The sequence below is a fragment of the Nymphaea colorata genome, chromosome 2, assembly GCF_008831285.2.
Source record: "Nymphaea colorata isolate Beijing-Zhang1983 chromosome 2, ASM883128v2, whole genome shotgun sequence".
Taxonomy (NCBI): domain Eukaryota; kingdom Viridiplantae; phylum Streptophyta; class Magnoliopsida; order Nymphaeales; family Nymphaeaceae; genus Nymphaea; species Nymphaea colorata.
The window spans coordinates 4,661,805-4,722,501 of NC_045139.1; the positions used below are offsets into that span (position 1 = coordinate 4,661,805).

Consider the following 60,697-nt stretch of genomic DNA (forward strand, 5'->3'; position numbering starts at 1 on the left):
AATCCAAATATATGAATATCTGAAAAATCAGATATGGTAAAAGACATATCTGATTCGAATCCAATCCGTTGACATCACTAACCAACATTTTTGTTTGAATCATATTTCGACATCACTAACCAACATTTTTGTTTGAATCATATAAGTATTTCCTTTTTCGGTGTCTATTGCCACAACAACAACCAAAATTTGAATCAAAATATGGCATTTTTCTAACTATAAAGATATATACTCTTGCTGAACCATGAAATATTGCAGGACCCAAGGATTCATGGTGCAAATATGTTATTTGTTTCTTATTAAGACCGATGTTTGCACTCCACTCCAGATCCACATTTGCAAAACCATTTGTTCCTTCCTGGCCCAGTAAGATAAATTATTTGGACTCCTTCAGATCCATATTTGAAAAATCAAAACTCTCTCTCTCTCTCTCTCTCTCTCTCTCTCTTTGTCTTGATCACATACTTGTAAGATATATATACTCGATGTTTATGTGTGGGAGCAATTAGAAATTGTTACAATCTCAAACAGTTTCACCATTGTTAAGTGTAGGCTTGTCAATCACTCTATCCTTTGCGTTTTCCACCTGCAAAATTTAGCAGTAATATTGTCGAACATCATCAGCTACAAATAAGGGTGTGCTTAAGGACCTTGAATTTCGATTATAAAATTAAAATTTTAGAAACAAAGTTTCAGCCCAACCTGAAATTGAAACGAAAATTTTCAGTTTTAGTTTCCTTTTGTGTTTGATAGTCTGGAGTTTTGATTTAAGATTTGAAAACAACATGTTTGATAAAACAAGAATTAAAATTCTAAAAAATAGATGAAATTTTCTAAACTTCCAGAATCATCATTTCACCCCAAGGTAGAATCACAATTCCAGAATTTTAATTCAAAAATGAGTCTATGATTCCAGAATCAAAACTCTTTGCTTGACAGTGCAATTCTCATTTCATCAAAAATGAGAATTTTAATTATAGAATTTCACAATTTCATCACCGATCATCAAACACCCCTTAATTATGAAACAAAGATAAGGGCAAGTATTATTTACTGACCTGTTTTTCCCAATCAGTAAGTGCTGTGATGATTGAGAGAAGAATTGTTTGAACTGTGGAGCCACATAATATGCCAATCCAGAGTCCGATCGCTCCAAAATGATAATAGAAACCTAAAATGACTGAAATTGGTAATCCAAGCAAATAAAATGCTCCAAGGTTGACATACGCGCCAAGATGCTGCCGTCCGCATCCTCTCGCAACACCTAAATGGATAAAATCATAAAACTGTTAAGAAGGAAAGGCAAAGCTAGAAATTTTTCATGAGGGGGGTCGAATTAAAGTTTCTAAAATTTTGATATAGATCGAAATATCATTTTTAAAAATTTTTATATAAAACAAGTAAAATTTTCTAAAAATTACATGTAATTTTTTTTTTTTTAAATTGAGGTGGGGGCTGTTAAGAAGAAACGAGAAACTTATAGTTTTGTTGAAGATATGTCCATCAGTACACAAAAATATGGCTCTAACCCTAACTTATGTTTTCACTTGGAACAATTAGATCATAGTCTCAAAAAATGTGTGTGTGTTTTTTTTTTCAAAAAAACCATGTATAAAACGCGAGAAATATGTCGGTCATTTGAAACTTAAAAAAAATAAAAGCATTTTTCTAAAAAAACAAGAAAAAACACATTATTTCACTTTTTTTTTTGCTTTAGAAATTTTTTAATGTCAAACTAGTTTTTATTTTCTAATGTTTATTTGTTGCTTGCTTACTCTCTTTTTTTTGACGTTTGTGGCATTAGTTTCTCGCTCTGCCCCTCGGCCCCTCATTCATATTGCTCCCAAGCATCCAAATAAAACATTTTCTTTAGGAGCAAAGCATCCAATTATAAAATAGTCTAACCTAACAGTAAGCTTGGGTATCGAGCCGGCCCGGCCCGATAACAAGTTGGGCCCGGGACAGCCCGACATCCAAAAACCAGGCCAGGGCACGACCCGACTCGGAAAACCCGAACCCGGCTCGATTAAATTTAAAAATATATTTTTAATATAAAATAATATATAAATATAATTAATCATAATAAAATATTATATATATATATATATATATATACTTAAAAGATAAATTATAAGGCCTGAATCGAACTTATCGGGCCCACCCGGGCCGGCCCGATAACGAGTCGGGCTGGCCTGGGTACCTCTTTCCCAGGCCTGGGCTCGAGTTGGGCCCGAATCGGGCTTCAGTCAGTCCCGAATCAGCTTATCGGGCCGACCCGATAATGAGTCGGGCCAGGTACCGGGTACCCGGCGGCCGCCCTGCTGGGTGCCTAGCCTAGCCTTACCTGACAGAACTCCTTGCATTGCATCCGTGCACGACGTCAGTGCAATTAAAGGCACCATCTTGGTGGTAGACAGGATGACTTCCTTATCATTGCTGTAAGCATATCCCAACTGATGTCTGAAGGCGTAGAGATTTGTACTCACAATCAACATGTCCATGACCCCAAGAATTATAACAACTAAAACTGCTGACCGAGATGTTCTTGGACGTCCAGCTCCTAATGCATTTGAGATGCGAATGCTGTAAAGAGAGCAAACGTATGAACATTGATAGCAACAATTGGAACAAAAAATTAACTAAAGAAGAGTTGTTATGTTAGTGATAGAGGATGGGGGGTGCACCTTGCAGCAGCACCAAGGCCGTATGGCATGGAATAAACCAAACCCAAGGTGTAGACACTGTAAAAGCAATGCAAAGCTGTGTTAAAAGAAGTTTTTTGATCTCGAACTCTGAAAGTAAAATAATATTCTAAAGGAAGCCACAGAATCGTAATGCCCTATTTTGAGAAGTTTAATTTTATATTAAAGATTATGAGAGATATTCAAGGGTTATAAATGGCTGGTCATCTTGGTTGGAAGCATTTTTTGGGCTGAAAAAGAAACTCTTAGGGGGGGCGGTTTGGGTGACATCTGGCTACTACGAGCCTGAGCCTAGTGTGTGAGAGTGGGTTAGGTCGATACCATGATATCAAAGCACAGTTCAACACTTCGACCTACGGTTTCATATGAACAGGTGCATGTGCCATAAGAACGGGGGAGGGGGGTAGTGTGGGGGGTTGGATTGTAATGTCTTACTTTGACATGTTTAGTCTGGTAGTGAAAATTGTGAGAAATGTTCAAGAACTTATAAAAAGGATTGTTAAGTGGTTGATTTTCCTAGTTCCTACCCTTTTTCGGACTAAGACTGAAACTGTTAAGAGGCAAGTTTAGATCCGTCTAAGTAGAAACCCGAGCCCCGTAAGGAAGTAAGTCGAGTCCTTATAGTGATATCAGAGCAAGAGCATGATTCAATGCTCAAACCTGAGGTCCAACATGCATGGATCCATGTGACACTCCACTTTGATAAGTCTAGCACTATATTGAAGATTGAGAGAAATTTTTCGTTTTTCAAAAGCTAATAAAAAGGGTGGTTAAGCGGTTAGTTGTGCCGGTTCCTTTCTTTTTTCGGGCTAGAATTGAAATAGCTAAGGTATGGGTTGAGATCCATCGGACTAGGGGCCTATGCTTGTATGAGAGTGGGTCGGATTGTACAAAAAATTGTCCTTCCATTGAAAATTAAGATGTTTGTATGCATAGAAGAGATGTATGAATATGCATTATTCATTCTAGAATACTATAAAAAATAATATATTGGATCATATGGCAAGAACATGCCTCCAAAAGTACTTAGGCTGCTTACTTAAAAACAAAAATTAAACTGATATGCTTCAGAATAAGGCCGACACAGTCCTTGATTGAACAAATGAGTTGAATGAATTTTAGCAGCCTTATTTATTGTTGATTGGTTGAACATGAATTGGTTGAGGATAAGCACACAAATACACCTATTTTATAGAAAGTATTGTACAAGAGAACAAAATGCTGTTTCTAATTCAATCCATAGGGAACCTCCATTTCACATGTTCAATTCACAAAGCACAATCCATGAACTTTCTAGACTGGAAAATTTGTCAGTTTCAGAAACGACAGAACTATACATCAATGTCTGCAGCACAGTTTCTTTGTAGCAAAGGTTCATGCTACACATTCTCCTCACAAGAAGAGGAGAAAGTGATGCAAGGCACCAGAGGCCGTGATTACAGGTAATGATATTCAATAATGCACTTACAGATAGGATAACTCGTGAACAAAAGATTGGAAATGAAGGCATACCAAATTGAAAGAACTGAAGCTTGCTTCTCAGGGTTAGGCAGAAGTCCGGAAAGCAATATCAGCAGTTCAAATATCCAGTATTCCAGACTGTATGAAAGACAATGCAATTAAAAAAATATTCTAAGTTTCTAAGACATAAAACAAGCAAGATAATTGATGAAGAAAACAAATAAAAAGAATGCAGTGAAAATATTCCAATGGAGGAAGTATTTTACCAAATCATGACTGCAGATGGAACGGCAAGACGAAGAAAGTCCTGTATCCTGTCCAAGGCCTCTGTTGTGAGTGGAGCAACTGTTTTCTTACAGGCAGATGAAACTTTGATATAAAGTGCCAATACAAACACATTCACCCAATAGGAGAGACTCACAGAAATAGCAGCTCCAATGTGGCCTACACTGAACTTAAAGATCAATAGCCAGCAAACAAGAACATGGAAGCAGAGGGTCACAGCAGCACCAAAGAGCAATGGCAGGACCAAACTCTGTGACTGCAGAAACTTCACCAATGGTTGCAAAAATGCAGCACCAAAAAGTCCTGGGATCAAGAAGACAGCATATCTTCCTGCTTCATGGGCCATGGCATGGTCATGCAGTATCAAAATGAGGAGTTTCTCCATGTAGAACCATACAAAAGCTAGTGGGATGCAAACAAGCAAGAGTGCAACTGTAGCCTTTTGTGTATATACTCCTAGCTTTTGGTACTGTTCTGCTCCATATGCTTGACCACATAATGTCTCCAAGCCACTTGCCATTCCAAGCTGTTACCCCAACCAAGTCATACAAGTTAGAGCTACAAGTACTTTAAAATGGAGCAAGTTGCTTCTACATATAGGAACCGCAAATGCTAGAAGTTATGAAGCTGAGTGCCTGAATGAAATTGGATATAATGTTTTCCTTTGTAGATTCTTGGCTTTTCTACTGGTTTCCATCCACAGTAACAAATATCGTTTTCGGGTTTTAAACGACGAGGTTTTGTATAGGTATAAAACGACAAAGTTGTTTTTTTTTATGGAAAAAAGGGAAAATTTCAGAAAGTTTTAAAACAATTATTCTTTTGGCAAGAAAAACAATGTGCCCAAATTCTTAAAAACAAAATGCAGAAAGTATGAAAATGATTGCTGTGTTTGTGATCCAAAATCTCAATTACTGTTTTCTGTAATTGAGCTACCAAAGGGAGTCTTAAAAGGAACTGACTGAGGCAGTAATGGAAGATCCATTTTTATGATAAGCAAGTAAGCAACCATAGTGGTGTTCTGCAACTTTTCCAATGATTCGGAAGCAAATATTCTAATCAAATCAACTCCAAGAAGTTCTTGTGGATTCTTACAAGGACGATGTAGCCGGTGACGTTGCAGAGGGAGGAGGAGATGGAGGCGCTGGAGAAGTAGAGGCTTCCGAGGTGGCCGACCATCGCGAGGGAGGCGATCTGCAGCAGGAACTGGACCATGGTGACGAAAGCCAAGGGGAGCGCCATTACAACTTGCCTCCTTGCCTCAACTATCAGCGATCCCGGCCAGCACCGCCGCTCATCAACGGTTGCACCTCCCCCTCCATTTTCTAATCCTTCTGCCTCGGACGCCTCCTTCTTCGGCACCTCCACTAAAGCATGTTCTTCCATGGCTCCCCACTAAGCTCTTTCTCGCTGTATCCCTCTATAAACTGTACAGGAAGCCTGAGGAGGATGTGGGTGATAATTGCAGCGACTGTATCTTATTATAGGAGCGACCAGAAAGATTTTTTTTTTTTTTGGCTCCACTCCTTATTAGTCACTCCACTTGACCGGCTGATCTTTCTTTTGTATTTTACTCTTCATTTTTAGCTGCTAACATATCAGTAAAGACTCTTGAAGCCGATATCTCAGAGACATCACCAAGGAGCTGTTGCTAGCAAACTCTTTTCCGGCGGTTTTGTCTTCTTTTTTAGAAAATTCGAGTTAAAACAGTATTAAAAAGACCTGTATTTTACGAAAAATATATGATAAAATGATAAAAACAATAAAAACAAAAAAGTCGTACTTCCCCCCTTTGAAAAACAAATTAAAATGAGTTTTTTCACGTTTTTAATGTGTTTTTTCTCATTATTTTTACGTTATTTTTGCTTTAAAGTTTGACACTTAAGTTAAATGATTTATCTTCATTTCTATCATCACTAAAACATCGTTTATATCATTTTATTTTTGTCAAGTTATTGTTTATATTTTTGTTATTTTTTATTTAGTTTACTTTATTCCTAGTTTTTAAGATTTTTTTTAAATTGCCAAAAAATTTTCAAGATTTTCCTAAAATTTCAACTTTGTAAAAAAAAAAACTTGAAAAAAAATCTTGGTGTCAAAAACTAGTTAACTATTGCAACTATGGCTAAACTTCTTATAGAAACGCATGCACTCATGCTTTTCGTCACTGCAATATAAATACTTAAACTTAAAATTTTCATTTATCAAAATTAAAAAAAGTCCATATCAATTGAGCCGATCACAAATCATTATTCAACTTTTTAGAGTTCATAAATAGGCCCGAAGTTGAAATTTGTTGACAAAAATATTAATTTTTGGTATTAAATGTTAACAATTTTTCAGGAAATAAAATCTACAAAAAATACTTTTTGTTGTCTTACATTAAAAAATTAAAAGATATTTTGTTGTGTTACATTAAACCATTAATAATTCTTTTATTAGATGAGTAGGCAAAGCGCCTTATTCACTTATTTAAGGCGTCTTTCTACAATCATTCGTCTTCAACTGAATATTTATTAATCGTGCATGCAAAATGTGTGCCCAAATATACATTTTTAATTTAATATAGGTACGTGACCACGTGACCAATATGATAAATTATATCATGTGTCTCTTAAAAAATCAGCCAATGGTAAAGGCTGAACCAAATATCAGTCACGGCCCTTCGAATCACAATATATTCCGGGTGAAGCCTGGGGACCCCGACCTTTTCAAAATAAACTTTATTACTTAACATTTTCAAAAATCATAATTTGACTCTGGTTAAAATTAAAAAAAATATAATTTCTCATGTAAAAAAACCTAGCTCCGCCCCCCTAAATATCTTATTACATTTATATCTGATCTCTTTCTATTTTTACAAAGAAATGGACATCAGACATAGTAGATTTATATGTTCAAGATTTCATTTCTATTGATAAATGTGAGAAATATCTCTCGTCCTGGTCTCTAAGAAAGGAATAATGAGTTCTTTTCCACCATCCATTTTCTTAGTATTATTGTCTTTTGCTTGTGATTATCTTAATCTTATGCTTAGTTTAGTTTAGTAAATAATTAACACATATGAGAATCGAACCAACACGCCTTTTGTCAGCCGCTAGGCCTCGGCATTGGCCCGACCGGGCCCTACTTGACCCTATAACGAGTTGGGCCCGGGCTCGACCCGATTTGAAAAACCCGAGTCCGAGCCTGACCCGATTACATTGACATGTAATTTGAAGAGAATTGGACCAGCGACTGAGCCCGGGCCGGGTACCGAGTACGCGGCGGCAGCCTGGCCCGGTGCCCAGGCTTACCGCTAGCTTAACCAACCCACACATGTGAGAATTGGACCAGCGGCTGGCCTTTTGTGAGTTGCTGACTCAAACGACAATGAGGGGAATTAGACCCAATTGCTGCATAGCTAGAGGCAGAGCCAGAAATTTTCATAAAGGGGCCGTTCCTAAATTTTGATACCCACTAAATATCATTTTTCAAAATTTTGTAAAATTTACATGTAATTTGAGGAAAATCGAATCAGTGATTGACTGACTATCAACTGCAAGTTGAATCAAGTTAGTCAGCTCGAACTCGACTCGGCTTACATCAGCCGCTAGCCCAATCTGCTATAATGAACAATCAAGCGAGTCATTAAGCATCTTCAAACTTGGCCGGCTGCTTGACTGCTAAAGTATAATTAATAAAATAGTTTTCTGCGGAAGGCGTGTGTAGGAAGGAATAAACATAAATATTAGAGACGGGAAAGATAGCAACTGTCTGACTGCTGAATGATAATTAATAAATCAGTTTTCTCCTGCAGGCACGTGTAGAGAGGAATAAAAATTAGACATACGGAACAGAGGAATAAATATGACATACGGATGTGGATGCCAACGCAACGAGGTTCATAAGACTATATATATATATATATATATATATATATATATATATATATATATATATATAGAGAGAGAGAGAGAGAGAGAGAGAGAGAGAGAGAGAGGGAGAGAGTATAAAAAGTGTTTTAAAGAAAACATAAACATTCTTAACATATTTATAAAAACTATTTTGATATAAAACATGCTTTGACCTAAGTTGTTTTGATGAAAAATGTAGATTTTTTACAATCAAAATGTTGATTCTTCTCCAAGAGCTGTTCATGTTTGTTTATTATAAAATGTTATTAAACTCTTGAATAATCAACTTAATTTATTTTTTTCATCAACGTATTCCTCAAATCATATCAGTATGGTAAGATTGCAAGAAAAACAAGTCAATCATTACATTTAAGAGATCTGGTTTTTGTCTGTCACCTAATAGTATATATATTATATCTGCATATATTGACTGGGACATGATGAACTCTTTCAAGCTGCATTGAAATTCCTTACCACTAAATCATGCTTAGTTTTGTTGGCTAAGAATGCTCCAAGCATGACAATTTTTAAATATAATTTTTTAAAAATTTAAAACATTTAAAAATCCTAAAATTTAAGAAAGATAAAGTAAGTGAGAAGCGAATAACATAAACATAAAAAAATACGTAAATAAGCAACAAATAAAAATAAAAAATAAAAATTAGCAAGCAGTTGGCATTAAAAAAAATGAAAATATGCATTTTTTGTCTCGTTTTGGCATTTTTTTTAAAAAATGGCATTTTTTTAATTTTTAATCGGCTGGCTTTTGTTCCCCGTTTTATATGTGTTTTTTTTTTGCTAAAATACACGTTTCTGACTACGATCAAAACACTGTTTATTCCAACCAACAATAATTCTTGCTCGATTATTGTCAACTTGATTTTGAGTGCATCAGCCAACAAATTAACCAAGTTTTTAAAACTCTATTTAAAAAATTTAATTTCCATAAACCAAGTTTTCAGGAAAGTGGGTTATATGAGGATGTCAAGCAAATGCCAATCTTGCAACTAAAACCTTAAAATGTCACCAAAATTTTGGAGAAGTGTGCAAAACTTTTCATGCAACAAAAAGGTGAAGACATGCAATATTGCTTTTTGTTAGACTAAATTGTTGACCAAAGTCGAGAAAAAGGCAATTACAAAAGACGTTTGCTGCCTTTGACGGCCTTGAATTTTGATTCTAGAATTGAAATTCTAAAAACAAAATTTCACCTCAAAAACCAATTGGAATGAAAACTTCAGTTCTAGTTTTTCTTAGTGTTTGATAGTCTGCAATTTTGTTTCTAGAATTGAAAATAATGTGTTCAATAAAACAAGAATCAAAATTCTAAAGTTCATGAATTAAAACTATTATGTCCTAAAGAGATGAAGAAATTCTAAAATTTTGGAATCATAATTCCAACCCCAAGGCTGGAACGCCAATTTCGAAATCTTAATTCAAAACCGAGTTGATAAGTCCATAATCAGAATTTTGTGTCTCATAACACAATTTTCATTTCATAAAAAATTAGTATTTTAGTTCTAGAATTTAACAACTCGAGTCTCATCAAACACCCCTACCGACATAAAGGTTAGGTCATTAGTGACTGAAAGGCAAGCGTAAGAGAAGATTTCACTAAGATCAGCTGCCTTAAAGTCAGTTCATGTAAGCATGGCAAATTGGCTCATGATCAACTGAAGGCGTTGTGAATTATTGACCCAGACTTGAACGTTTAAGCAAGTTACTTTGCTGAAAAAGTTAAAATGAGAACCAGATGTTAGCGTTCAGATCCTTTGTTATATATATATATATATATATATATATCATGTACGAGTATTATATGAATGAATTTCTTGAGCATAATACAACAAAGTTGTATATCTCAAAAATATTTGAAAAAATCTTAGTAAATTTTTAAACAATTTAAAACATCTAATAAATCTTGAAAATTGTAAACAAATAAACCACCATTTATATATATGAGTGTGTGTGTCATTGAATGTGCCACAAATACGGGGATGGATGTACGAAGAAATCTGAACACGGAATTTGACCTTCACCACCCAATCAATCGGAACGATCACATAAGCATTTCCTCTGTCAGTGTCTGCAGTCACAATAACAACCAAAATTTGAATCAAAAGAAGACACTTCTCTAACCAGAAATACATATATTCTCTTGCGGAACTACGAAAGAGTGCATGATCCAAGGATTCGTAGTGACAGTATGTTATTTGTTTCTTCCTGATTAAGATAAAGGTTTGCACTCACGATCCACATTTGCATCATTATTTGTTCATTCCTGGCCCAGTAAGAAAAATGGTTAAGACTCCTTCAGATCCACATTTGCAAATATCAAAAGTCTCTCTCTCTCTCTCTCTTTTTCTGTGGATCACAAACTCCTAAATAGTGGCGGAGAGGCGTGGAGGCTGGTGTGGGCAGTAGCCCGCACCAAACAATCAAAAATTTCTTTTAAAATACTTGAAATTATGCTATAATGATTCAAAATTACATAGGGTGCTCATATCAGAACTGGACTAGTGACTCAGAGTGCCCCTCAGCCAAAAAATTCTAACTCCACCACTGCTCGTAAGGAATGTACTCAAGGTTTTTGTGAGGGTACAATCTGCAGTTATTACAACCTCAAACAGTTTCACCATTGTTAAACTGTAGGCTTATCAATCACTCTATCCCTTGCTTTTTCAGCCTGCAAAATTTACCAGTAATGTTGAAGATCATTAGCCAGAAATGAGGGAGAAACCAAGCCAGAAAGATTCCACAAACTGGGCAGGTAGCCCCACTCTTGCACTCAACTAGCTAAAGCAATTCATTAATTATGCAAGAAAGATATGGACCAATGTAGCTGACTGACTCTGACCTGTTTTTGCCAATCAGTAAGTGCTGTAATAATTGAGAGAAGAATTGCCTGTGCTGTGGAACCGCATAGTACACCAATCCAGAGTCCAACTGCTCCAAAGTGAAAACGGAAGCCTAAAATGGAGGAAATTGGTAATCCAAGCAGATAAAATGCCCCAAGATTGACATATGCGCCAAGATCCTGCCACCCGCATCCTCTAGCAACTCCTATATAGATAAAATCATGAAACTGTTAATTGGCTTATAGTTAATCCTAGGTAAGACTTCTGGTGCATTTAATATTGCAGGTTTTGCTCAAGGGTACCAACTTGATCCAGTGACCTGAAAGAAAGCACAGATGTTCATTCATTAATCAAACACTGAATCATGATATTCTGTGTAGGTTTCTTCTCATATAGATGCTGAAAGTGCTTCCACATGTAACAGTCTTTCAGGTGCTTTCCTTAACCCCATGAATTAAGCAATTCATCAACTGTAAAAGTGACTAGAACTGGACTACTCTTGGTGGATGTCAAGTTAGTCATATTGCTCCCCAATCATCCAAATAGGGCATTTTCTTTAAGAGCAAACCATCCAATTATGAAATAGTCTAACCTGACAGAACTGCTTGGATTGCATCCATGCACGATGACAGAGAAACTAAAGGCATGATCTTTGTGACAGAGAGGATGACTTCCTTATCATTGCTGTAAGCATATCCCAACAGATGGCATAGAGAGTTGAACCCACAATTAAGATGTCCATGACCGCAAGCATTATAGCAACAAAAACAGCTGACCGAGCAGTTCTTGAACATCCAGCTCCTAATGCATTTGAGATGCGAATGCTGTAATGAGAGCAGATATATGAACATAAATACCAACAATTGGAATAAAAAGATTAGTTGAAGAATAATTCTTATGTTATTGACAGAGGATGAGGGGTGCACCTTGCAGCAGCACCAAGGCCAAGCGGCATGGAATAGACCAGATCCAAGGTGTAAACACTGTTTAGAAAAACAATGAGATGCTGTGTTAAAGAGAGTTTTTGATCTTGAACTATGAAAGTAAAATAAGCCTCTAAAAGCAGGAAGCAACAAAAATTTCCTTCCACTGATAATTAGGACATTTGTTATACACAGAAAAGATGTATGCAAATGCTATTGCTCATTCTAGAATACCATAAAAAATAGATTGTAAATGCAATCTTCCTGTCTCTTTGGCAAGGACATGCTTCTCAAACAAAACAAAGTACTTAGGTTATTTACTTAAAATACAAAAAGTGAACTGATATGCTTCATAATGAGGAAAACACAGTACCTGACCGAACAAGAGAAGTGAACAGATTTTAGCAGCTTTATTAATCGTTGGTTGGTTGATTATAAGCACAAAAACACACCTATTTTATAGAGAGTATTGTACAAGAGAACAAAGTGGTGGTGTTTTCTAGTTCAATCCATAGGGAATCTCCATATCACATGTTCTAGTCACAAAACACAATCCATCAACTTTGTACAGTATAAAATGCCGGTTTCAGAAACCATAGAAGTATATACCAAGGAAGAATCTGCAGCACATGCGACACATTGTACTCACAAGAAAAGGAGAAAGTGATGTAAGGCACCTGAGGCTGTGATTATGGGTAATGCTATTCAATAATGCGAAATGAAGCCATACCAAATTGAAAGAACTGAAACTTGCACCTCAGGGTTAGGCATAAGTCCGGAAAGCAATATCAGCATTTCAAATGTCCAGTATTCCAGACTGTATGAAAGAAAAAGCAAGTAGAAAAAGAAGTATTTTAAGACATGATAATTGATGAAGAAAACAAATAAAAGGAATGCAGTGAAAATATTCCAATGGAGGAAGCATTTTACCAAATCATGACTGCAGATGGAACGGCAAGACGAAGAAAGTCCTGTATCTTGTTGAAGGCCTCTGTTGTGAGTGGAGCAACTGTTTTCTTACAGGCAGATGAAACTTTGATATAAAGTGCCAATACAAACACATTCACCCAACAGGAGAGACTGACAGAAATAGCAGCTCCAATGTGGCCTATACTAAATTTAAAGATCAATACCCAGCAAACAAGAACGTGGAAGCAGAGGGCCACAGCAGCACCAAAAAGCAATGGCATGACTAAACTCTGTGCCTGTAGAAACTTCACTAATGGCTGCAAAAGTGCGACACCAAAAAGTCCTGGGATCAAGAAGACAGCATATCTGCCTGATTCATGGGCTACGGCTTGATCTTGCCCGATCAAAATTAGGAGTTTCTCCATGCAGAACCATAAAGAAGTTATTGGGATGCAAACGAGCAGGAGTGCAACTGCAGCCTTTTGTGCATATACTCCTAGCTTTTGGTACTGTTCTGCCCCATATGCTTGACCACATAATGTCTCCAAGCCACTAGCCATTCCAAGCTGTTACCCCCAACCAAGTGATACAAGTTAGAACTACAAGCTTAACATGGAACAAGTTGCTTCTACATATAGAAACCTAGCAAATGCCGGCAGTTATGAAGCTGAGTACCTGAAATTGGGTCTGATCTTTTTCTTCGATGATTCTTGACTTTTCCCTTGGTTTTCAACTTTGTTTTCAAGTTTCTTTATGCAGATTAGAACATGAATTTACCAGTAAATATGGGGATACGACCATTTTTATGAAGTTTTGGCTATGATACAGGAATTTACCGATCATTCTTTCCAATGATGAGAAAATGAAGTTACGCGTATCAATTCAGTGATTTATTAGTTACCAACCATCTGAAGTGCAAAAGGCTGCCGGTACGCTCTAATTGGTTTATTTTCTACCACTCCTACTAAAATCTGGATCGAAAGAACCAGAAAATGAGCAGATTAGATAATCATTCAAATCATTTGAGACGAACAATCTCCACCATCCGTTTCTCTAGATGGCATTAAATGTAGACTTTTGTTAGCTTCAGTATACTCATCAAAAATGGTTACCGAAACAAACTTATCTAAGAATGTAAGATCTTTCTGAAAAAATTTCCTCAAAACGACCTCATCTCCATGACAGAAATATGGATGCTTCGAGATTGCATATGATAATATTATAGCAGAGCAGATCCTAACTTCATTAATCCGATTATTAAGGCAGATGGAATCCAACAAAGAATATGATTTTGGTACAAGTCAGAAATCTTAGTTACTGTTTTCTGTAATTGAGGTACCAAAGGGAGTCGTATAGAAACGGAGGTAGTAATGGAACATCCATTTATGTGACAAACAACCATAGTTATGTTCTGCAGTCTTATTCTAATTATATAAACTCCAATGACAATTAAAAGCAACTCCAAGAGGTTCTTGTGGATTCTTACAAGGACGATGTAGCCGGTGACGTTGCAGAGGGAGGAGGAGATGGAGGCGCTGGAGAGGTAGAGGCTTCCAAGGTGGCCGACCATCATGAGGGAGACGGCCTGCAGCAGGAACAGGACTATGGTGACAAGCGCCAGGGGAAGCGCCATTACAAGTTGCCTTCTCGCCTCCTCTACCAGCGATCCCCACCACCGCCACTCACCAACAGTTGCACTTGCACCTCTCCCTCCAATTTCTGATCGTTCTGCCTCGGACGGCTCCTTCCCCGACAAGCTTCCTCCCATTGAAGCATGTCCTTCCATGGCTCCCCAATAAGCTCTTTGTCACTGTATCTCTCTATGGACTGTATACAAAGAGAGAGGAAGATTGGGTGATAATCTTAGAGATTGTATGTTATTAAATGAGAGACAAAATAGAGAGAGAGTGACAGGGAGAGCAGGGTGGCAGCAGCAGAATGCAAAGCGGTAGACAATTGACAGGTGCGAAGTACCCGGGACAGCATGGCCGGCTGCTAGGTCTTAGTGCCGCCGGCAGCCGAAGGTGGTACAGCGGCGTTAACTGTCGATCTCTCTTTTGTATTTTTCTTCTTCATTTTTAATTGCACAACTGAACGTGTCTCCATCTCCAGACCATTGATGATGAGCATTCATATTCTGGTAACAGATTAGTGATTCCCAAAACCGACATTCCTGACAGAAACATCACCAAAAGGCGCCGTTGGTGGCAAACTCTTTTGTGGCGGTTGAAAATATCGGAAAACGGCGGGCTTGGTCTTCTTTTTTAAAAAAAAGTTGAGTTAAACCCATTTGCAGAAACACATGGAACTCGTGCTTTTCGTACTACAATATAAATGCTTAAAATTTTCTTTTAGGAAAAAAAAAATTAAATCCATACTGACTAAGCATGTCAGCATATCTTATTCGCACATATATTCACTCATTAGAATTCAAGAATTCAAGTTCCAATACAAATAAAGAAAAATCAGATCAGAATCCGAATTCAAATTTTAAACCCAAATTTTCAGATATAATTAGTTATAAAATATTTGTATAAAAATAAATCTAATTTGAATCCTTATTCAAATCCAATCAATATTTATATATATCAAAATAGAATGTCATTTCGAATTTGATCTGATTTTTGGGGGCAGATATTATATTTTTTTTTGTATCCAGTGTTTTTAAATAGATTAAGTTGGATATCTGATCCAAATCAAATATATTGACATCTTAAGCACGTAGTTAAAATTTGTGGACAAAAAATATTAATTTTTGATATTAAATGTTGACCATTTTTCTAGAAATAGAAGATATATATAGGGTCATATTAAAAAATAGTTTTTCATTAGATTTGACAAGTTCTACGAAAAAAAGCTCTTATGGGGTTTGTTATTCCCTTATTTGCTTTAATATTAGGTGCCTTTTTATAATAATTTTTTGTTCAAATGACTATTTACTAACCGTGCAATATGTAAAATTGCGTGCCAAATATGCTTTTTTTAATTAAAGCAAAGTGTATTGTGATCAAATTTTTAATTAATTGTCAGTGAAAACTATATAAATTATAGTTTTAGTTCACTCAAACTGTGAAGTATTTATAGGATAAGCTCTAGGTCATCTCTTGAGGCAAATCATCTACATGAGCTTCTAAAAGACTGTCATAATTGCTGACAAATCTTTATGTGACATAAAGTAATGTGGCGTGTAACCGAAGCAAATAAAGGCGTAAGGACATGCGTCAAAAAAACAAAGGTAATGATAAGTTTCACGCGGCTTCTTTTAGAGAAAATGCGAAGGTGTTTACTGTAGCAATATGCCGAACACTATTGTGCACTATAGCACTTTTGACTTTTGAATACGTTTAACTGTCACCTCATCTAGCATATGACATCTGTCCTCATTCGAGTTCCTTTGCGTGTAACTGTTTTTGTTTGTTCGGAAAACAATCTGATTCATTTTCTAAGTTGTAATTTGATTTGAAGTCCGATGTATATAAGCACCACCCGAAAGTCTGTAAAAATCATTTACCTCTATATCCTCATATCCACCTTTATATCCTCCATCCATACATTCATCCCTTGCTCTAAGTGTTCATTTGGCTTCAGGTCCTTTTGGTTCCTAACTCTCTTTCTCCTCAATCATTCTTCTCTTTTGTCTTAGACAGTGTAAGAAAAGTGAACCTGAGCTTTTGGTGTGGACCACATCTATAGTACTCCAAAAGAAGAAATTGGAACAATGATAATCTAAGAAATATTTAGATTCATTGCTATATCATGGGTTAAAGAAGAAGGGATTTAAATTCTGTTTAGTCCGGTTCCAACAAAAAATGCATGTAGATAATTCTTTTTGTGAATGTCATAAAGGATTTGGTATCATTTTGGCAAATATCAACTTTAAAAAGTGGACAGACATGAAAGTATTTGAAATGAAGATTTCTTTGCAAAATATGATGAAACAAGAATATGTAAAAAGGATTATCATAACAACAGTAGAACAGACACAGGTACATCAAAATCCAAATCCGTTCGAATGTCATTTCAAATTTGATCTTACTTTTTAGGTAGATATTATATTTTTTTCATATCCAATTTTTTTGGATAGATTCAGTCGAATATCTGATCCAAATCAAACATATTGACATCCTAAGCACGTAGTTAAAATTTGTTGACAAAAATATTGTTTTTTTGACATTAAATGTTGACCATTTTTCAAGAAATAAAATGTACATATGGGGTTATATCGAAATTGAGCAATATGTAAAATTGTGCGCTAAACATTAGGTGCCTTTTTATAATAATTTTTTGTTCAATTAACTATTTATTAACCGTGCAATATGTAAAATTGTGTGCCAAATATGCATTTTTTAATTAAGGCAAAGTACACTGTGATCAAATATTACAGTTCTAAGTTCACTATATTAATTAATGTTGGTGACAACTCTGATGAATTATAGTTTTATCTCACTCAAATTATTTAAGAGAGATCGAGTTGCGTGCATTTTAATGTGTACTTTTAGTCCTTTTACTTTTTTACAATCTCCTTTTTGTCTTTTCAAAACCTTCTTTTTTTACTTATAAAACTTATTTTGGTCAAGTACAAAGGTGTGCATATAACCGACTCTATTTTTCAATGATAACGGGCTGTTGTGGACCGGCTTCGTATTTATGCCATATGATTCTTAAAAAATAGCTGCTCATAAAGTTAGCTAAGCCATACTTGAATCACAATATAGTGGAGAATGGGGGGCCGAGATTTTCAAAATAAATTTTATTACTTAAAAACGTTTTAAAAAAATTTAATTGGACTCCAATTAAAATTTTTGAAAAATACAATTCCTTATCTGAAAAGAATTCTGCCTCCGCTTGGTTTGGTTCAGGCAAGTAGAACCGAACCAGCAACTGGTCTTTTGTGAACTGTTGACTAAACTGACACTTTTAGGGCACTCATCATATATTTGAAGGCCATTTGATATACAAATATTTAAAAATTTAGGATTCAATAAAAGATAATTTTATTATAGGAGCAACTGCGCCCACATGTGCTTCTGCCCCTTGACTGCTGAAACTGTCATTAATAAATCAGTTTTCTCCTTCAAACAGGTGTAAAGAGGAATAAATCTTACACATGGGTATTTTTACTAGTATATATATATATATATATATATATATATATATATATATATATATATATATATATATATATATATATATATATATATATATATATAGAGAGAGAAAGAGAGAGAGAGAGAGAATGAATGGCTCTTATACCATTATGTTAAGATTAGATTGCAAACTGTAGATTTTAAACACCACCCTAACATAATGGTATGGGAAAAAAACTAAGTTTTTTTAATTTTGATATCTACATTGTTTTTTTGGTAATCTAACCTCACTGATATAATTAAGAATATGTTGATGCAAAGTGCAAACATATATTAAGTTGATAATTTTTTGGACTTTAATAGTGTCATTATAATAAGCAAAATTGAATGGGCCCATACCATCAATATTTTGATAATATAAAAGTCTTCATTTTTTCATAGAAGCAGCTTGAATGAAAGTATATTTGATATCAAAATATATTTTATAAATATATTAAGATGTTAATATTTTATTTAAAATATTTTTTAGTAAAAGAATTAAGGCATCTGGTTTTTATCCCTAGCCTAACCGTCTAGTTTCTACCAATCTCTTATATATATATATAGTTCCTAAAAAGAGGGACTTAAATTAAGGGGGGAGGGTTGGTCTGAACTTAATCTGTATTCCGATAACATAAATTTACAGTAAGAATTGAATTTGAACTAGATACGGGGCTGCAAATCCACCTTTAAGAAAAATAATGGCATCAGACAAATATTTGGGTTTGAAGGAAACAGTTTTTTGTGAACAACATTGAATCCCGAGGTCTAATTTGTAATATCTAAAAAAATATGCATGTATAAAGCCAACTTATACGTATACGCCAAAAAAAAAGATAGTTAGGGGGTCCAAAATTTTTAGAAATTACTTTAAAAATGTCTTTTTTAGTCTTTCAACTTTTTTCTTTTTCTTTTTTTTTTGTCCATAAAAAAGTTATCTCTTTCTAATCACCAAAGGTATTTTGGTTATTAAGTATTCTAGCGTACAAAAAAATTGTGCACCAACCTGCGTAGTTATCTGTCTCTTCCAATGAAAAGCTTGCGGGAAGAAACTCCTATCTTATTGAAAGAAAAAAAAAATGTGTGTAGATTTAACAAACACAAATAAATTCGCATCCGGAAATAAGAAAATGGAGAACACCAACCCATAGGGAATCTAAGCACAACACAGAATCCCCAAAACAAATGGGAAAGAACCACCCATTAACAGCCATCACACCATCACCCAATCCACTAACCATTTTCATACTGATTATCCAGGGGTGGGGTGGAGGGAGGTGTGGGCATAGTGTGACCAAATGCCCACCCAAAACAATTATTTTCATATTAAAATTTCATAGCTATTTTTTGAATTTACATACAAGTGCTCCTTAAAAATCTAAAATTATATAACTAGTGCCTCTTTGTTCAAATTTTTCTGGCCTTGCCCCTGGAATGATCCACCTCTTGATATTGCATGAATCAACCTACTCACCCTAAGGGCCCGTTTGATGGTCGTGATAAAATTGGTGGAGAGGGTGAAATGTGTACGGGCGGGTGAAATTTCACCCACCCGTCTCACACCGTATCAAACAGGGCATCAGATTGAAAGAAGGAGAAATTTCATCCAGTAAATTTTTCCAAAAAAATTTACCATGGTAAATTTACCACCTTAAATTCTTCCCTGCCATCAAACTGGCCCTAAAAGACACCAGAGCAGTTGACTGTCATTTTGTAGATCGAGTGTGCACACAATAAATATGCACCAAAAGGAATGGGCGGTATTTTTGAAAATTTTTATAACATAATGGGCACCCTTAGACTTTTTAAACAGACATAAGCTCGGCCAGCATAGTTATCAGGTCAGGCCAGGCCCTGCCATCAACTATATATCCATTGGATACTTGGTTTGATGTCCAACCATAATTGAAACCCTTAATATTTCATACTTTAATATTTATAAACCCTTAACGACAGGTCAAGAGCGACACATGAAGAGTTTCTAAGGGTACCATCGACAGCACATGAAGAAAAGTTTTTAAGTATATATGTACCGGCCTGGTCGGGCACCCAATACCCGACTTGGGCCAATCCGGCCTAACAAATATGTTTAATCTGACTAGTCAAAGTATCAAATAACCAGCCCAAGCGCAGCCCATCACAGACCCTTTCTGCTCTCATCCACATATCCACCAAACCTTTCTGATCATGAGGTAACCCTCTCTATGGCTAACCCCGAGCTCGAACCAAATATCATTGGTCTACCAATTTACCCCGCTCATCTTTTCATCTGATCATAAGGTAACCCTCTCTATGGCTAACCCCGAGCTCGAAACCAAATATCATTGGTCTACCAATTTACCCCGCTCATCATGGAGAACCTTATTATGAATACAACATATTTTCCATGTCATAACATTCCAACATTTCTTCAACCATGGTTGAGAAAAATTCACCTGAGACTATACCATAGCAGGACGTGCATGAAGAGGCGCCTCTCTAGTTATATTTTTGAGTAAAATGCATATTGTTAAGTGATAAAATACGACACTTAAATTGAAGGGTGCACTGCTAATATACTGTTGAAATATACTGTTGAAGTTCATACAACCCAGGGCCCCAGTTCATATAAGGGAAAGGAGATTGAGAATAAGGACCTTCGGCTCTTTTTTGAGCGGCGTAATCTTTCCAATCATTTGCTTATAACCAATGAAGCATTCACTCGAGGAGAAGGTTACATGATTGGGACGAACACAACACAAAAGGTTATACATTTGGACAAGAGAGTGCTAAACTATGGAGCACAAAATGATGAAACTATGCTCCCATGTGAAAAGGGAGAGGAAGTTACCCGCCGGGTGCACCATGTGCAGCAAAGGAGGGAAAGGCATTTTGGTAAATTATTATAAAAAAAAAGTCTTTCACAATCTTTTTTTTTTTTACTTTTTTTTTATTTTCAATTTTGTCTTTTACAAAAAAGTTTTCTTTTTCAATAAGTATTTTAGTCATTAACCATACTAACACACTAAAATCCATGACACCCTGTGACGCCAAGGAGGGAAAGGTGTTTTCATTAAATTATTGAAAAGAAATGTCTTCCACGGTCATTTTACTTTCTTTTTTTACAAAAAGTTTTTCTTTTTCAATGTGAATTAAAAATATTTTACTCAGTGCCAAAAATATGGCCCGTATAACCAAGTTCGGTGAAAAAGGAGGCCCTGACCTTTCAAAGGCAAAAAAGGAAGAGAAAAATTGTCAATTAAGCGTTCTGCACTTACTGTTTGCAATCTATAAGAGATTATCTGGTCCACATCTGCAAAACTCTCTCTCTCACACACACTCTCTCTCTCCACAGGCTTGTCATCAAGGAAGCACCCAATGGCTACGTGAGGATGCAACGTTCAAATGCTGCAACTTTAAGCATCTTCACCACTGAAAGCTATGGGCTTGTCAATCATTCTATCCCTTGCATTTTCAGCCTGCAAAAATGGGCATTAATATTTCTTGCATTCTTAGCCAACAAACAAGCCAGGAGGCCGGAGCCAAGCCAAGAAAGATCCCAGAAAACAGAGGAAATAACCATTTTCATCCATTGACAACTGATAGACCTTAAGCAATTCAGAATAATGACAAAGAAACAGAGCAGTATAATATACTGACCTGCCGTTCCCAATTAGCAAAACCTGTTATAAGAGAAAGCAGGATTGCTTGTGCTGTAGAACCAGACAGTATACCAATCCAGAGACCAATTGCTCCAAAATGAAAATAGAAGCCTAAAACACAAGCAACTGGGACACCCAACAGATAGAATGCTCCAAGGTTGACATATGCACCAAGATCCTGCCGCCCACATCCTCTTACAACACCTAAACAGATAAGTAGATATGGCCATTTGTCGTTCAATTTAAAATGGTGACCCAGTAGTCCAAATCAAGATAGGACTTAGAGATTAGATCTTTCTCTTCTTATATTTTAATCATAATACTTTCAGCAGATGAGTATTCAAATCACATGTATTTCAGGAAAAATGTCCACAGCAAAAGGAAATAATGGTTCATTTATAAAAGGTCCTATTTTTACATACTAAATCTATTTAAAGATTCCATTGGACACCCTAGAACAGAAGAATTGGATGCTTCCTATCATATTTTCTCTTAAACTAAGGACCTCTGATGCATGTTCATGAGTATATCCTGCTATAGTATAACAGAAGAAACATCTTCAAGTAGAATGCCAATGATTACAATACTGAGTTCAAACCATTAACACTCTGAAACATCTCCAAATTTTGAAGTTAAAGTGATTTTTTAAGTGATTTGACTTGTTCAAGTCTTCTCTGTGATCTAAATTCATGCTACTCTGTTGACAAGACCATGTGACTATGTGAGTTGGTTCTGGATATACAAAAAATATAAGTGCCTCAATTGGACTTGATTGTACACTTCCATTATATAATTTTAACATGAACAGTAAATGCAGTCCTTTCTGTAAGTTTGTAGTTAGAGTAGGTAGGACCTGAGACTGCTACAGGCTTAAATACCAATTTGAACTAATAACCTGAAAATCCTCACAGAACTCCCTTCACGTAGAGGCATGTGCCTCTAAATGCAGTAGCTAGCATTCAGGTTTCTCTTGTCCTAAACTGCATGAGTTCAGCAATTTACAGCATCTTTGACTTCAGAAATGGACTGCTGTCAATGCATGTCAACTCACATATTGCATCTCAATCACATGCAGTGAAATATTTTCAAGAAGGCTTAAATCTTAAAGCCATGAAATGATCTAACCTGAGAGCACTCCTTGGATGGCATCCATGAATGCTGACACAGAAACTAAAGGCGCCATTTTCACAACATACTGAATAACTTCTTCGTCACTGCTGTAAGCATGCCCCAACAGGTATCTTATAGCATAGATACTTGTACTTATAACTGAACCGTCTATAACTGCAAGCAAGACAGCAACAAATACTGCCAACCGAGCTGTTCTTGGACATCCAGCTCCTAATTCATTAGAAACACGAGTGCTGCAATGGGAAGCCATCCGTGAGTATCGATACCAACAATCTGAACTGAGAGTCAATTCAAGAAGTTAATATTAAGTGACAAAGGATGAAGAGTACACCTTGCAGCAGCACCAAGTCCATATGGTATAGAATAGACCAAATACATGGAGTAAATGCTGTTTAAGGAAACAAAAGGGAGTTATGTCAAGGATAATTTCTTGATCTTAAAATTAATAACTACAACAAGTTTCCAAATTCAACGTCCTAATACTCGACAAATATCATAATACCACTATAACTTCAATAATACTAAAAAATATGAATAAAAAAGGCACTGAATGCATGTTTTTCTTAAAAAAGCATGGCTCTCAGATGAATCAAGTTTACTGTTACATTATTCATTCAACAAGTCAATAGCAAAATGATCTGCTTCATGAAGACACCAACCAATATGGCACATGAATGAACAATAGGTTATGCATGAGACTTTCACAGACATCAAAGATTTGTTGGACATGAATTACGTTAGGTGACAAGAAGCATAAAGCATGTGTCCATTTTGGAAATGATTTCAACCTAAAAAAACAGAAAAAACTGTAATGTTTATTGTCATTCTGCATCTAATACATAAAAGATCTTTATATCACTTCTTCAAATGCACAAATGCAGTTCATGGGTTTACTTTTAGGCACCTGAAGTATTTGAATATATTATATACTTAAAGCTATCCAGCAGTGCTAGCTTAGAAATAAGACACTGAAGCCATACCAAATAGAAAGCACTGAAGCTTCCAGCTCAGGGTCAGGCAGAAGCCCAGAAACCAATACCAATAATTCAAATGACCAGTACTCCAGACTGCACGGAGGAAGTCCAAAGGGGAACAAAAAGGGTTATTAAGGGAAAAATAGAGATCATTGAGGAGAATAAAATGAAGAACTTTACCAAATCATCACTGCAGAAAGAAGTGCAAGACCAAGAAAATTATGTATCCCAGTAATTGCCTCCCTTGAGAAGCCAGTAGACGTCTTTCTACAGGCGGGTGCAAATTTGATATATAGTGCCAATGCAGCCACATTCACCCAATAGGAAAGGCTGACAGCAACAGCAGCACCAACGTATCCTACACTAGATTTAAAGAGCAATATCCAGCAAACGGGGACATGGAAGCAGAGAGTAAATGCAGAAGCACCAAGCAATGGCAGGACCAGACTCTGTGACTGCAGAAACTTTACCATTGGCTGCAAAAGTGCAGCACCAAAAAGTCCTGGGAGCAAGCAGACAGCATATTTGCCTGCTTCATGGGAAATATCAGATTCTTGCCCTATCAAAATGAGGAGCTTCTCCATATAGAACCATAAGATTGTGATGGGGATGCACACAACAAGCAGGGCTATTATAGCTTTTTGTGTGTAAAGTCCTAGCTTTTGGTACTGTTCTGCCCCATAGGCCTGCCCACATAATGTCTCCAAGGCACTTGCCATCCCAAGCTGTTGTCACCAGTTGAACGGATTCAAGTCAGAGCTACAAACTTCATGAAGATACAACCGAAAAAGGGAAAAGAAGAAGGCACAACAGGAATCCAGTGAAGCTGTTGAACGTAAATTGTAGTCCATAGTTCTCTTTACCGGCTCTTAGTTTCCAAAAAACTTGAATGTGAGGTTGCATATAGCAAATCCAATGGCTTATATGGGCACATTGCCGAAACAACCGTGCCGAGGTTCTTCCTCCAAATTAATTAAAAGGTTTTATTACGCAGCAATGAATGGTTCACTTTCAAGAGATTTATTCCTTAAGTCTCACTTTGACACAACTAGAAAACATCCTTCTTCAACTTTTATCCCTGATATGCATGTTAGTGGTTTGAATCTGGATCTGATATATGATCACCTCTAAAGTCTAAACATCCATTGTCAGGTTGTAAAAGCAAATGGGATTCGCCCAATACCATTTTTCTTCTAAAAATTGTTCTCATCAAGCAATTTGATGAGAAGGCTTTGCTGTTGTGTAGATAGAATTTTGGAGCGTGGTTGTTTATCTTTTAACTTATGGCAATTTGGTGCAAAGATCTGTTGATGAGTTTAAAGGGTCTTCCATGGGCGATTTAGTAATTTAATAATTTCATTGAAAAAGCGAGAGGAGAGATGGTTACAAGGATGATGTAGCCGGTGACGTTGCACAGGGAGGAGGCGATGGCGGCGCTGGAGAGGGAGAGGCTGCCGAGATGACCCACCATCATAAGGGAGACGACCTGCAGCAGGAACTGGAACATGTTGACGAGCACCAAGGGCAGAGCTATTGCGCCTTGCCTCCTCATCTCCCTCATCCCCGATCCCCACCACCCATCTCCAACCCAGCTGCTGCCTGAATTTCTGCTTCCCGTTGATCCCCACTCCGCAGGCGCTGCATCCTCCTTCCTCCCCAACAGCCTCTCTCCAGTCGAAGCCTGATCCTCATCCATCATTCTTCGCCAACTGCACCAATTCAAATCACTCTCGAGGGAGAAGAAGAAGAAGAAGTTTGCGAGCTATGTCCGGTTGTCGACTGTCTCCTTCTATAGTATAGAGTATGTGAGGATCATGGCCGCTTTGTTAAGAGACTATAAAACACATGTTTAGTGCGATTCTGGCTTCTGCCCTGTCATCTTCTCCTGGCTTTTTCACGGAAACCATGATTTAATACGAGATCAGATTGATATGTATTGCCTTCGTTGTGTATTTTTCAAAAATTAATCGTTTTTTAGTGTTTAATGTGATACTGTTGGCACTCCAGCTTCTCTGCTTTTCTGCTAACTTTGAAGCAACATATATCTGGAAGAGTTAACAATGGTCTGTAAAAACAATTACAAACTGCAGGTGAGGGAGGGAGCCAGATGGCGACATGGTCTTCGCTGCGCCCTTTGTCCACGGCAACCGTTGCCTGCCACGTCTCAGCCGACCGGGTTCCATGTGCTGCCATTTCCCTTTTTGCCCGCCGCTTTTTTCTGACTTTGTCTTTTAAGGGCTCTTGTTTGTTTTATTGTTTTATTCTTTAAGGGGCATTTCTGTCTTTTCACCTTCATTGAAACTCAATTTTTAATTTCAGTTAAAAAAAATTTAAAATAACACAACCAACCGCTTTAACTCCCTTTCTACCCTACATATCAATCAACAACCGCCGTTCTTCAACCGCTGTTCTTCGTATGGTCGGCGGCCAACCACTCATATGAAACCTAAGTGAGGGCCTCAATATGCAAAAATGGATTTCAAGCTCTTCAATGTATTAAACATGACATTTCGTTCCATTTCAACTCCACTTTAATATCACTATACTAAATGGGTCTACACCCCGGGTGGCACTGCACGTGGGCATGTATGGGCAGTTGCCCCCACACAGCCTCACAAATTCTACTATTAGCAGTTGCGACTACTTTGTTTGTTCATATATTGTGTGCATCCTTCATTATTTGCCTAACATCCCTTAATCAATCTTTTATGTTTAAGGTTTTTTTTTTTTTTAAATAAGTGTTCCTTGACCAAAAATGTCTTTTTATGGACCCCGTTCTACAAATCTTTCATCAAAAAGTTGAAATACTACTTCATCCTACCGTCCAAAGAAGAACCGAAGTTCTCACACTATACCTGTCTTTTTATGGTACATGGTCTTTTTTTTTTTGTCTCTCTCTCGATATATTTGATATGTCTTAATATATCTTGATCAATAAAGCTATTATAGGCCCACTAAATGAAGCAGAACTCGACTTAATTAGAGAGAGAAAGAGAGAGAGACCCAAAAAATAACCATGTACCATAGGAAGACAGGTGTAGAGTGAGAACTTTAGTTTTTCTTTAGACGGTAAGATGACTCCTCCTACTCACCCAAAAGAACTCATTGAGTTTGACTAAAAGTTTTCATTAAATGTAGGAAGTCTCTCTCTCTCTCTCTCTCTCTCTCTGAAAGAAGCAAGAGTCAATATTAAAGATGCTTGGAGACCAAGGATTTTGACTTGACAACAGGATAGAGAACCAGGCAGGGGTGGAGCTAGGGCTGCTCAAGGAGCGGAGCCATCATGAGCTCAACTGGAACTCGCTTGTTAAAACACAGCTCGAGTTCAAATGTATGCTTAAAATGTTGAAGGAGTGAGTTCAAACCGAAATAGTTCGACTATTTTAAATTCGACTCCGTTTGATTACACAATGGATATTGAATTATAATGAAAAATTAATGAAATGAGTAACAGCTGAATGGGTTAATCCAGTTAAATGAGTTAATGAAAATATAATTGAGTTAAACAACTTAAATGACTTAAAGGAAACAAAACATGCTTAATGTAAACGGGTTAAACAAGTTAAACGAATCGAGTGCAAGCCCGCCGTTGTATTGGCGAGTCGAGCTTGACTTGTTATGTCAATCTAGATTCTAACTCAAGTTGAGCTCGAGTTTTTTGAGTTGAGCTGGCCCAACTCGAGCTCGTGTGCAGACCTAGGTAGAGCCATCCGAGCCATAACACCTCCGAGTCCATAGATTTCTTTCCCCAAGCAAGCATAGTACTTAGGGTTACAGAAAAGCCCACAGACTTTAACCATGGTTTCCACGAGATTATGACGGGATTTGCTCTTTGGCCGTCTTTAGAAAGAAAATCCAACATAAGATTTGTATCAAATGAATATGAATTAGATCATCATTACTGCCCACACACACATATATATATATGACTTTAATTTTTTAGAGTCACACATCTACCTAATTTGCACCATTTGATTGAACATGATGAATGATTAAAAATAAAATAAAAAGAAAATGATGATGAACATTTTCATAATCTAATATTAATTTACACATTTTTCTTTTTAGTTTTTTCTCTATAGTCATTTGTTTTGTTTTAGATGAATGGCCTTGAATAGATGGTTGAATAACTTTAGATAACTAGAGTTATGATTTGTAGAGACTTTTTTTTTTTCTCTCTCTTTTTATATATATATATATATATATATATATATATATATATATATATATATATATATATATATATATATATATATATATATATATATATAAAGAGAGAGAGAGAGAGAGAGAGAACTCTTATATATATATAAATATATATATAAGACCAAAATATCTTTTAAATGATAAGAGGAAAAGAGATGAAGAAATAAAAAAAAAACATGTCCAGTTAAAAGGGCATTTTAAACTTTTAAAAGAATAATTTGACTTTTATATTTGGAACTAAATCTCTATCGTCTATTGTTTTTGAAACCGACGGCTTAGATGATTCTCATCAACTTCGTAATATATAGATCCTAATATATAGATCCTTGGATGTCACAATAGACAGAAAATCCTCCGACCTCTCACAATTAAACTTTTTCAGATTTGTGGTTGAGAAAAAAAAGAAAGACAAAAAAAAGGTAAAGTGACCACATATTTTTGTCGTCTAGTTCACAAATTTTTCTTATTCTTTTTCTCTCAAACATCAAAGGCTGACACAAATTTTTGACCATCCACATATTTTAATCCATAGCTATCTTTTTCTCCGTGTGCAGGAGCAAATAAATAATGGCTTGGCTTTAAATGGTGTCTAGATATTGCAGATCAGATTCCTTGTAATCAGATCTGGATCCAGAGTCGAACACGAATGCTATTGTTCTTAAAACAGAACTACAATCGATCGAGTTGGATCTTTATTGGATTTTAGTTACGAAACCTCATGGCAAATCTAAATTCTTTCTATACGGGATCTGACTAATTACATCCAATCCATTTATATTCATACTCTTTCCGCCGGAGTTTTGTTTTATAATATGAAAATTTTTTATTTGATCGACTGCGTTTTTACTGTAATTTGAATACAAACAATCCTTCCACCATTGTTCTGTCAGGAGTTAAATCAAGACCATAACAGAGATCCCCAAATGGAAATTGTTCAAATGCGAAGTACCGATAAAGAAGGCACCAACTTTCCGGTTTCAGAATAAACTAATAAGACTGAGGAAGAAGAGACAGAAAACATTCCTTAATAAATGCCGAAGGTGGCGCCTGAGCGCAGAATGAGAACCGGATTGTTCCATCCTTCTAATTTATTCCGGTGTTAGACAGCCACTTGCCTGTTCATATCATTTGAAGTCGTCTGCATCCCTTCACCTTCTTTAGTCTGCTTGCTTTTGGAAGCAAAAATGGGAAACGAGAACCAAAGAGAGTTGAATAAACCTCTTCTGTCATATTCTTGTAGCCCCGAAGATGGGTTGCGAGAAAGAACGATTGATGCAAGAAGAGAGATCTTGTTGGAGGTAAAGAGGCAGCTATGGCTGGCCGGGCCGCTTATTTCGACGAGCGTCCTTCAGTTCTGTCTGCAACTCGTATCTGTCATGTTTGTTGGTCACCTGGGTGAGCTTTCACTTTCCTCTGCTTCCATGGCCACTTCATTTGCTGGTGTCACTGGTTTCAGTTTGTTGGTATGCTCCTGTTTCACGGCTTCTTTCGATAACAATCTGTAGATCTCTTTATTTTTCTTCTGTTCAGTGCTTGTTGGTTGTGCAATGAGAATCCATGTTAACGATTTACACAAACATTTCTGGATGCTCTGCCTGCCTTCAGTTACGTTGATCATGATATGATAACCTTTTGTGCGTTCATGATCGACACTGTGGAGAACATCAATTCCGTATTTGCTAGAAGTTTATCCGATTCCGATAATTTTTTGAAAATTTTGTATACTTCAGCGCAAGATGTTAATGATGATAAGGTTTTGTTGATCACTTGGGCGTGAAAATTTTCCATTTGAGTGCAAGTCATCTTTAGCTAAGAGCTGATTGATCTTTTGGTTTTGCTTCAGTAAGAAAAGATGGGTTATTTTGTTGACTGGTTCTTTATCAAGACTAATGCTTTTCCTTTTGGTATTTCATTTTGTGGAATAGTTAGGAATGGGGAGTGCTCTGGATACATTATGTGGGCAGGCCTATGGAGCAAAACAGTACCACATGTTAGGTGTGCATATGCAAAGAGCCATGCTTGTTCTACTGCTTGTTAGCATCCCCATTGCTTTTGTATGGGCTTCCACAGAACCAATTCTCTTGGCTTTTGGTCAAGACCCAGAGATTTCAGCAGCAGCAGGTGTATATGCTCGATGGATGATCCCAAGTATCTTTGGTTATGGCCTCCTGCAATCCCATGTTCGGTTCCTCCAGATGCAGAACATTGTCTTTCCTATGGTGATTAGCTCTGGCATTGCTGCCTTGTTGCACGTTCTGCTTTGCTGGTTGCTGGTTTTCAAATCTGGGCTTGGTCAAAGAGGTGCTGCGTTGGCAAACTCAATATCTTCTTGGATTAACACACTACTTTTGGCACTTTTTGTCAAATTCTCAGTGGCATGTAAGAAAACGTGGACTGGTTTCTCCAAAGAAGCTTTGCAAGATATTCCTAATTTCATTCGACTGGCCATTCCTTCGGCTTTGATGGTTTGGTAAGTTGATCTATATTTCTCTGCTTATATTTCTCCATACTGTTGTTGGAATCTGTTTTGTTCAGTCTGATGATTCAGAACATTTAGATAAATTCTGTAAGGCATAACTTTACACATATGAGGATTTTGACATTTTACATGAATGGAAAACAGCTTGGAGTTCTGGTCATTCGAAATGATAGTTCTTTTGTCTGGTTTGCTGCCTAATCCAAAGTTGGAGACTTCAGTGCTATCAATCTGGTAACTCACTCTGAACTCTTGCCTCTGCTTTTCCCTTTTAATCAACACACCCATATTCAGTGTTGTTCTGACCCCTTGTAGAACTAATATACTTAGCCTTAGCCATGATTGTCTGCAAATAAATCTAAGGCTGCTTTTGTCAGAACAGGGGAAAGGTGGAGCCCGAATTTGAGAAAATTGTCAAATGCAGTAAACATGCTTTAGTCATATGTCAGGAATTATTTTGACAAACTTAAGGTAGTGCCAGAAAATAATTTTTTTATTCTTTACTCTCAGACTTGGTATCTTATATTATCTTTATGCATGTCATAGTCTCTTAAATTCTGCATATGCTGAAATAATTGTCAGACCAACTGTTGCACTTTCGAGTTCTTCCATCGAATAGCTGTTTTTTTCAAACAGGATTTTTACATTTATGCCTTCTACTTCTACTGCCATATAGAACTTATGTTCCTTATTTCTGTTATGCAGCCTTAATACGGCCTCATTGCTTTGGATGGTCCCTTTTGGCCTTGGAGGGGCTATAAGGTTAGATTGTCTAATATTTAAACAAAAAGTAATCTGCTAGAAGCTGGATTTGTGAAAGTGCTGACTTCTGTTTCTTCATTCTTTTAGCACCAGAGTTTCCAATGAATTGGGTGCAGGGAAGCCTCAAGCTGCACGTTTGGCAGTACGTGTTGTAGTGTTCATGGCTGTTGCAGAGAGTCTGATCATAGGCGTAACAATGATATTAGTACGTAACATATGGGGATACTTGTATAGTAGTGAAGGCAGAGTGGTCAAATATGTCTCTGTCATGATCCCCTTACTTGCTGCATCCAACATAGCAGATGGAACCCAATGTGTACTTTCAGGTCTGACTCAATTCTGAACTTTTAAGACATTTTCATTGTGAATGAAGGAATTTTCAATTCATTTCTAGTTAAGTGTCTTCTGATAGCTTGGTAGATAATTGCATAACTGGCTTTATATATCAAAATATAATTCATCTAGATTTCATGATAATTTTCTTGCTTTAGGATGTCAACTAAGTTTTTAAACCAATACCTTATGAATCTTCCGTCTCTAGGTGCTGTCAGAGGGTGCGGATGGCAGAAGATTGGTGCATTCGTAAACCTGGGGGCATATTATGTTGTTGGTCTTCCTTGTGCTGTTTGTTTTGCCTTTCTCTTGCATGTTGGTGGAAAGGTGCTGTCTGTTGCTTAAGTCTTAACCTAAGTCACCACCATGCGTATATACTTACAAACACTAGTGTTTCTCTCATCAGGGACTTTGGTTGGGAATCATGTGTGGGCTGCTTGTGCAAGCTTTGCTGCTTCTTACCATCACAGTATGCACCAACTGGGATGAAGAGGTACTTGCTCTCTTTCTCTCTCTCTCTTTTTCTCTCTTTCAGTCAGCATATACATACACACACACACATACACACACACACACACACAAATAGTAACTAAGTCCTGATTTCTAGAAATGTATGACATGGATATATACTTTTCTTATATATAACGTCTTCTTCGTGCAAACCACGTTCTCGATTAATGCCACAAAGTTTTTGTATGCTTTCCTTCTATGTTCCATTTTTTCCCTATTTCCATGTTTCTCATATTATCCTTTATTAAGAATTTTTCAAATTAATTGTCGAATCTCTTGGATACACTGGAAGCATGAGCTGTCTGCCTGCATATTGTGCATCTCAGTTTTGACTTAAGTGCTATGGTTCATTGTAGGAAAAAATTACATGCCTCTCACAACTATATTTCAAAGATGCACTTATTCTTTTGACAGGAGTCTTTTATCTTGTTATTTAATTATGATTTTTTTTATTTTGCAGGCAAGAAAAGCAAGGGATAGAGTTTATAACTCCATTTTGCCTACAGATTTGAGTTCGTAGTCACTATCGGCTATTCGGTTATTTAAAATTCAGAGAGGATAAAGGCAGCAACGGAAGAGCTTACAGCTCCTTTTTGCCTGCAGAGCTCATGGCCATCCATCTGGAAAGTGGAGATGTTGATGTCTGTGGACAGCCTATCACACGTACTTAGCTAAAAGTGAATGTATAACAGCTGCCATCTCCGCACATGGTTTTAAGCTCTTTTTGTTAATAAAGCTTGTACTAAGGAGAATAGCATAGATTTATGTGAACTTGACCTTTCTACCGTTATATGATTTAATGCATGTGTACAGCAATGAAGGTTGTGGACGTTGACGCACCTGCAGCTTTGCTCCATTATTATATGAGAAGCACTTTCCTGAACTTACAACTGTTATGCAAAGGGAATTATGAAATAGACGTTTACCTGACACAGTAGGAATGAACCAAATTTGCTTTCATATGATTATACTAGCCTTAAAGGTTGTGAGCTTCTATAACGTACTTATCTACTAAACTTTCTGCATAGAAAACTTGTGAATGGTTGGATCATTTGTCAAGCATAAACATGGTTCTTGGTGCAAAATATAAATTATTAATCAGCAGGTCATTATGAAGTGCACGTTTACCTAACACAGTATGAAGGAACCAAATTTGCTGTCATATGATTATAGTAGCCTTAAAGGTTGTGAACTTCTATGACGTACACCTCTACAAAACTTTCTGCATAGGAAACTTGTGATTGGATCATTTGTCAAGCATAGACATGATTTGGTTCCTTCATATGTCTTATTTTTTGTCTTTTACTATGGTAAACTTTGTAACTGTAAACTATATGTAATAATCTTGCCGCTGTTTTGGAATATCATGAGTTGCATCCACCTGCTTATTATAGAAATTTGTGTGTATGATAAGTTCTACCACTGTTGTTCTTTCTTTATTTTACGGCCAGAAACTTCCAGACACCTAAGACCAACTAAAAGCCTGGTCCTGCTAAATAAACTATGGGTAGGAACATGACTGCAGTGCCCTGCTTTATGTACCTCAGCAGTGAGAAATCTATGGATGCGCCATGCTAGTGAGGTCAAAAGAAAATTGGCAATCCTGAGACGGAGTTGCTAGTTCACTCTGATTCTGTCCCCTCACTAACCATGTCGGCAACTTAGACCAGGAGCTACTACTATTTGACATGTTAAACAAGAGTTCTTAAGTTTTCATCTCCCCCCCCTGAAATTTAGAAAAAATGAATTGGGTATATGGATTTTTTCAAAAACTTTTGGTCTTACCTGGAATTTTGATAAATGCCTCTTGTCTGACCTGAAACATGTTCTGAAACTTGAAACAGTAAAAGTCCTAATTATTTATACTTCATTTCCACTTGGACAATGATGATGTTTTTCCATGTACATATTTTTATATGAATAACAACACAATAACTTGAAAGTGCCCCCACCCCTGCTGCAAATTGGATCCTACCAAATAAATAATTCATAATTTACAAGATCCAAGCAATCTTCCTTTTATGTCATAACCTAAAGTGCAGTGCATGCCAATGTTTGGTGCCTAGAACGAACTTTCACAAATGAAAAAGAAGAAAATTTTCATTCAGGGACCTTCTTGCTCTCATGTTTTCGATTTTCTTGATGGACTTCATTTTTTCTGAGAGCTGCCAATATAAGAACATGCTATTGTTATTGCTCCATAACTCTAGTTAAGTTGACATGTTTAACTGGGAGAAGTGTTGTTGGGGCTTGAGTTGAGCTTGTTAATATGCACTTTCTTATTGCTATGGTTCAATAGATGCTACAACTTGCCAGACAACTAAGTCACTCTATAGCCTGCAGATGAATCATTAGGACACAAAGTAGTTAGAGATTCAAACATAATATAGTCATCAAAATTTCTTTCTCAAGGGGCTTGATGCACCAGATGGGATGGGGGCTGACAGGTGGTAAGTTGCTATTTCGAGTTCCTATGGTGTCAATTTTTTATATTACAAAAGGAAGTACCAATATGCAAATTGAAGAATAGTAAGGGTGCCACCCGACACATTGAAAGCAACTTTGAACCCTGGGAGGATGAAGGGAAGTGGTAGACTTCTGCCTTCATTAGGCAGTGAGATTTCCTTTTGCTCTCTCCTTGGTATTTTTCAAGATTATTTTATATCAGGATGTTGTTTTTGAGTTATTCTTATACTTCAGATACTATAATTGTAATGACCTGGAGCACTCTCCCACCGGAATTGAGCCCCTGGTATGATGGATTCTAACCTACCCTCAAGTAGTTTTGGTTTTAACTTGAAAAAAGATCAGATAGCTAATCACTTAACTACCCTTTTATAAGTCGTTGAAGATTTCCACAGTCTTCAATATATAACTAAACTTTTCAAAATGAGGTGTTACAATAATTTTATTATCAAATGGGGTAGACATATGCTATATTAACAAATATGTTTTCAAATACCATTTTTTGTTTTATGAAATATATTATATAATTGTGCTGTCCATTTCATTGTAAGTTTCAGGAACAGTATTTAATATTTATATCATATTTTCTGGAACATAGTTAATTATGTGTCTTAGAAACATTTGTTCTAAGATCACAATGTGGCTTTTGCGAAATGGCCTAACCCTAACAGCATAATTGGCAGCGCACAATTAGAATGTCATCTCAAAAAAACATGCTGACCGTCAGTCACCAAAATTGAGCGCGTCAAATTTTAATCCAATTTTCATTTATTTCTTATGCAACCATGAAGTAATGACAGAAAATGGGTGCTACGACCATATTGCCACACTGAAAGGACGTCCTAGACTTGGTGTGTAGGAAACTTATCCTCTTATCTCAAACATTGACATTCAAAAAACCTAAAAGCTAAGACATGGAAAAGGGTAATAAGGAACTCTGGTGTGTTTATATGACAGTGAAAGTCTCTTTTGGATGATGGGGTTTTCCATTGTTAAGAAGAAGACCAAAGTCTTCGCCCAACCCCTTATTCCTCAGGATGTAGGGCCTGCTTTCAGTGTCTCGGGTGCCGCCACTACATGCTTCAGTTTGCAAGTCAGTGACCCTTTTTTGTAACATAGAGGGTTTAATATCATGAAGATTTGAAATGGGAACTGGCCACTTACAGGCCCCATCCAGTGGGTTGCGCCAACACCCTTGAAGATAAGAGTAAAAGGCTCCGGCAACTATCAGATATCATACCATCTTGAAAACGTTTCTACAATAAAGATGTTATCGATTGTGTTAATCTTTCAAAAAGGTAACAACCTCAGTTACAAAGTTAATATGTGTCAATTGTTTATAATTCAAGGTGCATTTGAAAGAAATCACTAAAATATAAGGGACATACGAGCATTATCTGAGTTTTTAAAAATCATATAAGCCCATATGAATCGAGCAGGTGTAACCATTCACATGCAATGCGTCAAAAGTGGGGTCTATTCTCTTGGGAATCAAACTAAAAATTGGTGAGAAAGAAAGAGTTCAGTTTGGACAGGGAAGTATTGACAAAAAATGTGAGGTATGAAAGGCCAAACCGAAAAGCAATGGCTAAGAATGTGTTGCTGCAATTTCCACTAAGAAAAAGCTTTCTGTCTCTTGGGGAGCTCATGAGAAGGTCTGGAAAGCTCTCCCGTGCATGGAAACAAGGTTGTGCGAAACGACAGGCAGCTTTTGAGCTGGAGATGGCGCAAGAATCCAAGAGAAGCCATGTCATGGACTGCTGTGGGCTGTCAATGGTTACAATAGAATAATTTTGCTGAAGGTAGCTCCCCCAGTTATAGACCATATATATTGCAAATTAATCTTTCCTTGCACCTCCCTTTCTGTGACATGGTTCATATCTTACAATAAGCCTTTTCATATATTTCTTAAGATTAACATGAACCAAGAACTATTGATAATAGATAGTCTAAGAGCGTACTCTTAAAAAAACGCATTTAAAACGTTAAAAACTGATGAGCAGAATAAAACGTGAAAAAACATCTAAAAATGAAAAAAAAACACGTTTTATTTGTAATTTTTTTCCTTTTTTTCACGTTTTTTAGTGTTTTTTTGTAATTTTTAGTTACCAGATCATTATTTTCATATGTTCTGCATTTTATTTTAAGATTTTGGCGACCATTCTTTTTTTCGTCAAGAGATTCATTCTTTTAAAGTTTGCCGAAATTTTTCCATTATTTTCCTATAAAAAAAAAAAACAACTTTGCTGTTTTATAACCATCCAAAAGTTGACAGTTTAAAACCCGAAAATGACATTTGTGGCTATGGTACGAACCTTTATCACTTTGCAGAACATTTTATTTTACTTTGAAATTTGAAACTAATTTTCTATGAATCATTTTTTGCAAAACTAACCTTATAAATGTGTTTTTCATGCAGAAAATTGTAAGAGTCAACTTTATACGGCAGATCCAATACAAACCGAAGGAAGACCATGAGTTTTTCAAAACATATCTTTTATGTCGATTCATGGATCTTTCAACATGGGGTCTCAAATGATATAATTCATTACTGTTTCTAAACACAACCCCAAGATATGAACTTCAACAAGGAAATCATTCTTGACACCATAAACAAAGATGTCTTCTTTGGAAAGTAAGGTTATGACAGTCACCATATTCACTAATAATGCACACGATTCATGAAACTGTGTACTCAGAGCCTGGCTGGGAATCTGTGGCCGTAATCAGAGGCCACTTCGGCAAGAAGCCAAGTATCAAAGAAACGCCAAGAGAGCAACGACGGCAGCTACAATGAACCGAAGCCACCGGTGTACAGTGGCAGAAATCCATGGTGGCCCATCAAAAGTTTCAGTCAAAGAATCCAAAATTGCATTAACATGATTTTAAAATGATATGGTGTCCATATCAGACTTGGACTGGCGACTCGAGTGCTCCTCGACCAAAAAAAAGTTTGCCGGTCTTCATTCATCATTAAGTATAACATAAGCATCAGGACAAGAACAGTACCTACAACGAAAGATGAACCCGAAGACATTTCATCTGCTTCTTGATGCTTGCGTGATGCTTTTGAGTTCCTGTTGGACCTGCAAACAACGTAGGGATCACGAGGTACTTGTTACTGCAAGCAACGGAGGATAGGCAGCCAACCATTGCTCTCTCTCTCTCTCTCTCTCTCTCTCTCTCTCTCTCTCTCTCTCTCTATATATATATATATATATATATATATATATATATATATATATATATATATATATATATATCACTTAGCAAACTAATCAAGCTAGTTTAATAATTCACTGACTCTCACTTTTTTTCTCTCTTTATATATATATATATATATATATATATATATATATATATATATATATATATATATATATATATATATATATATATTGTGGGATGTCAGATGGCCGGATGACTAAAAATTAGAAATATATAGATGAGACAGCTATAAACTATTTTTAAAAGCAACAAGGGCCCACACCATACTATAATCAGTGGACGATATATATATTGTGGGATGTCAGATGGCCGGATGACTAAAAATTAGAAATATATAGATGAGACAGCTATAAACTATTTTTAAAAGCAACATGGGCCCACATCATACTATAATCAGTCGACGATGCTTATGTGGCGACTGTATTTAGCAATAAATTTTTAAGTTTTATCTGTCCCAGACGTTGTAATATATATATATATATATATATATATATATATATTTATGGATGACTGAAAATTGGAAATCTATAGATGAAACAGCTATAAACGATGAAAATTTGTGGTCAAAGCCACTCTAAATGGTTTCTAAGAGCACAATGAACCATTTTTACATCATAAACCATTTCTGATATTTATGAGGTGACGACTTTTTAGCAATAAATTTCTTTTTAGCCATCCAGATCTTGAACTCCCTTATATTGTGAAAATGTCCATTTTTTAAGACTATGTTATGGCCAAGAACCCATCTTTCGCTTAATATTCTGCTTCACAAATGGTATATTATCCAAATACTTGTCAATGCATTGAGTGCCTTTAGTAAACAAATGCTAGCAGGACTAACTTTGCCAGGTTAGAAATTTTGGTGAGAAAGGCACCAATATGTAAATATACCCATTTGAATATCTTTTTTGGTATAGTTAAGTTGGGGTCATGTATCCACCCTCGCTTATAGGTGACTCTGCCATTGTCTGACCACTTGGGAAGGGGAACATACGCCTGTTTGATAGGAAGAACATTGTATTTCTTGGAACCATACGTTCATAGAATACATGATTCAAGAATGACATGTTTTTATTTTAGAAGATATGGTATCATTATGATTGTAGTTTCTAGTCCAACAACTGAGCATCAGATACAATTATACCAAGTTTTCTGGAACAAAAAAGATAATACTTTTGGAAATTTTGTATATTTCAAAACATAATATTTTTCCTACCAAACACCCTCATAAAATTCAGGTGTGCATGTAAGTGGGTTGGAGCTTAAAATATATATCCATTGTCAAGGGCCTCTTTTTTGTAGTGCAATTATATTGATCACATGGATTTAGTATTATCATTTTGTTTGTTGTATATAACTGAAACATTAGTCGTTTTAGAAAAGATAATCGAGGTTATATGATAAATTCTAAGGAGGCATTCTGATGACATCCTTAAAAGCCATAGTTTTGTGAAAATCAAGTTTTGTAAGAACCTGGTTAAAAACCTGATTTTGAAAACCTGGTTTGAATGTTTGGAGCACAAGACAAACCAACGTTTTGCCTGAAAATCTAGGGAAGGCAGATTTTTCCGGGACTTTATGAAGACGAGATTTTGTTAAAACTAAGTTTTGGTAAAACCTAGCGCAAACCTGCTGGAATTAGTGTTTTGGGGCCAAAACCTGGTTTTATGCTATCATCCAAATGCCTTCTAAATGGTGGATAATGATATAGTAGGTATAAAGGTTGTCTAGATGATGTAGATATTATAAGTTCAAATATAAATGCACGTAGAAAGAAAATCCAAGAAATGTAATTAAATGAATTGCTTTGAAGCCGGCAGTGAAATCACATGCTGTAAATAATATTTTTATTGCCTTAAAATCTTTCCTAGAATTTTGGCCCCCCATCTAGAAAAAGAATAACATGTTATTGCCTTGCAAAAGAAAGAAGTGGAAAATGTTCGAAAAACACCTCAAAAATTAAATACACTTCAAGTCATATTTCTTTCTTCTGTTTTATAAATTGTGTGTTCCTTAAGATTGGATCAAAGAAATCTTCCTCCCTCTCACAACACAACACCGAATGCATAACATTAAAGTTTTTCATGATGGGGCCACATTAAAGTTTTTAAATTTTGACTAGGGTTGAAATATCATTTTTCAAAATTTTTATATAAAACAAGTGATTTTTTTTTAAAAATTTACATATAAATTTTAAAAAAAATTGAAGTTGGGTCAAGCCCATTGGCTCTGCCCCTGATTTGGCGGTGTGTGCTCAATGCATTGCGTCATGTGGCTATGGTTGGACTGAGGTTGGAGGGAGTTTTCTCTCTCTCACACAAAAAAAGAGAGAGAGATGAATGAAAATGTTTTAACATAATTAGGTAACAAGCTTGGGCAGAGCTACATGTGGGCATGATATATATATATATATATATATATATATATATATATATATATATATATTGAGCATATGTAGGCAATTGCCCACATGCGGCTTACACCTACCTCTGCTCGTAGGGCCAGGAGGAATATCACATTGAATAAGACAATTAGACAACGAAGGTTGGTGACGGAGCCGAAAGCATTTGGTGAGAGAAGACAAATGAGAATGAGACTCACATGGTGGTGGGGCTTGGGATTGTTGGTTTGAATTGGCTGAGCTCCTACCACGTTCAGCTCAACTTGGCCCAGTAACTGAAAACTGGACCTACTTTTGCTACCACCATCTGCAAACAAACATTAGGGCGTTTGTTTACTTCGAATTTGAGATCCACGGTGATCTGAGATATCCGATCAAATCCGAGATTATGATCACCACATGCAGCGGATCGCGAATCATGGATCTGAAAATCGATGTTTGTTTACTCTCTGGGCTCCAGATAAAAGGGATCTCGGAGCAGCCTTGGATTTCATGTCGAGACTATCAAACACACTAGAGAAAGAACAACTTGGCTGCTTTACTGTCCACAGTCGCTTTAGCATGAAAAGAACCGCACTATCTATTGAATAAGGAGTCCGGACAGCCAATCAACTGGAAAAATCTTCTGATGAAGGATTTCAAATGGAGAACAGGAGATGATGATGTTTGATCTTTATATTTTAAGTTCTTATAGACCAATAAAACTCAAGTATTCGACAGTTGTTTATAATTGGTGAGGCTGAATGTGAATCAAAAAATAATTAAAAAGCAGTGACATAGTCAGAAAAATTCTCAAGGAGCACCCATATATATAAAAAGTAACAAATATTTAAAGATATTAATTTGAAAATAAAGAAACTTTGATTGCCCAGACCTGCCCATATGTGGTTTGGCTTTTATTAAACAGATGCCTAATTTGGCAGGACTCAAATCTGCATAACATTAGATGCTGCCGAATCCTTAAAAATTAAAGTTTGGTCAAATAAAACTCATTGTCAAAAGCACCATAAATCATTTAGTTTTTTTTAGCAACAAACTTTTTAGTTTTTTAACCAAACCAACCACATCAAACATACCAGGGTTTGAATTATTCCATCCTAATTTAAGAGGAGCTTTTATAGATTTTGTATATTTGCAAGTATTTGATTGAGTGTCGCCATGGGGATGTCAGTATATCCGATTTGGATTGGATATCTAACTGAACCATTCTAAAAAATCAGATATGAAAGAAAAATAATATCTAATTAAGAAATTGGATCAGATTCACATTTAAAAAATAACACCCGATGGGATTCAAATTCGGATATACATAAACAACATCTTGGATTCGGATATGGATTCAAATCATCTTTATTTTTAAACAAATATCCCTGGTCTAATACTCTTACATTTTGAAAATCAAACAAATTCAGTTCAAAATTTAGATTCAGAATTGGATATGTATATAAAAATGGATTCAGATTGGATTTAATTTGTGAAATCGAATTTTTTGATTCAGAGTCAAATGTTACTTTACTTTGTTCATATTTGAATCTGAATTCAAATCCAAATATGTGAAAATCCGAAAAAGTGAATACAATTAACGGTATATCTAATTCCAAATTGATATGTTGACATCCTTGCATTGACATGGGTATGTAGTCTGCCTTATTTAATATTACTAAGAAATTTTTATTTCTTAAATATTTTCATACAATATGTTTATAATAAAAAAATAATATAACATATATGGCCTAATATGATCTAATGCATTTATATCGGCCCCGTACTCACAGCGGAGATCTAATTAATTCATTAATGACTTGAAAAAGAATTTATGCAAAAGTGCATTTGTAACCCAACTATATGGTCCATGCAATTTAATCAAGATTGTCACAAAAAACATATACGGGTATTATACGGCGAGGAAAAAGATGGGTATAATACGACAAAGTTGTATATGTTGAGAATAAAATGAGAAAATCTCAGAAAATTTGTAAAAAATTAAAAACATTTAATAAATCTTAAAAAATTTAAAACAATGAAAAATCATTAAAAAATATGAAAAAACACAAAAAATGGGTATAATACACGTATAATAGGCATTTATATACACTTTTTTTAATTTTCTGATGTTTTTTAAAAAAGACATAAGAAAACAGGTATTATAAGACTGACTATGTTTTGCCATATTATACGCATCTTTTTCTAATAAAACACATTTTTTGTGACAGTGAGATTCAAAACGATGGGTAGTAAAAGGTTTTTACCTTTGGTGGAGTGATCAAATTGATATAGAAATGAATGAAGATTTACAAGAACTACAGTTTTACCCTCACTTCAAAATTAATTTTCAAGTTCTTGTTTCACTTAATTCAAACATATGTGTGTCTCATAGTTAAATAAATGCACAGCTAAATTGAATTGGTATGATACCCTTAGGTACGAGATCCACAATGAATAATCTTGGTCATCCATCTTTTCAAGATGGACGACTCAAAGAAAATCAATGAGAAAAAAATGAAGGACATTTTATTCATTTTAGAGAGAGAAATTAGCAACATTTAAGTCTAAGACCCATAAGAAATTATCTTGACCATTGATATTTTCAAGATGGAATGCTAAGAAAAAAATTAATGAGAAAAAGGAGATATGATAATGTTAAGTATATGTTAATAATCTAACACATTATATCCCTTTTTCCCCATATCATATCTATTTTTTTTCATTGATTTTCTTCCAACATTCTATCTTGTAAACTAGTCAAAATGATTTCTTACCAGTCTTGCACTTATATATATAAAAGGAAAGAAATGAAACAAGTGAAAGAACGAGACAAAAAAGAAAAAAGACAAAGGTAACATACATTCACTTACCAAACTTGCATCTTTTGTAACAAGTATGTTTTCCTTCATCCAATCTTATAAATATGACATACGAACATTAGAAAATAAATACTAAATGATGCAATTTTATCTCGTCAAACATCTTCAAGACAACTTTTAAAACTTAAAAAGTCTCAATATTATTGTTCAAAACATTATTCCTAAGAAATAGAACAGGAGAGCATGTAAATGTGTACATCATAATTTAAGGTCACGGACACTCCATATTGCATCACCGGAGATCGCGAAAGATCGAAACGAATAGACTGCTGCTACGAGCAGGACCGCCTTTTTAAATGTTTCAGTTTTTCAAGCGACTGTAATAAATATTACGATTTCCAAATCGTTACCCTTCTTTCCAACTTCAGCCAACACAAACATTTCCTTCTCTGATCTCTCTCTCTCCCTCTCTCTATCACGCTCTCTCTTTTCTGGAGATGGCAGAAGAGAAGGAAGTCTATTCTCCTCTTCTCTCTCCTTCTTCTCCTTCCCTGCATCACGAAGAAGAGAGAGAGGTGCAGCAGGGATGCCGGACAAGAGGGGAGGCGACGCTGCAGGAGGCGAAGCGGCTGCTATGGTTGGCAGGGCCGCTTATAGCGGCGAACCTCCTGCAGAGATGCATCCAGATGACCTCCGTCATGTTCGTCGGCCATCTCGGCCAGCTTGCTCTCTCCGGTGCCTCCATGGCCACCTCCTTCATCACCGTCACCGGTTTCAGCGTTGTCGTATGTCACTCACTCTCTCTCTTTTTTGCATGAAAGTGATCACAGACACAGAAGTAATGCTGATTCGCAACGATTATCTCAAGTTAGATCTATTACTCTGAATAGATACATAAAACTGTGGACCTTTTGTATACTATCTTTCACTGTTCAACATATTTTTTAACTTGTATAGGAGTATTCGACTGTATTTCTGTTACTTCGTTCAATCTATTCAACCCGACATGAAGAACAACTTCAAACGATGGCCTTTTATTTAATCGACAAGGAGGTCCTTAGCTGAAGTATGTTTCTGTATTGGGCTAAAAATTTGGTCCCTTCGCTGAAATTTCATGCAGATACTCACCAAGCGCAGCAGAGCACAATAGGACAAACTTTTTGGAAAATGTGACCTTGTTTTCCGTGATTTGTTTGGAACCATTTGGCTTGATCTAGTTAGTTCTGAACCCATAAAGAAGTTTTAGAAGTCCTATCTCATATATGTACATATTTAACAATTAAACTTAGTGTCGAGATATATATATATAGAGTCATTAGTAGCTAGATGATACTAATTAAACCATGTAAGACACCCGGTTTAGCCTAAGAACAAGTTGTATCAACTTGCTGTGCTCTCAAAATCAGGTTTCTGACATGGTTGGTGTCATTCTATATATATATATATATATATATGGACCAAACACTCATTAGTAGCTAGATGATACTAATTAAACCATGTAAGACACCCGGTTTAGCTTAGGAACAAGTTGTATCAACTTGCTGTGCTCTCAAAATCAGGTTTCCGACATGGTTGGTGTCATCCAGATCCCTATTAGAGCTTACTAATGTGATACAAAATCTATTGAGTTTTAATTCTCATAAAGAAACAAATATTATTAACAGTGGTTTTTTTAAAAAAAATTGATGAAAAGGATCTGTTGGTTTAAGACATTCAAGTTAAAGGAGGTTCAGAGCTCAATACCCGGAATTGAACATTTTTTGCCATAAGCCAAGAGCAGTGGGGTGGTTTCTAGGCCACGCTTGAATCCGTCGTATTCCGCTGTAGAGGTGAAACTTTAGTTCAAATTGTGTAGAAAGTTCAGTATGAAACAAATGTATTTGTACCTTTTAAGATGTTTTGAAACTTTAGTACTGGGAATTTTCACCTGTTTTAAGTCGGGGTAAAATGTTTTGACGGTTGCTTTTCAACCCTGTTTATACATCAAGACGTGCATCAAGAAAACTTTAATATACAAACAACCATGGAACTAAAAGGCCTGGAAGGAAAGTTCCAGGTCTCACACAAGATGGTGTATATGACACATGGAACATTTGTTCCACCTGAAATTCACCCTTATTAAATTCGCAGCATTCTAGTACCCGGGTATTTAATACCATGCATCCAAATGTCACCCTAGGGACAACCAGAACAGGGAAAAGTTAATAGTGATTTTCCGTGTTATGAAAGAATATCGTAGGCTCTAAAATCTGCATAACTAGATGCTCTGTTTAAGGACCAACTTCAAGTTGGCGGAGCTTTGACATGAATTTTCCTACATACCTATATGTAAGAAGAGCCAACGAAACCATATTATCTGATCTTGTGATGAGTTCTTATTTTCCTTCCACAGTAAAAGAAAGAAGAGAACTCCCATGAGGATGTGATACATAATGCATGCTTTAACAAATACTGCTTTAATTGCATCCGTCATTTAACTTTTTCGTTTTTCTTTCTTTTTTTTTTGGGTTGCACCAGTTGGGGCTGGCCACTGCATTGGATACTCTGTGCGGGCAAGCTTATGGAGCAAAACAGTACCATATGCTTGGTGTATATATGCAGAGATCAGTGTTTATTCTTTCCATTGTCAGCATTCCCCTTGCATTTCTCTGGGCATATACAGAGAAGATCCTGTTGGCATTTGGTCAGGACGATGACATATCAAGGGAGGCAGGAACCTATGCTAGATGGATGATCCCAACTCTCTTCTCTTATGGCATACTGCAGAGTGAAGTCAGGTTCCTGCAAACCCAGAACATTGTCTTGCCAATGATGCTGAGCACAGGATTGTGTGCACTTCTGCATTTTTTAGTCTGCTGGGCTCTTGTCTTCAAGTCCGGGCTCGGTTACAGAGGCGCTGCTCTTGCAAATTCAATTTCTTATTGGATCAACGTGCTGCTTCTGGCTCTGTATATCAAATTTTCTTCTGCCTGCAACAAGTCATGGACGGGTTTCTCGAGGCGTGCTGTGAGGGATGTCACCAACTTCATAAAGCTGGCAGCTCCTTCAGCTGTTATGGCATGGTAAATTGTGTATGTCAGTACATGCAATTTGCTGAACAGTAATGTTCTCTTGGGCTTCATGAATTTGCGGTGCTACTAGACCATGCTGTAGTCAGTACTATGTATCAGAAAACATCATCTTCAATTAAGAAAGCCCTTGATAGGTTTAGAGTAGTTCTCATTCTTTTCTACTGAACTTGATTCTCATTATTATAACATTTGATCTCTTTTGGTTGAGGATGAAGATTTCTTACTGAGTCTTGATTCTTGCCAAAGAAATGAACTCTTATAGGCACTTTCAAAGGCTTGACTTATGACACCATTGATTGGTTTTAACTTGATTTAATATCACTGTCAAATTTACCATATGCTTTTCAGCTCTTACTCTGGCGACATGACTAGCTATCCAGTCTTCTTGCAGATTTAACCGTCGCTATGAAATCTGAAGATGGTTTGTCACATGCTTTAGATCCATTTGTGTCACTAGCAAAGATCATTGGCATTTATGCCGCTGTAGTAAGAACAATATAATAATTCTTAAATCATCACCGCCATGTAGACCTTAGATTTACCAATATAATAAATTTTTATCCTAACATGGCAGTTTAATTTGGTGACATTTCTTGAGTATATCATGTCCTTCATACTGCTCTGCAAATTTTGCTGTTCATCTCTATATTCCCTGCATATTTCATAAGAAAATGTTGAATGAGACACGTTCATGTTCATTACAGAAGACTGAGTGACTGAGTTGATGCATCTGATAGGACGTTGTCTTGAATGAGCACAGAGTGTGTTTCCCTGAAAATGAAAAATTAACTTGTGGTATCATGCTAACTGATTTATCCTTCTCATGTGTATCAACAGCTTTGAGTGGTGGTCATTTGAGGTATTGACACTCTTGGCTGGACTTCTCCCCAACCCGAAGGTGGAAACTTCAGTGTTAGCGATAATGTAACTTTTCTTTCATTATCGTAGTTAATTCACTTAATAAGCACTATCTTTCAATACAAGTACAAAGGGAATAAGGAAGTCAAAGGGACTGATAATTTTAAAACTTGAAGTATCTTATCAATTATCAATAATCCTTACTAAGTCAATTGGAAAAATACTTTTTGATATTTTCAAATATAGTTAAGCATGAGATTTTCAGGGGAAAATGTCACCATTTGTATATGTTTAGGCACATCATCTTTATTTTCTACTTTTCATATCTTATATACTTCTACTAGGCCAAAACCTATTATCTTTAACCTTTTACTTATGCTTTTCTTCAATTTTTGATATCTTCTCAAAGTTGCTGATAACAAAATAACCATGGACTTACTTGTTTTGACAAAAAACCTAAGCACAGAAGCACTCCATTATGTTTTCCTGTATGAGTACTGTTGCTTATACTTGTGTGCTGTCTCTCCAGCCTTAATACAAGCTCAACTGCATTTATGGTCCCCCTCGGCCTTGCAAGTGCAGTAAGGTTAGTCCAATTAGACACCAATTCTATTCGAATTGTTGGTCTAAGTACAGGTGTGCCTCCACTTATATTTCTTACTCAAACGTCTTAATCAATTCCAGCACCAGAGTTGCAAATGAGCTTGGAGCTGGAAGGCCTCAAGCTGCACGGATGGCAGTTCGCATTGTTCTTTTACTGGTCATCGTACAGGCTACGCTTGTCTCCATGACCATAATTTTCATACGAGGCGTATGGGGCTATGCATTCAGCAATGATAAAGAAGTTGCAGCATATGTAGCAGATATCATGCCGCTTCTTGCACTGACAGCCTTTGTGGATGCAATTGGATGTGTGCTTTCAGGTTATTTTACCAACTTCTTGATTACATTTTCACAAAGATGGCACAAATCGATACCGGTAGATTCATTGAGAAGCATAATGTTTGTTCTCAAGGCATATAGAATTCCTCTTTCTGTTAATTAATGTTATTTCTCTTATGCACTATTGAATTAATTCTCATGTAGCCGTGAATCCCAAAATGGGTTTTCTACTGTGGTTCTCAAGGTAGTATTTTATTTATGTTGTTCTTCAAAGGAGAATATTAAATAATCAGACACCTTTTCACTTCAGGTGTGGCAAGAGGATGTGGTTGGCAGAAGTACGGTGCTGTAATCAATCTTGGAGCTTATTACATCGTGGGTGTTCCTTTGGCTGTTGTTCTTGCCTTTGTCTTACATTCTGGTGGGAAGGTACGCTGCTATCTCAATATCATCTACAAAAATTGCATAGATTTCTTTATTATCTGTGATAACTCTTTATCTGAACAGAAGGGTATCTGATGCTATTTCATCTATAATAGGGGCTCTGGTTTGGGGTTACATGCGCAATCTTTGTACAGATGGGTTCATTCCTAGCCCTCACAATTTTCACCAACTGGGAAGAAGAAGTAATTCCCTTCTCTAACCTACAAACTATACAGAAAAATACATACCATCGATTCAATTCTAGCTGTTCTGAAAGATTTTCTTTCAAGCATAGATATTGTTTTTGCTATTTAGTACTATGTAGGAAACCGTGTTTATATGATGTCAGAATAACTTTTTATATGAAAGCTTTTGTTCATTGCGGAAAAGTATTACCCACCTAAAGTCTGCCAAGTTTGTACCTGTTTGGGATTCTACGAGGATTCCTTTACTAATTTTTTTCCTTTTCTGTTTCCTTTTTCCTGAACTTCCAGGCAAAGAAGGCAAGGGATCAGGTCTACATTTCAACTTTGAGGACAGATGGGGCTATGTAAAACAGTAAAAGCAATTCAATATGCATATCTACTTGTCGACACCAACATCAAAAGAGTGCACGGCGAGGGCGGCTTACTTTTTCTCTGCATCAAGAGGACTGACATGTAACTCTGCCATCCTGACAGCTGCAAACTTTTTCACCTCATCACTTCCAAGAAGTATTTCTCACCCTTTGAGTTGAATGGGGCCAACAAGTGCCAATTTCAATTTTTTTCGTTTTTCTTTTTTGGCTTGGTACTCTATAAACATGTAACTGTAGCAATTTTTCCCTAGTGTAAGTGAAACAGTGCTTCTTTTGGAGCTTATCTGAAGTTCGCACTGCAACTTGGTATGTTTTTTCTCTGGCATAAATCTATCCATACAAAAGGCGCATGATTGATCATGTTCCTCTATGATGTCATGTGTTCAGGCCAACCCGAGCTGCCTAGCTTCTCTTAGAACTAACGACAAATATATCAATGTGCAATCCTTTTTCTCTTGTATCCCCTTATGAATGTATGCAGAAAAATAAGCACGAGCTCGTCCCATATTCAACTTTGACTAGGATCTACCAACTTAAACTGATTGGTTAACTAGTCAGACCTAAGGGCGACTCAGGGCATACCCACCTGGACTGACCATGGGCCATTAATTTTTCTGAACAAAAGGCAGACTTGGGCCCTACTTGATTCTTGCAGGTTCAGGCTGGGCCCAATAGTTAATGGGCTCAGGCGTGGGCCAATATGATTGATTGGATAGCAACCAACTTACACTATTGCAACAAGCAGTCGTGATCCATTTCCATAGCCTTTGATACTAAACCAGCAGCAGCTGGGGAGCATTTGCAGGCTTTACCCATACCATGTGAGATAAAAGTGAATGAATCAGGTTTGCATGTGGTAGACTAAGTTTCATTTTCACATATATCGTGTACAAGTATTATACGGTAAGAAATTTTTTAGGTATAATAAGGTAAAGTTATATATCTGAGGAAAATCTCAGCAAAATTTTAAAACATTTAAATCATTTAATAAATCCTAAAAAATAAATAAGAAAAAATACGAAAAAAATGCATATTGTATGCGTTCTTTTCATGTTTTTTATTTTCTGTTTTTTTTTTTAAAAAAAGATGCATCTAATTGCTGTTTTATATGACTGAGTTACTTTTCGAGTATTATACATTTTTTTTCAAATAATATGCGTTTTATGTGACAGCGCTGAGCTTCAACCAAATGAATCAGGTTTGCCCGCTTCATTTATTGTTATCTCAAATGTTTTAGAAGCACTCCATGCCCATACTTGTACCAGCATCCATGGGGGCAGCTATATCCATACCCATGTGCGATAAAAGTGAATGAATCAACAGTGAAGGATGATAATAATAATAGCCAGGAAATCCGCTTCCCCTTCGTTAAAACTCACTTTAGCCATTTCTGTTTGCCTCCTGCTTCATACTCTGCTTTCCTGAACTATTGCCTATAACAGTGCTACGTATATATTTTTTAATTTGCTCACTTACGTGGCATCCTCATTAAATCCAGATCAACATAAAAAGTAGGGATGTCAGTGGTTCATCAGATTTGTCTATTCACCCATGCAAAACTAGCACTACAACAAAAATAAGAAACTACAATGCAGTATCTATGCGGAAGATCACAAGCTGCGACTCGAAAAAAGCTTCGCCAAAGGTGTCATTGAAAATTGCAAGGCTGCTTAACCGGCGATAGCAACGACGATTTTTCATTGCGTTGCTGACAATAGCCATGCTTTTGCTTCACATTGGAGTTTCACAAGTTTCAACAAGAAAGCATCGATTAAGTATGTTCCCATATACATAGGATCATGTATATCCCATAATACGTAGGTAAGGGATAACAACAAAATGATCCCATATACATAGGATCATGTTTAGAAATATTTTAAACAAACGATCAATATTAATATGTTTATGGTTTGTTGGTTTGTAATTTAGTATGATGTTTTAATTGAAAGTTATTCTTATAACAACATGTGCATTATAGTTGACATCTGCAAGGTTTATAGGCTATGTTCTTTACATGCTTATAGGCTATTGGTTCTCTGTTCATGCTTCCAAGGTCAACTAAACGGAAACTGGTTTCCTATGATGTAGCCTTGAAGTTAGGAAAGGAGACTTTGACACAAATAACAGTAGCAGATTCATAATTAATTGCAAGAAGACGAATAACAACGACAATAACAGTAGCAGATTCATTGTCAATTGCAAGAAGACGAATACCAACGACAATAACAGTACCAGATTGATAATTATTGCAAGAAGACAAAGAACAATAACAGTAGCAGATTCACAATTAATTGTAACAAGGCAAATAACAATGACAGTAGCAACATAGAGTAGGACTAGTGAAAATGGCTATACACAGTGATTTGTTAGAAATGCATGAAAATGGCGTCTGTTTTTGTAGATTACAAAAAAAAAAATGCACCGCCTGTGTTGGCTGTATCGTTTCCTAAATCAACAATTTAAAAATGATATTTAATTTTTAAACGAAAAAAAAAATCATTACCGCTATTTTTTTAAAGAAGAAGCTATGACAGGCTTAGTTCTGGACAACTTCTGTTTATTTGGGAGAAGAAAAAAAGCACAAGTTTTTCCTTTTTAAAAAAAAAGAAATTTAGATGAAGATTGCAGATTGAATTGCGTGCACACGTTGTTACATAAGCATGAGGACAACAAGGACAATACCTTTAAGGAATGATGAACCCGAAGACGTAAACGAAGGATCGAAACGAATATACTGCTGAATGATTTCCTTGTTGAAGTTTTGCTTAGAAACATTAATGACTCATATCATTTGAGACCCATGTTCAAAGATCCATCGATGGTGGCCCTAAGGTAGGCAAAGACATGTTAAAAAAAATAAAAAAATTACATGTAAATTTTAAAAAATTTTGCTTGTTTTATATAAAAAATTTAAAAAATAATATTTTAATTAATGTCAAAATTTAGAAATTTTTCTGGTTCTGCCCGCGCATGGATCATGTTTTCAAAAACTCATGATCCTTGTGTTGGATCTGCAGTAGAAAACAGTTGGATCTGCTGCAGTAGAAAACAAGAAAGACATTGTTCTTTTGTTGACTTACAATTTCGGCATAAAAAACACATTTGTAAGGCTAGTTTTGAAAAAAAATGATTCATAGAAATTAGTTTCAAATTTCAAAGTAAAATCATACGTTTTGAAAAGTGATAAAGATTCATTCCACAGCCACACATGTCGTTTTCTGGTTTTAAACAGTAAGTTTTGCATGTTGTTTTCTATAAGAAAAAATGGAAAAATCTTGGCAAACTTTAAAAGAATCTCTCGCAGCTTTTCGAGCCACTGTAATAAATAATATGATTTCCAAAGCGTCACCCTTCTTTCCAACTTCAGCCACCACAACCATTTTCTTCTCTGATCTATCTCTCTCTCTCTCTTTTCTGGAGATGGCAGAAGAGGAGGTCTATTCTCCTCTTCTTTCTCCTTCTCCTCATTCCCTGCATCACGAAGAACAGAGAGAGGTGCAGCAGGGATGCCAGACAAGAGGGGAGGCGGCGCTGCAGGAGGCGAAGCGGCTGCTACGGTTGGCAGGGCCGCTCATAGCGGCGAACCTCCTGCAGAGATGCATCCAGATGACCTCCGTCATGTTCGTCGGCCATCTCGGCCAGCTTGCGCTCTCCGGCGCCTCCATGGCCACCTCCTTCATCACCGTCACCGGCTTCAGCGTTGTCGTATGTCACACACACACACACACACACTCTCTCTCTCTCTCTCTCTCTCTCTCTCGCTTGCATGAAAGTGATCACAGACACAGAAGTAACGCTGCTTCGCAACGATACTCAAGTTAGGCCAATTATTCTGAATAAATACATAAAACTGTGAACCTTTTGTATACTATCTTTCGCAGTTCAACCTATTTTTTAACTTGTATAGAAGGAGTATTTGACTGTATTTCTGTTACTGCGTTCATTCTATTCAACCCGACACGAAGAACAACTTCAAAAGATGGCCTTTTATTTAATCAAGGAGGTCCTTAGCTGAGGTATGTTCCTGTGTTCGGCTAAAAGTTTGGTCCCTTAGCTGAAAATTTCTTGCAGATACTCACCAAGGGCACCAGAGAGTTGGCTCATAAACTTTTTTGAATATGTGACCTTGTTTTCCGTGATTTCTAGTTGGAAACCATTTGGGTTGATCTCGTTAGTCCTGAGCCCATAAAGAATATATATTTAACAATTAAACTTATGGTCGGTATATATATATACATATATATAACTGAAGAAGATATAGCAAAATAAAAATGCAAAATAAAAGTTTAAGGCGTGGCGTCCTTTCAGGTGTGCCTAAATGCCTTTTGTATTTACCATCTTCTTTAGCTACCAAACATTCAGTAGTAGTTGGATGACACTAATTAAACCATGTCAGATACCAGGTTTAGCTTAGGAACAAGTTGTATCAACATGCTGTGCTCCCAAAATCAGTTTTCTGACATGGTTGGTGTCATCCAGATAATCCCTATTAGAGCTTAGTAATATAATACACAAATCTATTGAGTTCTAATTCTCATAAAGAAACCAATATCATTAACAGTGGTTTTTTAAAAAAAAATTGATGAAAATGATCTGTTGGTTTAAGACATTCAAGTTAAAAGGAGGTTCAGAGCTCAATACCTGGAATTGCACATCTTTTGCGATGAGCCCAGAGCAGTGGGGAGACTTCTAGGCCCCGCTTGAATCCGTGGTATTCAGCTGTAGAGGTGAAACTTTAATTCAAGTTGTGTAGAAAGTTCAGTATGAAACAAATGTGGAACAAATGTGTTTGTACCTTTTAAGATGTTTTGAAACTTTAGTACTGGGAATTTTCACCTGTTTTAAGTCGGGTAAAATTTTTTGACGGTTGCTTTTCAACCCTGTTTATACATCAAGATGTGCATCAAGAAAACTTTAATCTACAAACAACCATGGAACTAAAAGACCTGGAAGGAAAGTTCCAGGTCTCACACAAGATGGTGTATATGACACATGGAACATTTGCTCCACCTGAACGCCACCCCATATTAAATGCTCAAAATTCTAGTTCCCAGGTATTTAATACCATGCATCCAAATGTCACCCAAGGGAATACCAGAACAGGGAAAAGTTAATAGTGATTTTCCGTGTTATGAAAGAATATCGTAGGCTCTAAAATCAGCATAACTAGATGCTCTGTTTAAGGACCAACTTCAAGTTGGCGGAGTTTTGACATGAATTTTCCTACATACCTATATCTAAGAAGAGCCAACGAAACCATATTATCTGATCTTGTGATGAGTTCTTATTTTCCTTCCACAGTAAAAGAAACAAGAGAAGTCTCATGAGGATGTGATACATAATGCATGCTTTAACAAATACTGCTTTAATTGCATCCGTCATTTAACTTTTTCTTTTTTCTTTTATTTTTTTTTGGGTTGCACCAGTTGGGGCTGGCCACTGCATTGGAAACTCTGTGCGGGCAAGCTTATGGAGCAAAACAGTACCATATGCTTGGTGTATACATGCAGAGATTAGTGGTTATTCTTTCCACTGTCAGCATTCCCCTTGCATTTCTCTGGATGTATACAGAGAAGATCCTGTTGGCATTTGGTCAGGACGCAGACATATCAAGGGAGGCAGGAACCTATGCTAGATGGATGATCCCAACTCTCTTCTCTTATGGAATACTGCAGAGTGAAGTCAGGTTCCTGCAAACCCAGAACATTGTCTTGCCAATGATGCTGAGCACAGGATTGTGTGCACTTCTGCATTTTTTAGTCTGCTGGGCTCTTGTCTTCAAGTCCGGGCTCGGTTACAGTGGCGCTGCTCTTGCAAATTCAATTTCTTATTGGATCAACGTGCTGCTTCTGGCTCTGTATATCAAATTTTCTGCTGCCTGCAACAAGTCATGGACTGGTTTCTCGAGGCGTGCTGTGATGGATGTCACCAACTTCATAAAGCTGGCAGCACCTTCAGTTGTTATGTCATGGTAAATTGTGTATGTCAGTACATGCAATTTGCCGAACAGTAATGTTCTCTTGCGCTTCATGAATTTGTGGTGCTACTAGACAATGCTGTAGTCTTTACTATGTATAGAAAACATTATCTTTAATTAATAAAGCCCTTGACAAGTTTAGAGCAATGTCACATAGGTATGGATACGGGTGCCGGTATGGGTGCTGGTACATATACTGGTTCCGACTATTTTCAAAAAGCTTGGATACGGGGTATGACTTTCTGTGTTTGTTGGAGTATGTTATATATAATATATAATATAAATGTATATAATATAAATATTATATATATATATATATATATATATATATATATATATATATATATATATATATATATATATATATATATATATATATATATATATAAGAATACAAACGAAATAACACATTCATGATTCAAAATTTATGGTTTCTAAAGAAAAAACTATTGAACAAAATATTAAAATGCAGTTTTGTATACGTTTCCTCAGAGTAAATGGTGTAAAGAACAAAACTAAAATCCTAAATTTTTGAATAGGAAATGATTCGATTGAGTCCTAAGTCAGACGGATATGGTTCTGGGTACGCTGAACATATCTAGTACTGTTTGACTACTACCCAAGAAGTACTAGGGACTATGCTAGTACCAATACCGGTGTCATACCTAACTGGTACTAGTACGCTGCCTTTACAGCAGTATCCATGTGACAAAGGTTTAGAGTAGTTCTAATTCTTGTCTATTGAACTTGATTCTCTATTTTAACTTTTGATCTCTTTTGGTTGAATATGAAGATTTCTTACTGAGTCTTGATTCTTAACAAAGAAATAAGCTCTTAAAGGCACTTTCAAAGGCTTGACTTATGACACCATTGATTGGTTTTAATTTGATTTAATATGACTGTCAAATTTACCATATGCTTCTCAGCTCTTACTCTGACGACATGACCAGCTATCCAGTCTTCTTGCAGATTTAAGCGTCGCTATGAAATCTGAAGATGCTTTGTCACATGCTTTAGATCCATTTAGGTCACTAGAAAAGATCATTGCCATTTATGCCGCTGTAGTAAGAACAATATAACAATTCTTAAATCATCACCGTCATGTAGACCTTAGGTGCACCAATATGATAAATTTTTATCCTAACATGGCGGTTTAATTTGGTGACATTTCTTGAGTATATCATGTCCTTCATACTGCTCTTCATATTTTAATGTTCATCTCTATATTCCCTGCATATTTCATAAAAAAGTGTTGAATGAGACACGTTCGTGTTCATTATTGAAGACTGAGTGACTGAGTTGATGCATCTGATAGGACATTGTCTTGAATGAGCACAGAGTGTGTTTCCCTGCAAATGAAAAAATAACTTGTGGTATCATGCTAACTGATTTATCCTTCTCATGTGCATCAACAGCTTCGAGTGGTGGTCATTTGAGTTATTGACACTCTTGGCTGGACTTCTCCCCAACCCGAAGGTGGAAACTTCAGTGTTAGCGATAATGTAACTTTTCTTTCATTATAATAGTTAATTCACTTAATTATCATAATTAATTCAGTTAATAAGCACTATCTTACTATGTAAGTGCAAAGGGAATAAGACAGTCAAAGGCACTGATAATTTTAAAACTTGTAGTATTTAGCAATTATCAATATTCCAGACTGCCAATTGGCAAAATATTTTTGATATTCTCAAATATAGTTAAGTATGAGATTTTCAGGAAAAAAGTCACCATTTCTATATGTTTAGGACCGTCAGGCATATCATCTTCATTTTCTACTTTCCATATCTTATGTACTTCTACTAGGCCAAAACCTATTTTTAGTTTTTTCTACGCTTTTCTTCAACGTTTTATGTCTTCTCAAAGTTGCTGATAACAAATATGGACTTTATTTTGACAAAAAACTTAAGCACATAAGCACTCCATTATGTTTTCCATTATGAGTACTGTCGCTGATACTTGTGCCGTCTCTCCAGCCTTAATACAAGCACAACTGCATTTAATGTTCCCCTCGGCCTTGCAAGTGCAGTAAGGTTAGTCCAATTAGACACCAATTCTATTCAGATTGTTGGGTGTAAGTACTGGTGTGCCTCCACTTCCTATATTTCTTTCTGAAACGCCTTCATCAATTCCAGCACCAGAGTTGCAAATGAGCTTGGAGCTGGAAGGCCTCAAGCTGCACGGATGGCAGTTCGCATTGTTCTTTTACTGGTCATCATAGAGGCTACGGTTGTCTCCATGACCATAATTTTCATACGAGGCGTATGGGGCTATGCGTTCAGCAATGATAAAGAAGTTGCAGAACATGTAGCAGATATCATGCCGCTTCTTGCACTGACAGACTTTGCGGATGCAATTGGATGTGTGCTTTCAGGTTGTTGCATCAACTTCTTGATTACATTTTCACAGAGGTGGCACAAATTGTAACTGGTAGATGCATTGAGAAGCATAATGTTTTCCTCAATGCATCTAAAATTCCTCTCTGTTAAGTAATCTTATTTCTCTGCTGCACTACTGAATTAATTCTCATGTAGCCTTGAATCCCAAAATGGGTTTTCTACTGTGGTTCTCAAGGTAATATTTTATTTCAGTTGTTCTGCTGAGGAGAATATTAAATAATCAGACACCTTTTCACTTCAGGTGTGGCAAGAGGATGTGGTTGGCAGAAGTATGGTGCTGTAATCAATATTGGAGCTTATTACATCGTGGGTGTTCCTTTAGCTGTTGTTCTGGCCTTTGTCTTACATTCTGGTGGGAAGGTACGCCGCTATCTCAATGCTCATCTGCAAAAATTGCATAGATCTCTATATTACCTGTGATAACTCTTATCTGAACAGAAGGGTATCTGATGCTATTCATCTATAATAGGGGCTCTGGTTTGGGCTTACAAGTGCAATCATTGTACAGATGGGATCACTCTTAGCCCTGACAGTTTTCACCAATTGGGAAGCAGAAGTAATTCCCTTCTCTAACCTATAAACTATACAGAAACATACATACCTTCGATTCAATTCTAGTAGTTCTGTAAGATTTTCTTTTCAAGCATAGATATTGTTTTCGTTATTTGGTAGTGTGTAGGAAACCTTGATCATATGATGTCATAATAACTTTTTTTATTTGAAAGATTTGGTTCATTGCGCAAAAGTATTACCCACCTGAAGTCTTGCCAAGCTTGTTTCTGTTTGGGATTCTACGAGAATTTCTTTGCTGATTTTTTTCCTCATTTTTCTCAACTTCCAGGCAGAGAAGGCGAGGAATCAGGTCTACATTTCAACCTTGAGGACTGATGGGGCTATGTAAAAGCAATTCAACATGCATATCTACTTGTCGACAGCAACATCAAAAAGTGCATATCGAAGGCGTTTTACTATTTCTCTTCATCAAGAGGACTGGCATGTAACTCTGCCATCCTGGCTGCTGCAAACTTTTTCACCTCTTCATTTCCAAGAAGTATTTCTCCCCCTTTGAGATGAATGGACCCAACAAGTGCCCATTTCAATTTTTTTTTTTTTTGGCTTGGTGCTCTATAAACATGTAGCTGTAGGAATTTTTTCCTAGTGTAAGTGAAAGAGTTCTTTCGTTTGGAGCATATCTGAAGTTTGCACTGCAACTTGGTATGTTTTTTCTCTGGCGTAAATCTATCCATACAAAAGGCTCATGATTGATCTTGTTACTCTATGATATCATGTGTTCAGGCCAACTCAAGCTGTCTAGCTTCTCTTAGAACTAACTACAAATAAATCAGAATAAAATCCTTTTTCTCTTGTATCCGCCTTTTGAATATATGCAGAAAAATAAGCGTGAGCCCGTCCCATATTCAACTAGACTAGGATCTACCAACTTGAACTGGCTGGTGAACCTGTCAGACCTAAAGGCAACTCAGGGCAAACCCACCTGGACCGACCATGGGACATTACAATTTTTCTGAACAAAAGGCGGCTTTAGGCCCTACTTGATTCTTGCCAGGTTCAGGCTTTGCCCAAGTGTTAATGGGCTCAGGCTTGGGTCAATATGATTGATTGGATAGCAACCAACTGATACTAAGGCAACAAAGACTGTCAGCCAGACACCAATTTGGTGTATCGGCCAAAGCTTTGTATGTCAGATGTGCATTCGTGATTCCATTTCCGTAGGCTTGGATACAAAACCAGCGTCTGGGGAGCGTTTGCAGGCTTTACCCATACCCATGTGAGATAAAAGTGAATGAATCAGGTTTGCATGTGGTAGACTAAGTTTCAACCAAATGAATCAGGTTTGCCCGCTTCACCGTCGATTCGTTCACTTTTATCACAAATTTTTTAAAAGCACTCCTTACCCATATCTGTACCAGCATCCATACGGGCACCTATATCCATACCCATGCGAGATAAAAATGAATGAATCGACAGTGAAGGATGATAATAATAATAGCCAGGAAATCCACTTCCCCTTCGTTAAAACTCACTTTAGTGATTTCTGTTTGCCTTCTGCTTCATACTCCGCTTCCCAACACCTATAATGGTGCTACATATATATTTTTTAATTTGCTCACTTGTGTGGCACCCTCATTATATCCAGATCAACATAAAAAAGTAGGGATGTCAGTGGTTCATCAGATTTGTCTTTTCACCCATGCAAAACTAGCACTACAACAAAAATAAGAAACTATGATGCAGTATTTGTGCGGAAGAACACAAGCTGCGACTCGAAGAAAGCTTCGCCAAAGGTGTCGGTGAAAGTTGCAAGGCTGCTTAGTCGGCAATAGCAGCAACGATTTTTCTTTGCGTTGATGATAATAGCGATGCTTTTGCTTCACATCGGATGAAGCTCGGAGTTGTTGTGGTGCACCTATTTCTTCTTTCCCATCTCATCTTTCATGCACTATCATCTTCCCATATACATAGGATTATGTATATGCGATATTACGTAGGTAAGGAATAACAACAGAACCACCTAAATTCATGTTTAGCAATATTTTTAATCAAAATAGTCAATATTAATATGTTTATGGCTTGTAATTTAATATGATGTTTTAATTGAAAGTTATTGTTATAACATGAGGATTAAAGTACATCTCCAAGGTCTATAGGCTATGTTCTTTTCGGCCTTATAGGCTATTGGTGTTGTGTGTTCATGCTTTCATAAACAGAAACTGGAATCTACCATAGCCAATTTTCTTTGAGGTAGCCTTGAACCTAGAAAAGGAGTGCACTTGATTGCTTGGAGCACAATGATGAGTTGGATTGAAGATAATAGATGATTTGAGTAGAGTTTGCATTGGTCAAGAAATGCGCTCCTTATACTCAAAGATGAGGACCCGTGGGCACTCTTTATCGAGGGAAATACCTATCCTTTCATAGCTTGTGGATGACAAAGAACTCCAAAAAGGAGTTGGTTTTTCAAAGATGTGAGACAGGGGCAGAGGGAGGGGGGCCCGCGTAGGCCGTGGCCCCACCCTAATTAATTGAAAAAAAAAACATTAAAAAATTAAAATTTTTTAGTTGCATAATATATTTTTTAGATTGTAATTTAGTTTGAGCCTACTTGAGATAAGTTGTTGGATCATTTGGCCCGCCCTTAAAAAAAATTCTTGACGTGTGAGACAATACTGGTGACACATTCAAATCAGGGTAGTTGGTCTGTTGGGATTGGTTCCATTCAGTTTTGGATGGACAAATGGGGAGACTTCTCATTGTTACAAAAATATGCGCATTAGATAACTCCCAATTTGAATTATCCTGCTCCATTAAGCAGGTCATTGGCTCTGATTTGCAAATTCTTTATAGTATTGAAGACTTTCTTTGCTGAATGGGTATGGTAAGACCCAACTTACAACCC

The 60,697-nt window shown here is 36.5% G+C and overlaps 4 protein-coding genes and 1 pseudogene across 7 annotated transcripts; 2 read left to right on the forward strand and 3 right to left on the reverse strand.

Moving 5' to 3' along the window:
* Positions 1 to 358: 358 nt before the first annotated feature.
* On the reverse strand, positions 359 to 5,887 carry LOC116247649 (protein DETOXIFICATION 12-like). The gene is made up of 7 exons (XM_031619883.1): positions 5,544 to 5,887; positions 4,430 to 4,974; positions 4,215 to 4,301; positions 2,685 to 2,741; positions 2,345 to 2,583; positions 1,059 to 1,264; positions 359 to 586 (listed from the first exon to the last, which is right to left on the reverse strand). Exons 1-7 carry the CDS (start codon positions 5,832 to 5,834, stop codon positions 524 to 526), a joined length of 1,488 nt encoding a protein of 495 aa, XP_031475743.1. The 5' UTR covers positions 5,835 to 5,887; the 3' UTR covers positions 359 to 523.
* Positions 5,888 to 10,985: 5,098 nt separating this feature from the next.
* LOC116246768 (protein DETOXIFICATION 10-like) lies at positions 10,986 to 14,820 on the reverse strand (annotated as a pseudogene).
* A 6,633-nt stretch (positions 14,821 to 21,453) lies between these two features.
* LOC116248899 (protein DETOXIFICATION 12-like) lies at positions 21,454 to 25,525 on the reverse strand. Its single transcript, XM_031621928.2, has 7 exons — positions 25,294 to 25,525; positions 24,087 to 24,631; positions 23,913 to 23,999; positions 23,264 to 23,320; positions 22,927 to 23,165; positions 21,800 to 22,005; positions 21,454 to 21,618 (listed from the first exon to the last, which is right to left on the reverse strand). Exons 1-7 carry the CDS (start codon positions 25,465 to 25,467, stop codon positions 21,556 to 21,558), a joined length of 1,371 nt encoding a protein of 456 aa, XP_031477788.1. The 5' UTR covers positions 25,468 to 25,525; the 3' UTR covers positions 21,454 to 21,555.
* A 3,601-nt stretch (positions 25,526 to 29,126) lies between these two features.
* Positions 29,127 to 33,111, forward strand: LOC116246706 (protein DETOXIFICATION 16). 2 transcript variants are annotated; one of them, XM_031618529.2, is made up of 8 exons: positions 29,127 to 29,575; positions 30,038 to 30,582; positions 30,736 to 30,822; positions 31,294 to 31,350; positions 31,438 to 31,676; positions 31,892 to 32,010; positions 32,090 to 32,176; positions 32,654 to 33,111. In XM_031618529.2, exons 1-8 carry the CDS (start codon positions 29,297 to 29,299, stop codon positions 32,711 to 32,713), a joined length of 1,473 nt encoding a protein of 490 aa, XP_031474389.1. In that variant the 5' UTR covers positions 29,127 to 29,296; the 3' UTR covers positions 32,714 to 33,111. The 2 variants fall into 2 exon arrangements, with proteins under 2 accessions (XP_031474389.1, XP_031474390.1); XM_031618530.2 differs by having other exon boundaries at positions 29,369 to 29,507; positions 32,654 to 33,110.
* Positions 33,112 to 43,401: 10,290 nt separating this feature from the next.
* Positions 43,402 to 58,500, forward strand: LOC116246674 (protein DETOXIFICATION 16-like). Of its 3 annotated transcripts, none has more exons than XM_050076314.1 (8): positions 43,402 to 43,877; positions 54,330 to 54,874; positions 56,296 to 56,382; positions 56,857 to 56,913; positions 57,016 to 57,254; positions 57,521 to 57,639; positions 57,749 to 57,835; positions 58,121 to 58,496. In XM_050076314.1, exons 1-8 carry the CDS (start codon positions 43,590 to 43,592, stop codon positions 58,178 to 58,180), a joined length of 1,482 nt encoding a protein of 493 aa, XP_049932271.1. In that variant the 5' UTR covers positions 43,402 to 43,589; the 3' UTR covers positions 58,181 to 58,496. The 3 variants fall into 3 exon arrangements, with proteins under 3 accessions (XP_049932271.1, XP_031474351.1, XP_031476926.1); XM_031618491.2 differs by lacking the exons at positions 54,330 to 54,874; positions 56,296 to 56,382; positions 56,857 to 56,913; ... (2 more) ...; positions 57,749 to 57,835; positions 58,121 to 58,496 and adding exons at positions 45,610 to 46,154; positions 47,001 to 47,087; positions 47,551 to 47,607; ... (2 more) ...; positions 48,443 to 48,529; positions 48,821 to 49,275 and having other exon boundaries at positions 43,415 to 43,877; XM_031621066.2 differs by lacking the exon at positions 43,402 to 43,877 and adding an exon at positions 52,249 to 52,608 and having other exon boundaries at positions 58,121 to 58,500.
* Positions 58,501 to 60,697: the final 2,197 nt, after the last annotated feature.

Bases quoted from the DNA above. Each gene is read 5' to 3' on its own strand.
- LOC116247649 (XM_031619883.1), bottom strand. From the start codon at position 5,834: ATGGAAGAACATGCTTTAGTGGAGGTGCCGAAGAAGGAGGCGTCCGAG. The intron at 4,302-4,429 runs GTAAAATACTTC...TCTTTCATACAG, and splicing joins CCATCTGCAGTCATGATTTG to TCTGGAATACTGGATATTTG. The intron at 587-1,058 runs GTCAGTAAATAA...TAAATTTTGCAG, and splicing joins TTACTGATTGGGAAAAACAG to GTGGAAAACGCAAAGGATAG.
- LOC116248899 (XM_031621928.2), bottom strand. From the start codon at position 25,467: ATGAGGGAGATGAGGAGGCAAGGCGCAATAGCTCTGCCCTTGGTGCTC. The intron at 24,000-24,086 runs GTAAAGTTCTTC...TCCTCCGTGCAG, and splicing joins CTTTCTGCAGTGATGATTTG to TCTGGAGTACTGGTCATTTG. The intron at 23,321-23,912 runs GTATGGCTTCAG...TTCCTTAAACAG, and splicing joins GCTTCAGTGCTTTCTATTTG to CATTTACTCCATGTATTTGG.
- LOC116246706 (XM_031618529.2), top strand. From the start codon at position 29,297: ATGGGAAACGAGAACCAAAGAGAGTTGAATAAACCTCTTCTGTCATAT. The intron at 30,583-30,735 runs GTAAGTTGATCT...AATGGAAAACAG, and splicing joins CCTTCGGCTTTGATGGTTTG to CTTGGAGTTCTGGTCATTCG. The intron at 30,823-31,293 runs GTAACTCACTCT...TCTGTTATGCAG, and splicing joins ACTTCAGTGCTATCAATCTG to CCTTAATACGGCCTCATTGC.
- LOC116246674 (XM_050076314.1), top strand. From the start codon at position 43,590: ATGGCAGAAGAGAAGGAAGTCTATTCTCCTCTTCTCTCTCCTTCTTCT. The intron at 57,255-57,520 runs GTTGTTGCATCA...TTTTCACTTCAG, and splicing joins AATTGGATGTGTGCTTTCAG to GTGTGGCAAGAGGATGTGGT. The intron at 57,640-57,748 runs GTACGCCGCTAT...CATCTATAATAG, and splicing joins TCTTACATTCTGGTGGGAAG to GGGCTCTGGTTTGGGCTTAC.